Consider the following 72,089-nt stretch of genomic DNA (forward strand, 5'->3'; position numbering starts at 1 on the left):
GCTGCTCCGTTCTGTGTGTAATGGAAGCTTTCTCCTTTGCACATGACTTTTTAAGGCTTTCTTTTGGCTCAAGAATGGCTACCCAAGGAAGCTACAGGTCAGAGCATGTCATTAGACCAGAACATGCAGGAGCAGTGCAGTCCACTAGAATGTTCTGTGATGACAGATGCTCCACAGCTGCCCTGTCCAGTGTGGCAGGCAGTGACCAAATGTGGCTATTAGCACTAGAAATGTGGCCAGTGCAATGAAGAAAATGAAATTTTAATTTAAAGGAATTTGAAGTTGAAATGACCTATGGCCAGTGGAAACTATACTGGGCAGTGAAAGACTGGATTGTGCCCGTGATGCCCAACAGAGGTGTGATTTTTGTTTGTTTGTGTGTTTGTTTCGGGGGGTTGACTGTTGCACTGTCACACAGCAGGGCTCTCTGTCATCCTAGACCCTCTGATATTAACGTGGCCTTTTCATTATATCCCACTAAGGGCCTCTTGTTTCTCACCACGCCCCTCTGCTACTGCATCTTGGCCAAGTCACTCCTCATTAGCATCTGCGAAGGGACAGGAGAAGAAAAGTTTGCCTATTCCTTGTCCCACGCACCCCCAACACGCAGGTGGTCAGAGATCTTAATCCCAGTGAGAACTGTATTCTCTCAAAATAAAGCGAATTAGTGGGGTGGGCCGTCACCAGATGTTTTAGTTTCATGACCCGTGGACCTGGCAGGCACAGGCTCTGTTCACCATAGATTTTCAAAGTTGTTCAGCGATTTAATGCATATATAAGACCAATTGATAGTTTATCTGTCAAAATGAGCTTTTGAAGAAATGGCCTCATGAACCAAATATCCATGGTTCCAACTAGATACAAGAAAGGGGTCAAAGCATGAAGTGTCACACTAAGGATGAAAGACAATGCCTGAGAATCCACAAATCTTAGCCATTCAGATCGAGCGCTGGAGTCATAATCAATGACTTCCAATCTCCCTCATCCTCCAGCCTCTCCCTGCCTCCAGGCTGATCATCTCATCATTCTCCTGCTGTTTCCACCACACGGACGCTGGGTCCTGCGCATTCATGCCCTAGTTGCTAAAATTATACAAATAGAGTGGAAAAAAAAAAACAAGTCTGTGAAATCATTCTCTTGGTTCCTGTGGTTTATACTCACTAGTTAATTTGAGCCTTAATGTTGGTCTTTCAGAGTGACAGAAACAGCGGCCAATCTGCTGTTTTACAAGCCAGTGCATATAGCCTCATTGCTAACACCCTTGAAAAATGTCCCTAGAAATGCAGCTCATGAAGAGAGTTCTTTAAATTAAGCTAGATTTGTAAAGAGCCCATTTACTGCCTGACTTAGAGCTAAATCCTGTGGCAAAATGGAATTCGAGGCTAGCTGCCAGGGAACAGAAAACAGCTTGGGTACCAAACCGTGAGCCTGTGAGTGTCAGGGAAGGAGTGAAGTTAGCACAGAAGGCATCCTCAAGTCTGCAAGGAAAGGGAAAAATATGGAAACAGAAAGGAAGTATCTAGAGACAGTGCAGACAGGTTGTCCAGGAAAGTTGGGTCAAGAGAATGAAGAATAAGAGAACAGGAATGAGAAGGAGACGTCACAGGAGAAAAGAAGGATCTAGAGGTAGAAAAAGAGAATTTACCTAGTTCGTTCTTCTGCTTTATCTCATTCAAGAGACGTGACTGAAAATCAAGTCATTTCAGCAAACAACCGGACAGTAGCAGGTCACCAGACGAAACTCCTTCCCTGCCTGGACGTTAAGTTCTGATTTCATGCAAACAAGTGAGCAAGTGAGCAAGCCAAGCCTCCCCTTATATGCTGCTCTTTCTAGGTTAATCATTTGCCTTTAATAGGAGGAAGTGTTTTCAGACATCCCAATGTAGTTGATTTCAAATCCCTTGGAGAAGAATTTGAACAGCAATGTGGAGGTGGGTCTCCTGTAACATCTCATGCAAATGCGGTCCCTCTCCATTTCCTCTGCAAATAAAGAACACATGAGGCCAGGCGCAGTGGCTCACGCTTGTAATTCCAGCACTTTGGGAGGCCGAGGTGGGTGGTTCACCTGTCAGGAGTTCGAGACCATCCTGGCCAACATGGTGAAACCCCGTCTCTACTAGAAATACAAAAATTAGCCAGGCGTAGTGGCACACACCTGTAGGCCCAGCTACTCGGGAGGCTGAGGCAGGAGAATCACTTGAACTCAAGACGCAGAGGTTGCAGTGAGCTGAGATTGTGGCACTGCACTCCAGTCTGGGTGACAAGAGAGGAACTCCATCTCAAAAAAAAAAAAAAAAGCACATGACTGGTTGATATCCAACTGCAGAGCGTTAACTTGCTTTCTGTTTTAGGGACTCTGCCTTTGGTGGGCTTCAAAATCCCTGGGGGGGGTGCTTATTAAGAACATCGTTGTCTGATCTCTAGACCCTAGGCATATTCTCAGTGGACGACAGCATCTCTGAAAGAAACCCAGGCTGGGAAATTTTGGGAAATGGAGCAAAACTGTAAAATGTGAATATTTTTAGGCTTAGAGAATGCAGCAATTTGATACTAGTTAAAAAAAAAAATCCCCAAAAAGAGAGTTTTATGAAATAATTTCTATATTGGTTGGAAGTTAAGGATAAAGAATAAAAAAGTTTATTTTTCTCTCACATTAAGTTATTGAATAGTAAAGTCCCCCTTTTTCTCCATTTAATTATGGAAGAAAGAACAGACTCCAATTTTACAAGTTGCTCATTCATTTTAGGGATAGCCCAGATGGGGAGCATATTTGTGTTCAGAAATCTCTTTACTTTGGAATATGGTATGTAGGTTCCATCTTTCCTCCAAGCTGGGGCCATTGCTGAGCTTCCAAAGGCCCTTTCTATTCCTGCCACATTCAGTGCCTCTGGAGGGCCAGCCACCTGCTCAGGGCACCAGAGAAGGCGGAAGAGGGGAGGTATCACAGAGTTTCACAGATGGAGGTCTCGGTCCTGCCCAGCCACTCACTGTGTGATGTTGCAACATTACTCTCCAAGCTTTGCTTTCTTCCATTTATGAAACAGGTGTAAGTGTTATCCCTCACTGAGTCGTGATTATTAAATGAAATACAATAGAAAACGTGCTTGGCAGAGGAAGTGGTTGCTAAACGTGGCCATCCCTTGGAGTCTTCTCTTCCATTATCTAGCAGAGAGTGGTCTGTCCCCCATAATGCTCAAGTTTTCTCTATACTGTCAAGTGTATTCTTAGAAATAAGCCTCATCTGAAACCCCATCTCAGGTGAAATTGCTGTCCATGTTTATAAGACTCCATAGCCTTAAGCCACTCCCAAGAGGCCTTGAGAAACAGGCAAATGCTACGTTTACGTGCTGGGGGTGGGTGGCTGCAGGTCAACGTGGTTGTCAGGACCTGCCAAGTTGTATACACCTGCACGTTGGAAGAACCTTAGGAATTCCCTGGCTTGCTTTACTGTGAAGCACAATTACTTATTTGCAGAGAAGCATGTGTGCTGTAATTTCAAGGATTGACATGTAGAATTTCCAACCGAGCCTTGTCCTTGATCCCTCCTGGGCAATATACAAGATGGAGCATCTAACATCCTTGCGGGAATTCAGACCTGTCATACTCACTGACAGGCAATCATGATTCTAATGAGGGCAGAAGAATTTAATTCAATAAAAAACCTATTAGAATTGACAGTACAAATGTAAACAGGTCCCTGATGGATAATTTTGCAGGGCCTTCTCTGCTGCTGTGTTTGTTGACAGATACCATAACCAGACGTGGAAGGCAGATGCTCACGTCTGTTCCAACAGGACGGAAGGGATGCATTCCCCTTTCTCTCACTTGCGGGGCTATACACCACTGGCTTTGAAACCACGGACCTGGTCATTGGGGGTAGTCTTGTAAAAATTACATTTTTATCTCATGTTTTGGGGAGGAAGGATCCTTCAATGACTGGAGATGTTCTGCGGATCTTTTTTTTTGTCATTTTTCAAGAGATTCAGGCAGTAAAAAGTGTCTTTAATCAGCTGCTTGTTTCCCCCCGCCCCGCCCCCAAGACGAGACTCTTAGCATATTCTGTAGAATGATTTTATGAATGTCTGGAGTTTTATCCTTCATTTTAGCCACTAGATTTTAAAGACTTTTCATTGGACTAGTTTATGAGTTGCTGCCTGTTTTCACAAATGTAAATTTTACCCAACAATTCAGAGTTCCATTTTTTTGTAAACAGATATAATTAACAAGAAAAATTACTCAGCATTATTGCTTGAGAGACTCTGAGACATAGCTATGTCACTGTATCGATAATTCTTCATAAAACCAGTGGTTCTTTTTACCTGGAAACTTGTTCTGTCAAAAAACAAAACACAGCAAAAGAAAAGAAAACCAACAAACCAGTAGTTCTTCTTCATTGTTTTCTATTGCTTCAGAGTAGAGATGATGGAACGTCTGTTCTCTTTAGAATCAGTCTACACATTGGCCTTACAAAAAAACATATTTGGTTTATTAATAACATTAGGAATAAATTTATTCTCAGTATGTGGATGTTCTCTCTATTTTCCTATTTTTAAACCTTTGCTTCAAAATTGACCAAATCATTACTCATCTTGAAGTTTTGAGATTTATATAAAAAAGCAAGAGAACCATTTCCCAGCCTAGGGGTTTTCCCTCGGTGGGCTTTGTCCCTCCAGGAGGGAGAGTGTCTGCAATATTGTTGTAATGGATCTGGAAAGCTGTATTTGCACGAAGCGTCCTCTATCGGTAGGAGAAATAATATCTTAGAGACAAATGTCATGGTAATTTTTCTAATATATGTAGACACTCTGAGGTTACATATAATACAAATTCAGTCTTTTTGTGATTTTGAATTTTCTCAATGAATAGACACTGAAGGACAGCTCATATCATGTGGGGGAGAAGAGGTACCATGACATTTTTGACACTGCAAAAGGGCTTAGTCTTATGTTTCTGAATATGGGGAGTCCTGGCCCTAAACCAAAGTCAGATGACCAAGTGAGTGTCCTGAGTCTAAACCTTTACTGAAATCATGAACACACTGGTTATTAAGATGTTGTCCTGGGCGGGGAAGGGACAGATGCTTCCTGCAGCAATTCATCATTGTTGCAAGGGCCTCCTTAGCAGGCTGTCGAGGTATTTGCATTTACTCTGCCTGCTGTGAGCAAACAGAACTTAATGTTTATTACATTTTTTTTTAGTGACAGAGAATTTTCATTTTCCAGGATTGCTTTCCTTTTGCCTCATTTTTTACTTATTAGTTCACTTCTGTGTTCTTGCTCGTGACTGCTCTGCCTCCACAAATTAAAGTTCAGGACCTCATAAAGAGAATCCAGTGTTGCTTATCCAAAGCCATTCTGAAGTAAGATAGGAAGAATCTCACATCTCCTGAGTGACTGCTACGCGTTAGGTTTAAACCTTTATCTCTCATAGAATATCATAGTCTCCGTTATCATAGAGAGAACTCTGGGGCTTGAGGGGAGTGAACTTGCTGGTAGTCGCTGCAGAGCATGTACGGAGCCCAGTCTGAAGACTTCTAAAACTCATGTTTTTCCTTCCCACCCTTCCTTCATCTCTTCCTCCCTCTCTTCCTCTTTTACTTTTTCCTCCCTCCCTCCCTCCTGTTAGGTGCATTGTTTGCCTAAAGAGACCACTAAGTAGGCTTGGTGTGGGCAACAAGGACATTTCATTTAGTGTTTGGGTGCAAGTGGGCCAAATCTGAGAAAGGAGTTAGGTGAGGGGCATAGGAATGGGGACTGCTTATATAGGTTGGGGCAAATGGTCAATTAAAGGTGGTTATCTATTTTAGGGAAGGGGAGGGCATCATGGGGTGTGTGGTCACAAGGGGAGGAGTTTCTATTACAAACAGGCATGGTCATAAGGGTGGGGGTTATTGGTTGCAAGCAGAGGGAAGGGTGCGGTTACAGGGGTGGGGCTCTTGAGAAACCTAATGTCTGGGGGGAAATTTCACAAGGCTGAGCAGGAACAATGGTGGAATGTTGCAGGGGGAGAGCAATCAGTTGAGGCAGGAACCAGTTGTTTCACTTCTCTTCATGGCCATCTGGTTACTTCAGACTTTCTGGCTCCTGGAGACCATTAGGAGGTGTATGTGCAGGTTACCAGGGCTATAATGGCCAGGCTTGAACTTGGAGGCCTGACATTTTCCTCTCTCCCTCCTCCTTCCTTCTATCCCTCCCTCCCTCCTTCTCTTCCTTCCTTGCTACCTTTCTCCCATCTCCACAATACCTTAGGACAATTCACCACTCTGGACTTTTAAATGAATTTACGTTTGTTGTGGATACATAAGCTTTATTTTCCACTCAAGATTTTGCCTATACTGTCAAATAGATGCAAGTCTGTTGTTTTTGAGAATTTTTTTTGATGCCTAGGAAAATTCTAACTTGAGATCTATTTTGGGTTTATATTTTTGGAAACCTGCTGATGAACAGTTCTAAATATATTGGAAAGTGAAGTTCCATGCTTTATGTTGCTGGCGAGAACGTGCCATAGGAACAACAGAAACAAATCCCAAATGTAGACTCTTTTAACCAACAATGATCCTTTTGCTAATAATGTTTACCTCTGTCTTAACATTACTGTCTCACATGATTGAAGTATTTGAATGCATTGACCTCAGTGCCTCTTTTGTGCTCTGATCCTCTTTTTGCAGCCCTCTGTATTGACAGTCGATGAACAATATATTTAAACATATTGTCAAACCATGCTTCTTTGCCATTTCCCTTTTGATCTACGTCTGTTTCATCAAAATTAATTCTGTAATTTTCCCATGTCTTGTCAAGACTTTGAGCCAGGAACGGTAATGGACAGCTCACAATCCTGACCTTCGCCGCCTCTCACATTCTTTTGCAGAAGTGCTTAAAATAGTAAACAGCAAGTTGAGAATTCCCCTTGGTAGAGGAGCTCTGCTGCTTGCTTCCATTTGCATGCCTGCGGGCCTGTTCCCTGGTAATTCAGTCATATGTGCCTGTGCAAGTGTGCGTCCCTCACTGAGCCCCCTGGCACATTGCAGCAAAGTCAGGGGGCTTCTTTTTGAGCATGAAATGAACTTGGGCTTTGCTGTGTGTGTGGAGGATTTCCTGTGACCTGACCTCCCTAGCCACCATGAAGAAGGGCAAAATTTTGTCCTTCCAAGGACAAAATCCAGTGCCTTCCAAAGACAAGAAATGCACCAAACAGGAAGGAAATCATGTGGAGGTCAAAGTTGGAAACACAGATGTCTCTTGGATCTCTTTGCAAGAATCAACAAAGTCTCTGAGGGCTGAGTTTCATTCTGAATAAACACTCCGAAATGTAGAATGACTGACCCCAGGCTCCTAAGAACCTCTGGCCTGGAAACTCTTACAGGTCTGCTTTCCTTCTCCCTGACCCCAAAGAACACACAGTGTTCCCCTGACGTGCTGTTGGTCTCTTGACCCTTTCTACAGAGTTTCTTTCTGTTTCGCTGTGCCACTGGCTAGAAGAAATTAGACCTTTGGTCTCTCAGAATCAGTCTAGTGCTCTAGGAAAGGGAAAAACAAGCAAACTGGATGCCGTCCTTCAGGAATGATGATCTGCCCCAAGTGCTGCAGCCTCAGAGATGCAACTGGCTGGGTGCTAGGGCTGAGAGTGGCAAGCATGTGGAACCCAGGCAGGCTCGCAGGTATCTTGTACTAATTAGCCAGTCATGATCTCCATTCTTGCCAGGGTCATTACCCTGGACTTGGCACTACAGAGTCCTGTTCTCTTTGCTTTTGGCCTCTTTTCCAGTTCCTTAAGGCTTTGTAAGAACAAAGTAACAAAAGGAAAGAGAAACATGATGTGATTGTCACGAAGAACAAATACTGGAGACCACCTTGAAGGGAAGCTTCCAGTCCTTTATTCATTACTCATTCATTCATTCACTTATCAGATATTTTTAGGGCATGTGCAACGTGCCTAGAACCAGGCTGATTGCTAAAATCAAATATGATTTAATTACATGGAAAGTTTTCAGCCTCCCAGAATAACTCTCTGTCCTGTGGACTGCAGGAAATTTAGTCACTCCTTCTAAGGATTATGTGAGAAGGCACCTGCCTGCTGATGTCACCTCTTTCTCTGCCACTGCTCTGGCTTGGGCTCCTGTCATCACTGCTTTTCTTCACTCCCTCCTGCTGCTCAGGCTGTTGGTGCTCTAATTTACCCTGAAGCATAAACAGATTTTCTTCCTTCTTTGCCTAAGGCTACTACTATGGGGTGGGGGCGAGCAGATCACAGTGATATCTTAGAACTTATGGTGAGGAATGGATAACAGAAAAGCAAAGCTCAGTGAGGTATTTGCTATCACTGCTCCAAAGGCATCTCTCTTAGCCCTGGCCATTGGCTATCTTGCTGGTGGGGCCCACTCCTATCCATCCATGTTTTCCCTGTCCCTAGCCTTAGGCTCCTCACTAGGGAAGAGCAGGGAAGGCAAATAATGTATCCTTAGAGGTATACCAGGCCGCCAAGGGCTTAATTTTAACACCATTTGGCTTCTCATTGTTTAAGTCTCTCTTTTCATATCAAACGTTGGGCACTTTCTTTGATTACAAAGCACACCACATTGTTTTTCCAAATTTAAAAAACCAATTTTCCCCCAAAGATAAATTTTGTTGCACAACCTAGAATGGAGAAATAACCACAGGCAGCTTTTAGAGGAGTGTTCTGCTTCATAATTAAGATGACAAGGGCCCTGCCCACAAGGCAAGCGTGATAGGTGACCCAGCTTCGCAGCATGCTGTTACCAGTGACATAGCAGAGGTGTGTGCGGGCTGCGATGGGACCACCCGGGAAGGGAGCATTGAATTCCGCCCTCTAGTCCTCCTGCAGGCTTGGTAGACTTACTTGAGTTAGGAATTTTCCAGGAGGATAATGGGGACAGAGCTTTCCAAGCAGCCAGGATAGGATGTGAGAATCACAGAGGCATGAAAGACTGGCAGCTTGGAGGAACACCAAGGTTTGGTATGCGGGGAGCCTAGGACCAAAAGGTAGGCATGGACCATGTCATGTGCTCAGGAGCTGAGAAACAGCCTTTCTATCGAGCTGTGCAATGGTCATATCTGAGCATTAAAGACCGTGCTGTGGCAGTGAGGAGGAGAGACTGCAGAGAAGGCAGGCGGAGGCACTAGTGTGGAGCCTGGGGTGCAGTCCAGTCCAGACGTGAAGCACAGAGAACGGGGGATGGAGAACAGATGGATGGCAAGCCGAGTGACCTCACCTACACAGCAGGGGAGGCAGGGCTGCCAGTGACCTCACTGCACTCACGGTGCCTAGAACAGTGTCTGCAGTCAGCACAGGGAAGTCAACCAAAAAATGAATATTGGTTGAGAGAACAAATGATGGAGTTGGACTCTGGTGTCCAAAGATCTTCACAGTATCTGTCTTTGCATGCATGTAAGTAGCTGAGGAGTCTTCATTAGACTTAAATGCACAGTATGAATTTTCTAATGAAGGAAGCATCTCTTTTCTGACTTTTTAAAAGGATAATTTGAGGCTGGTTTAATAAAGAGGCAAGTCACAAAGTTGTGGCTGGGGTGTAGGAAAACTTCAAATGAAGGCGAGGAGACTGGGGGTAATTGCCCTCCCCAAGGCTTAGGAGATCAGGGGAAGGAGTGGTCCTGGAGCCTGGCTGGAGAAAGTTACTTAGGGTAGGCTGTCTTGACAGGGCCTGTAATCTTAGGTAGAGGTTTGCAAATAGCTAGAAAAGGCTGCAGGGGGCGGTGGGTGGCGGATCCCTTGCTTTCATTCTTCTTTCTCCCTTCAGTCTTCTACCAGGCCTCCCTGTTGGCCAAATTCTACCAGAAGCTGAAGGGTGAGGGAGCCTGTGGCTGCTCCCAGGCAGAGATTGTGGTTTGCCTGCTACTTCTGGTGTATCTCTGCCTTGTTTTAAACTCAAGGTCAGAATTCATGTGGCAGCAAGCAGAAGTGCTCCTCCAAGCTCTGTAGCCTGCCTCAATCTTCTGCTTTGTCAGTTAAGCTCCCAGATGCCCAGGCTTCAAATCAGACTTGAAGCAACGAGGTTCTTCTTCTTTGCAGAATTGCAGCCCCTTTTCTGTTCTCTACATCACTGACTGGTGGCCATGTGCTGACAGCCCAGCCCAGGAGCCAAGACACAGTGAATTCAGTGGGGTGCTTTATTCATACAGCAGCAAAGCAAAAGGATTTCGTTATAGATTTGACATTTGGGCTGAAAATGTAAAGTCTCAGATATAATTAAGGACTTGATTTAATTTTTTTTTTTGTATAATTGAATACACACCCACACATGTGGTCAACTTGAATAAAAAGGGAAGTGATATTTGTTGGAGGTCTATCATGATTCGGTACTACGTCAGGTGTTTTATAAGACTGAAGCTCTCAAGTGATTGAACTTGGAGGTCCACATTAGTCACCACCCGTTGGTGGTAGCTCTATTAAAAACAACCTTGATAAAACATCCCATCTCTGTGTATTAATTCTGTTATACTAAAGAATTTTTGCAAAGCTTTGAAAAATTAAAATAATGTAAAATCTCTGTGGGGAATTGTTGCCACAGCTGGATGGAATGCATCAACTATTAAATAACAACTCTTCACGAGGCAGCCAAGCATAGAGCAGAGTGTCCCACTGAAGCCACAGAGAAATCTAAATGGACAGAATGCAGAAGCTCGGTAGGAATTTGACTAGGCTAATAATATTTCATGGGTATATAAACCTGTAATTTAGCCTCAGGATTTCTGCCCTTTGTTACCCTTTCCTACTTCAATTTTCTCATGTAGTTTTTGACAAGGAAAATAAAGTTGTCATAAACCTTCCACCTTGGATAGTGGATTCATTGCAAGCAGCCTGGGATTTTGCTACAAACCACAATTAAGAGTCAGCGGGGCTCAATGGAACGATAGGATTTTAGCATTGAACTTGGCAGCTATTTGGTTTGTTGAAAGTCTCTTGATGCTCAAGTGCCCTCTCCTCTGGGAATTTTGTTTTTTTAAATGAAATCAGCTAAAGAAGTTCTATGATCACGCTTCTTCATTGAAGTGACATTGGTGGGTGAAACCGAGGTGGATGAAGTACATATCTCCCTGTAGGATTTCCTAACACCCAATTCCATTGCCTGAATGAAGATGACAGTTTACAAGTGTTCAAAGAGACAGGCGTGTGCATTTTAACATGGGTTACCAGAGGAAATGGACTGACCTGATGCTAACATTAAATTATAACCTTTCAGACTTAGCTGAAGCCAAATGGAAATTTATTGCACTCAATTAGGGACTCTTTTTAAAATCTCAGTTTTCTAGAAATCCTGTCTTTGTGACTTTGGTAGCCCTCGTTATTCACTTAGGCCCAGGAAACCATTATTTTTAAAGGCAATTTGCACTTTCTTTCTTGCTTTTACCTGCTACAAAATACCCTAGCTCCTTACAAACTTACTCCCTTCCACCCTCGTTAATTTCTGAGCATCTCCATGACATGACTTAGGCATGTCCGTGGACTAGGGCCTCACCTACTACCACGTGGTATCTGCCGGCCACCACACGACCTGCTACTGCTTTTCCTAGGCATTCCTACATCCACCAGACGTTACCACTTCTGTCTCATCTAATTGATGTACCAGAGCCCTTGATCCTCAGAGCTTCCCTGAGTTCTCCAAGCTATTAGTGTACTTAGCTGTATTGTTTTAGGTGGGGGAATAAGGATAATGTTGTTCCCTACTGGCCAGGTACCAAGCAGCATCACTTTATGCTACGAAAGCTAAACACATTTAAAAAAATAAAAACAATTCCTCTGTTTTAATTTGAGGTCTATTTCTCTCCCCCCAGGAATAAACATTTATAGGGGTTAGAAGAAACATCCAGGTGAGAGAGACCATGCTCCTCCTCTCTGGCTGGTGGCCACTTGTCTGTCAGCCCTCTTTTGGGTCATTTACTCCTAGAGGTTCCTTGGTCTCTTAGGTAATGTCTTAGTCCATTTTTGTGTTGCTATAAAGAAATACCCAAGACTGAGTAATTTATTAAAAAAAAAAAAAAAAAAAAGAGGTTTAATTGTCTCATGGTTCTTCAGGCTATAGAAGCATAGCGCCTGCATCTGCTTAGCTTCTTCCAGTGAGGCCTCAGGAAGCTTACAGTCATGATGGGAGGTGAAGGGAGAGCAGGCATCTTGCACGGCGAGAGCAGGAGAAAGAGAGCAGGGGCAGGTGTCATGTTCTTTTAAACAGCCAGATCTTGTATGAACTCACTGAGAATTCATATGTCACCAGTGAGGGCGGGCGGGGGGAGTGCTAAGCCATTCATGAGGGATCTGCTTCCGTGACCAAAACACCTCCCCCTGTGCCCCACCTCCAACACTGGGGATTACATTTCAACATGAAAGTTGGAGAGGACAAACACCCAAACAATATCGGGTAAAGATGAGCTCTTGGCAGGCTTGCTCACCAGACTGCAAGGCACACTCCTATCTGATGCCCGACAGTGAACATTTTAGATGTAAACTGGGATCCTCTCATTAAACATGTGAGATGGATTTGAAAATCACTGCTTTGACATCCTCAGAAGCTCAGACCTACATAGGGCATGAGATGAAGAACAGTGCTGGGAGGGCAGCTGTCATGTGTCCTCCCAAATTCACATGCTGAAGTCCCAACCCCTAGTAACTCGGAATGTGACTGTATTTGGTGAGAGGGTCTTTGCTGAGGTAAGTCAATTAAAATTAGGTTATTATAGCGGGCTCTAATTCAATGTGTTCTCATAAGAAGTGGGAACAGAGAGGGAGGATGATATGAAGATATACAGGGGCCAGACAGCCATCTAGAAGCCAAGGCAAGAAGCCTGCAGCAGATCTCCCTCACATCCCTCAGAAGAAACCAACCCTGCCAACACCTTGATCTCGGATTTCCAGCATTATCTAGGGCCGTGAGACAATCCCTTTCTTCTGTTTAAGCAACCCAGTCTTTGGTACATTGTTTTCGTAGTCCCGAAAAAAAGATAAAGCCGTGTCTTAGGAAGAGTCCACACCCTTGTGGCAGGGCAGGCCCCGAGAGGCCGACCCTGGTTGCAGGGATGACAGCAGCCTGCCCTGCACATTATGTGTGGCATCTGAAAAATGTGGTGGCTGCTGGAGAAGTGCCAGTGTCAGGGCGGGCGAGCATGAGGCGACAGGTGGTGCTTGTGCAGGGAGGGGGAGTGGTGGCGGGGGGCCTGGCACAAGGCAAGACGCTCAGACTCAGGAAGGCATGCGTCATTGTCAGGGAGGCTGCCAGACTGAAAGACCAGACAAACCACAGAGCTCTGGTTTTGAAGAAAGTGAGGGTGAGGCTCTTTGTTGAGGGTGGGGGCAAGGTTGGGATGCAGTGGTTGTAACCTGGGGAGAAATGTAGGCCCTGGTCAAAGGAGGAAGGTCATGTTCAGTTACTAGAATACAATCATCAAGTCAGACTGGAACTACCAAGGTCATATTCCACCCCAAACACTATGTCCCTAAATCACCCCTGACTAGGGAAATACGGGGTCCTGGTGTCTAAAGCAAGCCTGAACCTATAAGAAAGAATGTCAAATGGCTTCAGCAGTCAGTAGTAGTGGTCCAGGGAGACAGGTAGGTCATTACACTGACAATACAATTCTGCTGAATGAACAAGAGGGTACAGCTTCCACAGGAGCCATTTGCCTGGTACGCTTATTAATTTCCAATGTGCCATTCTGGGATCTTTCCCAGAAATGTCATCCATGACTCCTGGGAGGAATTTTTCCAAGCAAGTGTCACTGCTTTGCTGCGAATAGACAGAGCTTCTGAAAGCAACAGGAGTTACTTTTCATGTACCAGGTATCCCAGGCAGAAGCAAAAATGCCCAGCATTTGAGAGGTTGTAGAAAATGTAACCAGGGTTTCAGTTCAGTTTTGCCTGTAAATGGAAGCTGACTTAAGCGGTTGTTTTACTGTTTTGTGAAAGTAATCCGAGCTGCTAGCAGGGGACATAGACTCAAATTTGCTGGGCCTAATACTTTAAAACAACACCTTTTGAACACTTTGCTGCTATAGGACCTTTTGTTCCAATGAATTTTTAAGGGGAACTCATGACATGAAAACAGATGGGAGAGGAGCAGCTTTAGCTGGAGTAGCGTGGGAGGCTCATATCCTACTCAGGCTCATTCCTCACCCAAAGAGATTTTTTGGTGTGGTTTAAACACCACACACAGCTTGTAATTCACTCGAAAAGAGGAGCTTGTTCATCAACTGGCCAAATTGAAAAATTCTGAATGTCAAAAAATCTGGGAAATTTTTTAGATGTTTAAAATGTGGGATTTATCTTAATGGACTAAAAGCAAGTCAACTAAGTGGCTATCCCAGTTATTAAATGCTTTTAAATAAAACTAAGACTTAATGGCTTTAAATAACAACACAATAGCAAACAACAAATAGCAACAATCCAATGAGCAAATTGGATTTGCTCATGAATTGCCTTGAGTAGGGTTTGGGAGGGATGGCTTGTCTGCTCTCATGGTGTCAGGCTAGGGTGGTCCATCTGGGGCTGGAGGAGCCACTTGCAACAGGGCTGACACATATGATGGGTAAATTGTTGATGGCCGTTAACTGGAGATACAGTTGGGGCTGTTGGATTTGAGCCTTGATTCATTTCCACATAGGCCTCTCCTCGGGCTACTTGAGCTTCCACACTGTGGAGACTGGGTTCCAAGAATGAGTGTTCCAAGAGGCAGGGAGTGGAAGCTGCCAGTGTTGTAAGATCTCGGGCTGGAAACTGGCACGGCATTACTTCCACCTCATTTCATTGGTCAAGGCAGTTCCAGAGCCCACTCATATTCAAGAAAAGGGCACTGAGAGCCCACCTCTTCATGGGAGGACTGTCAAAAAATTTGTGGCCATCTTTAAACCATCACAGGGGTCACCTCTTTCTTTCCCCCCTTTTACGTCATCATCCTCTTCCTCCTCCTCCCCCAAAATTGCAAAAATATAAGGAATTATTGTGACATACCAAATACTCTGTTCAGCATCTTAGCAGCATTCAAGAGACAAGAGACAATCACATATTCACAAGAGAAGCTTCACTTCCTCTACAATCTATCACTGAAGAAAAGTCACTTATGATCACTTATATTTAACACATGCTTCAATATTACCTGTTGTGTAAGCTAGACACTAGATGGAAAACCAGGATCGTTGAGACCCAGGACTGTTAGGAGTTTAGAGTCAACAGCTTTGACATAAGACAAAATGTGGCCAATTTTATTATCGATCTGTAAGCAGTGTGTTAGGAGAGCACAAATGAGGGGGAGGCAGGTTTTGTCTGGGGAGAAATGGGGAAAAATTCATGGGAGAGGCAGCAATTTAAAGAACCTCAAATGAGAATGAAGGACATTCTAAGAGAGAGGACTTGGAGAGCAGAAGCTCAGAGGTTGGAAAGTGCCGGATTTGTTTAGGTAAAGATGCTCCAGTGTTTTGTTAGGAATCTGCCATGCATGAAGGAGCGCTGTGGATGTTATGTTGGAAAGACAGGCTGAGACTTTGTCAAAAGATCACACAATTACATTTTGAAAGCTGTGATTTGGAATACTTCAGTTCCTCTTATTTTATTTGAGAATAAAAAATTTGTTCTGTGCCCATGATGATGTGAGTTTCCAAAGTGCCATCCACAGCTGCTGTGAAAGGAAATTTTGCTTCACAGTGGAGGCTGGCTGGTGGTATGGGGGCAGCTCTTCCTGCTGTCTTTGTCCGGCCACATTGCAGCTTCATGGTTTTGGAGACATCTTGTTTCCTGCTGAAAACTGTGAGTGAGGATTTTTGCCTTTTCCGATGCTTTCCTTTTACAGTCTCGATGGCTTGCCTGCTGGTGTGGAAAAGGTTTCCAAAATAGCTATTGCTCACTTTGGGTAAGATGCCTATGGTCAGCTGGAGGGAAACTGAGCAGGATACGGAACTGAGGCTGTGAATAGCCTGCCACTGTTCCTGGATCTGATGCCAATTGACAGCCACATCTTGGAGAAGAAAAAAGAGAAGCAGCTATAAATAATATGGGATGGGGATGAAATAGAAAAGTATTTTTCAAATTAGGGGTCAGGATACTGGGGTATCATTTGCAGTTTAGGGGTTGAGGATAAAGGAAGTGTTGGAGTGGTTATTCCAATTAGAATATAATGTCATACCAGAGGACTTGCAATAAAGAATATAGGAAATCCCTTCAGAGGAAAATAAGGGTCTAAGATATTAGGTCATTAGTAGGTGATAGCAAGGTTTGCAAATGTTTTGAGGGAAAAGATAAAATACTTTGAGAGCTAAAAAAACACAGAAAATGTAAAAAAAAAAAAAAAAAAGGAAACAACCCTTCAAAAACATTATTTTGATATTCTTAAAGTCTGATAGAAACATTGGGGAAGGTCTTTAAGAAAGAGGATGGAGTCATGGAAATAGGATAAATCATGCATTTTTCATCCTGATTACTTTCTTAGCTTATATACTTGTGCATGAACAAAAATATAATTAAAATGAAAACAACATACTAAACCCTACTTCTTGGCATTCAGATAGGAAGACACAGGTTTCTTCACTGCCAGGTGACGCCTCTCCCACTGGGTGATGTGATCACAAGCAGGACATTCCCCTGCCCATTCAAAAGGAACCCACATGAAGTCACTTTTTGAGGCGTGCACTTTCCCAGGTCGGTTGCCGGTTGACAGGGAATTTATTATGTGTGCGTTGCTGTTTCCCCTACCCAGAGTTGTGACCTATTTGGGGCTTGTATCAGAACTCTACAAAAAGGTCTTACCATAACGTGTGGTTATCTGGTTTATTTTTGCTTCTCTTTCTTTCTCTCTTTCTTTTCTTTTTTTTCTTTTTACAGAGTTTTGCTCTTGTTGCCCAGGCTGGAGTGTAGTGGCATGTTATCAGCTTACTGCAGCCTCTGCCTGTTGGGTCCAAGCGATTCTCCTGCCTCAACCTCCCGAGTAGCTGGGATTACAGGTGCCCACCGCCACGCCTAGCTAAGTTTTTTGTATTTTTAGTGGAGATAGGGTTTCGCTGTGTTGACCAGGCTGGTCTTGAACTCCTGACCTTGTGATCCTCCTGCCTAGGCCTCCCAAAGTGTTGGGATTACAGGTGTGAGCCACCGCGCCCAGCCTGTTTCCTTTTCTATTTTCTATTTCTCTCTTGTCCTTCCCTCAAATTAAGATATAAGTTTCATAAGAGCAGGGACCTTGTCTGTGCTGTTCACTGCTGAATTCAAGTGCCTAATAGCATAGTAGTGGGCTCACAGTACCCACTCCATAAAGAGTGGTTCAATGAATGAAGGGTGCTGCACTCACTTAGAGCTGATCTTTCCATCACTTTTAGAAGAAAAGCTTTCCTCCTTACCATGTAACTGTTCAGAAATCGTCTTCATTTAGAAATGTACCAATGGGCAGAGAATGAAAAGGAAGAGAAGCGAGGTTATAGATGGCAGTAGCACCTCCAGCACTGAGAAAGAAATGGTGGTTGGGCACCAAGGTGCAATGTATTATCATTGTAAGGGTGACAAGGCCGAGTGGGCAAAAGGATTATAAACACCACACATTGCATGATGCCGCACAACTTTCACAGGAATATCTCTTGCACTTTGCTCATTTAAAGTCCTCAAGAGCAAAACAGGAGGACAGGGTAGGCTCACTGCAGCCTCCGCCTCCTGGGTCTAAGCGAGTCTCCTGCCTCAGCCTCCCAAGTAGCTGGGATTACAGGTGCCTGCCACCATGCCTGGCTAAGTTTTTTGTATTTTTATAGGAGATGGGGTTTCAGCATGTTGGCCAGGCTGGTCTTGAACTCCTGACCTCATGAGCTGCCTGATCAGCCCCAGGGTACACAGGAGAAATGATCACTCAGGAATCAGGAGAGCAGGCTGCTGGTGGAGCGCGCATCAGAATCTAGGTCTTCTCATGCTTTTGAGGTCAGGGCTCCTCTCACTAGTTGTAGGGGATGCAAGAGGCTGGCATTCTTTCAAAGGATACAATAACCTCATGTCTACAAGATGAACACAGTGAGAATTTGAAAGAAGAACTTTGTAGAAGATGGGAAGATACTTTGTCTGTCTGTGTAAGGGGACAATAAGGAGTCACTAATGTGAATAACAAGGTTTTAGGCAATGCCTAGCTTTCAGGTTTCTGGATTCAATTCAGACAGGTGAGTTGAGACCCTGAAAAAAATATAAACCAGTTCCATTTGCTTTTTTGCATTTTTTTTATCTTTAAAAAACATGGCCAAGTGTCAAAGATGTTCGAACAAGAGCAACTCTGTCTTAAGTGAGGCCTAGGAAATATGAGGCTGGGGCTTGCTAGGCTGCATTCCCAGAAAGGCAGGTATTCCTAGCCTCTAGGTGTTTACAGTTAAGGGAACAGATTGATTGATAATATTTACTAAACAGACCCAGACTTCGGAGTGTACTGATATCCTAATATCTTGAGAACAGAAGAATTCCTAATTTTGCTTTAAGGATAATAATATTGATTCTTGCAAAATATAGTAATAAAAAAATGAATCCTTCATCACAAACCTTTGAAGATCATCTCCCCATGATCTTTTTTATTTTTAAAGCTATATACAAACAAGTATTCTACCTAAGGTGGATGCGTCCTCCTTCTTACTTTTGGGAATGCTCTCCTCTGCCTACAGAATGGCTGCCTTTCAACACTTAATTTTCTTAACAAACTTGCTTTTGCTTTGTGTCGTGGACTTGCCCTGCATTCTTTCTTGCGTGAGATTGAAGGACTCTTTGTTGGGGTCTAGATTGGGACCCCTTTCTGGTAACATGAGGAGCTGAACTCCTGGGAGGCATGAGGCCATTTGGTTGGTTGTCATTTGAGGCCATTTCCTTTATAAACCTGAAATACCAAGGCAAGTAATACATCCCTCATATTTCTCTTTTTTTAAATTTTTTAAAATTTTATTATTATTTTTTAAATTTTTTTTTCTTAAAGATGGTGTTTCACCATGATGGCCAGGCTGGTCTTGAACTCCTGACCTCAAGTGATCCACCCACCTCGGCCTCCCAAAGTGCTAGGATTACAGACGTGAACCACGGCGCCCATCCCATCCCTCATATTTCTCTTCCAAAGCTGTCAAAGTTTCCCTGAGACTGAGACCCCAGAGTTTATTTGCATCACCTGTACAGGGTAGAAGAGTCCTCTCTCCAGGCTCCACAGTGTGACTGTGCCTGGTGTAAGCAGCAGAATGGCTCTCTGTGTCTCTGGTAGGCCGTGCAAAGGCCACACCTCTTGCAAGAGCCCCCTCATAGAAGGCATTGTAAACATAAACTGATACACAGTGATGCCACAGTAATTTTGTGACTAAAGGTCATAATGTTTGGGGAGGTGGGAAAAGTGTTTCTCTTGATTCAGGCAAAAGTACATCCAGATAATGTGCATAAAGTTGGTCTCTCTTCCCCATCACTAAACGCCTGGATAGATCCTCAGCAGGAACTTGGAGATATGTAATTTACATGAAGAAACTTTGTACAGTGGCGCTACAGTAACACGTTGAATCCCAGTTGAGATAAGTTCTTTTGATTTTCTGTTGATTTGCATGGTTCCTTTTTTGCCATATTCTCATATGAAGCACGGTAGGGCATTTTCTGCTTCAGATTTTAATTATTCTTTCAACTCTACTTATCTTTTAGAGAGCAGAGATTCTCAATTGCTTTAAAGAGAAGACAACATTAAAACTCAGAGTAGGTCAGAAGAATCCTGGATAAGTGACTGTTTCATTTTGAATGGGACTGTTTGGAATTTTAAAGTCCTCTAACTTCTCATCTTTAAATACCTTTTGAAGATGAATTACAGGCATGCCAGAGTAGAGTACTAGGTCAGTTTCTGACTGTCTATGAGTGATTGACATCCCCAGACAACAGCATCTTCTCTCCATCCAGCAGTTTTCATCCTTCCACCCACCCGCTCCTTACCTAATATTTGTTGGAACTCTTAACGGAAAGCAAGACATTTATTCACATTTCCTCATTAGATTTGTTTTCTGATGTAAGGCAAAATGGACAAAAAGGCAAGTGATGGAAGGGAGAAGAGAAAAAGGGGACAGTGGGGCATTAAGTGGCTGGTTGGACTGTGTTCGCTGCCCAGTCACAACAGCGTTCAATCCCGATTGGAGCTACCCAGACTCCAGGGCTTTTCCTGCATGGCCCACAGCTCGTCAGCCAAGAGGAGCTGTCTGCTTGTCCCAGCAAGAGCAACCCTCTGGTGCTTCAAATTGGCTGCTCATTTGTCAAATGGATTCAAATGCAAATGTTCTTTGGTATTCTGGAGGCTCTCAGCTAGGGTTTTTTGGGGGCCCTTTGTGGAATCTGATGAATCAATCCACCTTCTCCTTGATGCCTACTGAGTCACCCTCTAGCCGCTCCTTTCTGTGGTGGGAAAGGTACAGGAAAATCCCATTATTCAGCCCATGCTTTTGTGATGGCAGCTTCCTTTGAGCCTCTTGGCAAAACCCTGCTTGCTTTAGAACTGTACATCATATTGGATCCATTGAGAGCCATTATTTATCTGACAGGATATTTATAAAAGCCATCATTAGCTGCAGCTCCAAGTCAATATGTTTCTCTCTTGCTGACACATATCACACCAACAGGCTTGAAATATTTAAATACAATAGTCCCTTCAAGAAATCATTAATTTTTATATCACTGCTAGAAGTGATAATTTGATGGAAATGGATTTACTTGAAATAGCTGAGCTGACTGGAGTGGATACTTGAAAGTGCCTGACTTCAGAGAAGTCGTCCTAGGACACAGTGAGCGTCCATCGAGGACCAGCACCCAGAGCCCAGGGGGCAGCAGTGCCGCTGCAGCCCGCTCACCTCCGGTGCCACCTCACCCACTTCAGTGGGGAAGACGGCGCGCTCTGGAGGAAAGCGTTTAACTCTCAAGGAGAGGAAATGAAGCAGGGACGAACCACCTCATTACTGGTCGCATCCCTGTCTCTTTCTGTCCCCGCCTGTCTCCCTCCTGCTTCTCTTCTCCCTCACACTCCTTTGCCCTCCTCTCTCTTTTATCCCCCTCTATTTTTCTCAGCTTCTTCCCTGGTTCATCTCTCACGCTTTGATCTTCCTCCTCCCTTATTCACATTCCCTGCTGTGTGTGGCTGCACTGAAATTGAGGAGGGTCTTAAGTGTCTCCCTCAGGGTCTCTGCTCCTGCGAGGGGAGGGGTCGGGACACTGTTTCTGCATCTGGTGGTTGGCTCCATCCCTCTCCAGGGTTCCTCATACATAATTAATGCAGAAAGTTTCTGTGACCCTTCACAATACAGGACAGGGAGTCAAGCTGCGAGAGTTTCTGGATGGATAAAGGACTTGGACCTTGTCTGGAATGCACTGTACCTTCTGTTCCTCAGTGTATTTCCCAACCGGAGGAAAGAGGTCTGTGCAATTGTGTGATCTCCAAGCTGGCATTCTGTTCCTTCACAAAAGCAGCATCGGAGCTTTTTCTGTACCAGAAATGGTTCACCTGCTTTGAAGGTGGGGCAAGAAGAAAGAGAAGATATGTTTTCTTGTGTATTTCTTAACGGCAATTCTTGGTGAGACAGGGAGAAAAAAGAAAATTCAGTGTAGAGTTAAATTGTTATGTTGGCATTTTTCTCTCAGTCAGATTCGTTGTTGAGGAAATTAGAAGCTTAGAGGAGCCACTGACAGGGTGGTGAGGAGGGCTCCCCCAGCTGCCTCCTGCGGAGCTGTCCACCCATTAGTCCAGCTACCAGGACACCCCGCCTCATTCCTCCCCTCCTGCTCCATGATCAGAAAACCCAAAAATCTCCTAATGCATTTCTTCTGTTTCTCTTCTGACTTATTATCATCAATTTGTGGTTATTATTGGCTCCAATTTCTGGGGCCATTACAGAGAGAAAGGGAAAGAGAGAGAAAAAGAGAAAGAAATGCTCTCTGAGTTCAAAATTCTACATATTTGGATTTAGCAAGGGAAAGAGAAAGTTGTTAACAACTACAAGCAATTTATGGTTAAAAGAGTAAAGAATAAGCAAAGAGGAGGGAAGCACTCTAAGTTGGAGTGGAAAAGTTTCCAGTAAGAGGCGGGCACCTGAGTTTCTTACACTGGCCGTGCAGTCTTGAAGATTTGTGAGTTATCCTCAAGCGTTTTTATATTTTGAGTTTTTATTTGAATAATAACAAAAAAATCTGGTTATATTCGAAATGACCAGCCTGTCTCTAGATCCTGCTCTTTCAGTGTCTGATGATGTTGAGAATGAAATTGGCAGTAAGTATGACTTTAGCTATACTGGCTGGTGAATAAAGAATAGAGGTGGTCTTCATATGCAAAAGATGCATGTGGATCACTTGAAGGTCAAATGGAAGCCACATGTAAACAAAGACTTAAATAAATTTGAATATAAATGAATCCCCCTCCCCCAATATCTTAAGGTAAAATTTGGAGATAACTCAGGCTTCCGATATGATTAGTCAGCTGGGTGAGGGTAGGAGGAGAGGCTAAATGAAGGGTTGCATTGGAGAGGGCTCAGATTGGTCCAAGTAAGAAAAGAGAGGGCAGAGGAGCAGGGAGAAAATAAGTAAATATTTGGAGCCTCCCAGAGAGTTTGGGTGGGAAATTGAGGATGAGAAAGAAAGAAAATATTTAGATCAATTTTGGTCTGAAAAATCCAGAAAATAAGAGGAATAAAGGAAATGAGATTTTTAAAAAAGTTGCTCAGAGTTATAAACTGGATCTTGTATACTTCTTCTGGGACTTCAGAAGAATTAAAACTCTTAGCTGGAAGTTCAGGTTCAGTAGGAATTGCATGGCGATTAAAGAAAGCTTTGAGTTGGTTGACATATTTTCCTCATACTAGTCATATAAAAGTTTAAAAAAGGCTGAGTGTTTAAAGCCTCTACGCATCCTCAGACCAAACCAAGGATTGGGCTGCTTGTTCTCATGGTCCAATAACAAGATGCAGACGAATTGGGGAAGAAGCCGAGTTCATTTCTGTAACTGGGTATAGGGAGAAGGCCAGGGATAATTCACCAGACCAACTCAAAGTTAAAGTTTTTCCAGTGCTTATACACTTTCTAAGTGATGAGTCTATGTTGACAAAAGAAAAACTTTAGCCGAATTAAATTTAAAGGAGTTTAATTGAGGAATGAATGATTCGTGAATCAGGCAGCCCCCGGAATCACAGCAGGTTCACAGAGACTCCAGCACAGCCACGAGGCAGAAGAAGATTTATAGACATTAAAAGGGAAATGACATACAGAAATTGGCAGTGAGGTATAGAACGGCTGGATTGGTTATAGCTCAGCGTTTGCCTTATTTGAACACAGTTTGAACACTCAGCAGTGTATGAGTGGTTGAGGTATGGCCGCTGGGATTCCCCAAGACTTAGCTATTGTTACAGGTACATACTCCTAAGTTAGGTTTTCAATCTTGTCTACCTATTAAGCTGGGTTGCAGTTTGTCCACAAGGACTCAAATACAGAAGTACAGTGTCCTTCACAGGCCATATTTAGTTTGCTTTAGCAACATGCAAGTGTGCATTCATCTAAAGACACAAGTGATTGATTCAGTCTAATCTATAACTAAGGTCTGGGTCTGGACAATCTTTCTCTGGAGCTCAGTAAATTGACTTAATTTAGGTGGCCCTGGTACAAAAAGACCCTTATCTTGTCTCCAGCTAAGGTAAGGGGATCAGGGGAGTTTCTTTAGACCCCCAATAAAACTTGTTTAATCCTAGATGGCTCCTGGTGTGAGGAGTGGAAGAATTCCTTCACCATCTCGATATGCTACAAGGCCCAGGAAAGGCTTGAGCAAGACTCTTGGTGGGCTTCCGTTACATTCCAGCCTTCGTGTAAGGCTCTTTCAGCCTTTAATATTTAACCTAACCATTCAGTCAGTGCTGAAACAGTGGTCACGGAGGCCTGCCTGTTCAACTGTTAGTGACACCTGGCCTGCCGCTTTGGTAATTTCTTTATATGGCATAAAAATTAGGAGGTGGGACGAGGAAGCATGAGGTGGAGGCAGCTGGATGCCAGTAAAATGCATGGCAGGGAACGACTCAAGAATATCTGTTCAAGGAAAAATGAAGATGTAGCTCAAATAGAAAGAAAAGTCTGATTGGCTCGGGGAGATTTGAATGTGAGTTAGGGCTCATTAAGTAGATGACCCTTAGATGGAAAAATCTGCCATTTCTGGTTTATTTTGAAGCCTGGCACTTGTCACGTTCCTACTGCTGGTGGCTAGTACTTCATATAATGGCATTTTTCATTTTGGGGGGTTTTGAATAGAAAAGCAGAGTGTTCAAAACCATTAAAGCTGCTCTGGGAAGCCATGGAGCATTCAAAGAATTGCATTCTTTGAAATCAAGGATTAAAAGGAAGCCCTTCTTCTAGATTTAAAGAATTGGAGCCACTGCACTTTGTACTTTTGGAGACTCCGTAACTATCCATTGTTATAGGATTGTTTAGTAATCCAGGCAGGATTACAGGGATAGTTTGATTCCGCAGGGTATCTTGGTCAGGGTGATAAAATGCTTGGCACAGATACCTGTACCAGTCTGTTTACCATGGAGTGGAAAGATGCTTTAAAACTGGGCAAGAACTCAGCAACAACACAATGCCATATTTTTTGGACAGCATAATGGAAGCTCATCAAATTTCTCAGCCAGTTCTGAAGTGAATTTAAAGTTGGTGATTTTTTTTTTATTATGACTGTGGTTGATAGTTCCATTGAGTGCTTTTTTCAGCAGCCATGAGACTATATTAAAAAGCTGCAGAAGAAACTAGCTTTTGCTAGACACAATAATGTACATATGCCCAGTTTTTCTTTCCTTTCTATTTTAAAGCTTCTGCTTTTTTATGCTTTTGGAATATCAACGTACACATTTGTTAATGAAATGCCTAAATGAGAGGGCCAGTTCTGCTCTAAATGCATGACTCTTCTGACTACCTAGATTCCAAACACTGGAAGCAATAAGAAAACTGTTCCAAATACCTCTTTGTCATTGTCTGGAAGTGTTTATTTTCAGGAGATTGGCCAAAAGCAAAGTCTTGTCTAATTATGTTACAGACTATTTTATCTACTTTTTCCAACACTACAGCATGCCATGATGTCATTTGATCTTAACTTTGTCCAAGCACATCATTTATATATGTCTGCCTCTTTTTTTTTTGTTTCTTTTTTCTTTAGTTCATGACAATTAAAGTAATGGTCTTTGGCATCAATTGTATCATAAATATAGATTTAAGCAGGGACAATGAAATCACAAAGCATTTCTGGTTTGTATGACTGTAAGATGGCCATCTTGCTCCATATTTAAATTACATGGATAAGTTATCATCTTCTTGTAAGGAACCTGGATATGATGCCTGGAAATGCAGTAGTCATCTTGCAACCACGAGGCAACAAGTATAACAAAGACTCGCATGCTAAGATGGCGGAGTGGAAAGATGGAAGAGCTTCGTCCTTGAGGAAATCATTGAGCTACTTGATCAGCCTTGGATTATTCACTCTTGGGCTTGAGTTGTTGAGACATCTATGAGTTAAAGTTGCTATAGCAGGGTTTTTTGCTAATTATGTGAGAATACAATCCTAAGTGCTATTCCTAGATTGTTCCAGTCTATTTGACTGTGTTTTTTCTTCAGTAAGGTGAGGAAGTAATTGATGAGCAGCTTCTGTATATGATCTTTCCATATAGTTGTGTACTGTTATTAGCTACCCTCAGCTTCATTTCTCGGAGTGAAAGTTAAGCCCACTATCTTTCTGATTTTCTGCTCTATGGCCCAGCACCATCTGAAGTCTTTATACTACACAGAACAAGAGTTAGGGCTCAGGTTGGGAACTGTCTATAGCTGGGCATAATGGATGGTTGTAGTTTTCAACATGTGAATGGACATGTTGAAATGTCCTAATTAGACACCTGGAGTCATTGTTGTTTCATGAAAAGAAGCACTTTGTGGCTGATTGGATATAGTCAGCTAAATTTTTTTATGGCACATCCAAATGTCGTGCTTCATTTAATTTGCATATTATATTTTTTTCTCCTTCAGTACATACATTATTTACACATTTAATATTTTATTAATGTGTCCTCAAAATAACCTGGATGGGCATAAATACTGATAGGAGTTAAATAATCGAGATTTAATAATAGGATTTAACACCATAATTGTTCCTTTTCGAATTAACTATTATGTTGCTCTGATTGTGATTATTATTAGGCATATTAAGCACCACTGCAGTTGTTACATGTTAATTATCTTTTCTGTTTTGAATAAAAAAATTGAGATAAACTTACTGGAAATACATGCCTTGAAAATACAACAACCGTATTTCATTTGAATATGAAATTTTGTTATTGAGTTAAAAAAAACTTCCGAAACTTCGAAGTGAATCTGACTGTAGACATTTCCTCTTTGGGGCATATTAGTGACTGTTGGGAGTGTAAGGCAGGGTGAGGTTCCAGCAGAATGGTCATTTTGTTAGCAGAACACATAGAGGAAGAGAATCTGGAACTGAGGTATGGAGCAAAAACTAGAGAAAGTGGATTTGCTCTTCATAATAAAGTGACGAGAATTATCTTTCCACTGCCATGGGGGAAAAAAGGGGAAAAAATGAGGATTGAGCAAATTAGTGTATACCTGGAGCATAGCCTTTGGAAATGTCTGAAAATATTTTAATAACAGCTTTATTGAGATATAACTCATATACCATAAAATTCACCCTTTAAAAAACATACAATTCAGTGTTTTTAGTATATTTACAGTTTGATGCATTTTCATTACTCTCAAAGGAAGCCATATACCCATTATCAGTCAATTCCCCTATCTCCATACAATCCATACAATGGAATATTGTTCCCCCTGCCCCTGGCAGTCCAATCACTAATTTAGCTTCTGTCTCAATGGGTTTGCCCATTCTCTTTATCTCGTATAAATGGATTCATACAATATGTGGTCTTTTATTATTGGCTTCTTTTACTTAGCATATGTTTACAAGGCTCACTCATTTTGTAGGATGGACCAGAATATTTTACTGTGGGACAATATTCCATTGTATGGTTAAATCACATTTTGTTTGCCTATTTATCAGTTAATATACATTTGGGTTGTTTCTACTTTTTGGCTATTATGAATAATGCCGCTGTGAACATTCATGTGTAAGTTGTTGTGTGGACCGACAAAGATTCTCTCTTTGACCAAGGCCTAGTCAGGATCCTCTGAGCCCTATTCTCAGCTAGGCCTTGACCATGGCCCCATCCCTGCCAGGTCTGCATACCCCAGTTTTAGCTAGAAACCTGCTGAATCAGTTTAGCAGTAATCCTCCTGCCTTTCATTTCTGATCATTCTTAATATTTGATAAAGTTCCTCATCTCTTCCCTTTGATGTATAAGTCCTTGATCTTCTGTATCAGTCTGTTCTCACACTGTTATAAAGAAATACCTGAGACTGGGTAATTTATAAAGACAAGAGGTTTAATTGGCTCACGGTCCCACAGGCTGTACAGGAAGCATGGTGCTGGCATCTGGTCAGCTTCTGGGGTGGCCTCAGGAAAATTACAATCATGGTGGAAGGCAAAGGGGAAGCTAGCAATTCACATGGCTGGAGCAGGAGGAAGGGGCAGTGGGGGAACCTACTACCCACTTTTAAACAACCAGATCCTGTGAGAACTCACTATTCAGTACCAAGGAGGGATGGTGCTAAACCATTCATGAGAACTCCACCCCACTTCCCGCTAGGCCCCACCTCCAGCTTTGGGGATTACATTTCAACATGAGATTTGGGTGGAGACAAAGGTTTATACCATGTCACCTGCCTTTAGCAAGAATCTTGTTAAGTTGCTTTAGCAAGAACCCCCTATGCTTGATGTCTCCTCTTAGTAATTTTCCATCCATTGACCCCCTCACTCTTTTTGTTGGCTAGAGATTCCCAGTTGTCTTTGCTGTATTTGTATTTGAGTCCTATCTCTGTCTTGATACCTATTGCAATAATCCTGAATAAAATCTTCCTTTCCTATTAAAATAATCCTGAATAAAATCTTCCTTACCATTTTAACAACTGTCAGAAATAATTTTTTCTTTAACTGGACATATGTTTTCACTTCTCTTGGGTATATTCCTAGGAGTGGAATTGTGGAGTTATATGTTAACCCTATATTTAACATTGTGGGGAAGCACCAAACTGTTTTCCAAAGTGGCTGCACCATTTTACGTTCCCACCATCTACAGATGGAAGTTTTAACTTCTCTATAACCTCATCAACACTTGTTATTATCTGCTGGAAATGTTTTAATAACAGAAAAGCCAAGTGTTAATTTTTTGAGTTTTGTTGCTGTTCTGTAGTTCGATTTCCTTTGGTAGAGTCTTCTGTGTCATAAGTGGTGTGTGCAGTGAGCTTAGCGGAAGGAGTAAGTGACTGACGCCACGTCTGTAGAGGTCTGACCCTGGGAGAAGAAAATAGGAATGACAGTGAGGCTTGGGCAAGGCTTACATCAGGATAGGCACTCTGAAACAGAACCCTCAGGGAAAAGTGCACAGAAACCAAGGGAGAATGCAGGATGGGCTGTTTCAGTTGGTATCTGGGTGATATTTTAAAGATGTGTAATATGCCTAGAATTGCTGGCACAGCCTAACTGCCTAGTAATTGTTGTTTTCTTTCTCTTGACTTTCTTTCACAAAAACTCTCATAATAGTATTCTACTTATTAAAAAAATTACATTTGCAACTATTCTTGAATCAAAGACCTGCTTCCTGGCAAAGGCAAATAACATCTGTGATACTGTGAAATATATATTTGGTCTTGGTCCCACTTCCTGTCACACAGCTCCTAAAAATCAGGATCTCCAGTTGGATAAGAGTGTCTTTTGTATGGTAATGAGATGACTGGTATCTGGGGACCCCTAGATGTCTTCAGGATGGGGGCTGATTGCCAGAAATGCAGAGGCATGATTAAAGGTTTTGGACTTTCATCTTTATTCCCTATCTTCTGGGGAAGGGAGAAGAAGTAAAGGCTGAACAGATTACCAGTGGCCAATGGTGTAATGAACCACAGAGTTCCGAGAGCTTTCGGATGGCTAAATGTGGGGAGGTTCCTGGGGGGTGGTGTGCTGAGAAGCTCTACCCCTCTTCCCACATACTTTGTCCTGTGCATCTCTTCCATCTGGGTGTTCATCTGTATTTTTTATAATATCCTCCAAATATCACATGTTTTAAACAAAATAATTTAAATTTTGCTTTGATAAAATTTGGCATATTTTGTTATATTATTGACATTAAACTTATTTTAGAAGGTAGCAAAACCAAGATTAAGAATAACTGTTTGGCACAGTATTTAGACACAGCCTGCCTTCAACTCTGTTCGCCATATACTCTCCAGTTGCCAGTTCTGTTCTCAAAGGACAAGGAAGGAAATAAGAGAAAAGAACAAACACTCAGATGAGTAGGACCCCTTCCACACATATTAGTGCTTTACTAAATGTGTTCCTATGTGTGTGTGTGCACAGATAAACAGGCACTGGAACTTTTTCTTTAAGCACTGTGCGTGCAAGATTATGAGAACTCTTTTCTCATATCCACAACCCCACTATGTGCTCTGCCACTGTGGGGATGAGCACACAGCAAACATGTTTGATTGATTCTCCCAGCTTCTGCTCACTCGGCTATTAAAGGTCTTGATAACCAAGCAACTTTCTCTCTGTAACACGTACTTTTTCATAAGTCAGATACGGCACGTTTATTTTCTTTTGAAACAAGTTATTTTATAGGCAAAATGTTGTAGATCAATTACTTCATTTAAAAATGTTTCTTTCCAGAAGTTGAAGAACAACAACAAAAGAACCCATAATCTTATTGATTGGGATGTGCTGAAAATTTTAACTGAAGTATATTTTTTATAGCACTGAAATTCAATGCCTTTGAAGTAGGAAGTAGATGGTTTTCCATGAAGACAGAAAGCTTTTAATTAATATTCATAAGAATTGATTCATATAATTTTGGTCACTGGAGGACCACTACAGTTTCCCACTGATGCGATAGAAATATACTGAGGACAACAAAAAAGTAATTAACAACTGAATATGAGGGTCATAAAGTTAAATTATTCCCTAGTTCATAGTACACTCTTCATGCATACAGAATTATTTTCTGAAAGTAAGACAGTACTGAATGTCATGTTTTTCTTCATCTCTAAATTGTTTATTTGATGTTTTTCTTGAACAAAGACTACTTTGGGTGCAATAAGGACAATTAAATGCTGAATAGACAAGCTTGAATGTTATGAGGAATTTAGGAATAATGTTAACAGATAATAGACAAAACATCAATTCCATTCTATTTAAGTTTCTTATTTCTGAAATGTGTAAAATCTTATTTAAACTTAGATATTTGGAGCATTTTAGTGATTGAAATTGTCACGTGGAAATCTGTGTTCTGATCCTGTTTCTATCACGGACTGAACAGGTGAAAATCAATAAGCTATTGATGTGTTCATAGGCCGGCAAATAAATATGTATTCAATTCAGTTTAGTTCAGTTCGACATAGTTATACAGTGATTCTTCTTTTTTTTTTTTCATGGTAACTGGTAGTACTGTTCTCAGTTCCTTTCCTCAAGAAGCTTAAGAACAGACGCATGTATGCGATTGCAGAAAGCTATGGTGTACAGTGCCAATAAGCACTCGACATCTTTTCTCCCTTTGTTTGTTTTTCATTATTTAAATATGCATTCCAGAATAGTTCTCTGGGTACCAATAATGCTGATAGGTAAAATATAACTTGTGGCATACGACAATGCTTATTTGGGACTATGTTCCCTTTTTAGATGCAGTCTAAAACTTTTCTGTCTTTATGATTTGCTAATTACATAATAAAAAATGTGAAAAGGCATAGTTTTCCTAGGCACCAGATGCCACATCAGAGGCTGGTTATACAGGGATGTTGTTACATAGATCCTAGCATGTTTAAGTCACACTGTAGCTATTGAAGCATAATATCTAAGAGCATAATATCTTACGAGTATGGGAATTTGCATTTTGTGATGTGATTTTCTGTGTTCCTAACTTTTCCCTCTAAGAGATGATCTTCTGCATTTACTAAATTCTGTGTTTACTGCCAAGGTGAGCAGTGACATGGGCTTTGAGTGGGAAGGGGAAGAGGAGGTATGGTATGGAAAGGCATCTGTGTATTTTATCCTGGAATCCCATCTGTGCTTTTTGGGGCATGGGGTGGGCAGCAAGGAGGGAGGTAGTGAGGTGAAGTAGAAGAGGAAAATGCACCCAAAGGCCTAACTCCTTACTTTCACCCTGCCGGCTGCGTGTTCTATTACTTAGAGCGTCATTCAGTTATCTAACTTCTCTAGCATACCATTTATTGTTTGAGGGCTAAAGCCAGTCATATTAGTCCATTTTCACACTGCTATAAAGAAATACCTAAGACTGGGTAATTTATGAAGGAAAGAGGTTTAATTGACTTGCAGTTCTGCATGGCTGGGAAGGCCTCAGGAAAACTTAGTCATGGAGGAAGGCGAAGGGGAAACAAGGACCTCCTTCACATGGCAGCAGGAGGGAGAAGAATGAGTGAAGGAGGAACTTGCCAAACACTTATAAAACCATAAGATCTCATGAGAACTCACTCACTATCACAAGAACAGCATGGGGAAAACTGACTCTATGATCCAGTCTCCTCCTACCAGGTTCCTCTGTCAACACCTACAGATTACAATTCAAGATGAGATTTGAGTGGGGACAGAAAGCCTAACCATATCATCAGTTATTCCAACGATCAGATCCTCAAGGGAGGGAGGTAAGAGACATGCAGAACATGAGTTTGGGTAATGGCAGGGAGGTGAAAGGGGTGATCTGGGTGTGCAAGTGGATGGTGAGCTTTGGACATGGGAGGAAGCAGAGGGTGTTGGGTTGAATGCCCTGTAGGTGCTATGGGCTGAACTGTGTCCTCCCACAATTCACATGCTGAAGTCCAAACCCCAGTGCCTCAGAAAGTGCCTGTTTTTGGAGACAGCGTCTTTAAAGAGGTAGTTAAGGTAAAATGGGGTTACTGGGGTGGATCCTGATCTAATATGACTGGTGTGCTAGTAAGGAGAAAAGATTAGGATGCAGATAACACACAGACCCAGGGACAGCCATGTGAGGACAGAGGTAGAAGATGGGCATTTAGGAGCCAAGGAGAGAAGCCTTAGAAGAAAGAACCTTGCTGAAATCTCAATATTGGATTTCCAACATCCAGAATTGTGAGAAAATAAATGTTTAAGCCACTCAGTCCGTGGCACTTGGTTATGGCAACCCAAGTGAATTAATGTATTGGGGACCAAGGAAGTGAGACTGATTCCTAAGGAAATGGGAGGGTCAGTTCTCCCACAGCTGGGGGTATGTGGCTGAACACCACTGGGAGGTGGTTGTGGTCTGAATGCAGAGAGTGTCAGACTCCTTTGCAAGGCTGTGGAAGCTTGTTTCTGACCCGTCAGGCCAGGCTACTCCCGCTGTGCTCTCCAAGAGGGTCATGTTTTTTCCAGGTCCTACCCCTGCTCTGCATTTTTTGGAAGGAAGTAAGGAGTCATAATGCAACAGAGGAAGGGGAAAGATGGTCATTCCTGTGGTCTTCCTGGGTGCAGGCAGTAAGGAGATGCACTGCCTACAGAGATTTTAAACCGGTTATAAAACTGCCTATGAGTTCATGGGCTTCTTATTGTCACTCTGTTCCAGCAATTTCAAACAATTTCAGAGGTAAAATACTGCAAAGGAAATATTTTGTTGGCCTAAGTGCTAAGTAATTTCTATGGTTACTGTTGAATTTTATGAATGTATATCAATGCTTCCAATTGAACATGTTTTTATTACCTTGCTCTTTAATAAAAATTTCAATCTACATGGAAGTTAATTTGGAGTGTACAGGAGATCCTGCTGCAGGCCAAGTCAGCTACAAGCGTTGGCTTTGAGAGTGATTCATTAGGGCTCAGGATTGTGTGAGCTGCTAGGATTGCAGCTTATGTCCCCTGCCCTGTGGTACTTCATGTTACTGCTTTTAAACAGTAGGTTACAAATTAACAGTGATAGCACATATCATAAAGATGAAGAAAGGTAAAAGTGACTTCAATTCCATGATTTTCTGTGACCAGTTGAGTTTTGGCTTTTGTCTAATATTTTAAAAAGTCAAGTGTGAATGGTGAGGTGTAATATTTTTGTGTAGTAGATGCACATAATTGTCCAACCGTGAAATATTTTGCTAAATTTGAATGCTATCATGAAAATTAAAATTAATATTAAAAATTCCTTTAAATTAGTACCTTTTAAAAACCCAGAACACCTCAAGAGAATAATGGCTCTTACAGAATAAGAACATTTGTGGTCTGGAGGACAGAAGTATTAAAAAATAGTCTTTTCTGAGTGTTAGATATATTAGCTTCATCACTGGGTACCCCCTGCTTCTGCTCCTCTCTATTATCTTTAAGGAGGTAGAGCATTGATCTGATTTCTGTTTTTGAGATGATGTTTATGCCTCATGCCCTGTGAGCTTAGATATTAACCAACTAGAGGAATGCAAATTATGTTTTCTCACATTAGCGTTACAGGCATTCAAACATAAGGTATAACAAGGTCCAGATTAATGTTAGATTAATTCACTCTTTACTGGTTCATTCAATAAACTCTCCTTGAGGGCTGACTGTGTGTCTGACATTTTGCTAGATACTAATTCCTGCTCTTGAGAAAACATAGTTTGATTGGAGCAAGGAGTGACAAGCAAATGGCTGCAGCACAGAGTAGGAACGTGAAGAACATGAAGTGAAGAGCAAGTAATTAATCCTGTTGGGTTGAGAACAGAGGACAATTTTTCAACTGGTTTTAAGAGAAGTGGTTCTTTGCCAGGAAAAGCTAGGGCAAAGCATTCCAGGAAATGCTTTGGGAAGAGCATGGAGAGACTGGGGGGAGAGAGGGATAGTTGGTTCTCTGTTGGGCAAAGTGGGAGGCTCCCTAGATGAGGCTGGTGGATGGTAGGGACTGGGCTTTATTTCAAAGTCTGTGGGGCCAGCAAAGGATTTATTGACGAAGGGTGACTCAAACAGAACAAATTTTGGAAATAGTGCTCAGGTAGTATTGAACTGGAATGGGGAGGTCAAAGGAAGGGAGAAGCATCAGTAGGCAAGTTTTCTATTACCTGCTCACAAATGAGGCAGGTCAGGCAGCTGGTACCAGTGCCTCAGAGTAAGCTCTATATCAGCAGATGTGTCCCAGAGTACCAGGGCCCTGCTTCTCACCTTTTCCACAAAGTATAAACTATCACGTTCACTTTGGGAGGCCGAGGTGGGCAGATCACTTGAGACCAGGAGTTCAAGACCAGCCTAGCCAACATGGTGAAACCCTGCCTCTACTAAAAATAGAAAAAGTAGCCAGGTGTGGTGGCGCATGCCTGTAATCTGAAGCTACGTAGGTGACCGAGGCAATGAGAACCACTTGATCCCTGGAGATGGAGGTTACAGTGAGCTGAGATTGCTGCACTGCACTCCAGCCTGGGTGACAGAGGAAGACCCTGACAAAACAGAAACAAAAACAAAAAACCAAAACCCAAAAAACTGCCACATAAATTGCTGTCAAACACAAGTCGCTTCTGCCCCGACTGGGCTGACTCAGCATAAAAAATTTCTAAGTGGCATGTGTCATTTTAGGTAGATTTTATTATATTCCCCATCTGCTGAATTTAATCTGGTTTAGCCAATAAAATCAGAAGTGCGGAATCCATCAACTCCTTCTATTAGTCTATATACTGGCTTCTTTGAAGGATAAATCTTAAAAAAAAAATTTAATTTTTTCAGAGTAATACACATAGTGGTTTATTAGTATTTCAAGGGTTTTACTGCTAAGCATTGGAGCTGCCAGCCCTGTGTGGTGTACACTTGTAATGTTTTTAGCTAGTCTCCATATTTCTAAATCATTAATGAGTACAAAGGGAGGCCTTATCTCCTGGTTGTCCTCATGGTATTTATATCAGGTGGTAAGGACATTTTGGCGAGCAGCAGCAGAAAAGGGCATCTCATTGTTGAGTATTTAGACTTTTACTTAACTCTCCTGATTTCTGTCCAGCACCTTTTACTTTCTCTACACCCTGCCTGTTACCCTAAACAGGAACTTCTCTGTACATCCAGGAAGGGCACTACAGGAGGTAGACTTGCTCCTGCTTCTCAGGCTTCCAAGTCATGCCCTGAACCACGCCCCTGCCTCACTCATTCCCCCTGAGATAACTGCTGGCTATAGTTCTGGAGTTTGAATTGACTTGTGTCTCTAGGCACTTGACAGCTTTCTCAAGAGTCTAGTTCCTCGGTCAGCTTTTCATCTTCCAAATATGTGTTGATATTGCTCATTCCCTGCTGTTTCTTTGTGTTTGTGCTTTGTGGATTTGTATCTGTTAAGCATTGATTATTCTTAGCGTAGTATGATTTGGGGAGTAAAGAAAAGCGCATGTGCTGATTTCACTGTGGTGAACTGGAAATCACTGAAAAGCAAATTGCATAATAACTACCACCATGGCAATGAATTATTGTTTTAAACTATTGAAAGTACTTTCACATAGTTAATTTCATGTGATATTTAGAAATCCCTGATGAGGACAGTAGGAAGGGGCTCATATGCCTGTTTTATGAACAAACAAGTACGAAAAAGTAAAGTAACTGGTCCAATTTCACAGAATAAGTTAATGAAAGCATTAGGATATGCCCCGTTTTCTGATTCCTAGCCAAGGCTCCTTTCTGGGAGGTTTTCTAGAGGTTAATATTTTGAATAAAATCCTTTTTTCTCTTTTTGACATAAACTGCAGATAATTTTAACAATAAATAGGTCAGTTCTTCTCCTCCGTGACTATTATAACTTTACATCATTGCATATTTCTAAAGATAAGCATCTTTTCAGCATTTGCAATATACTACTTGCTGAATAGATCCTAAAAGCACAAATTCTCCCTGTGGGCTTATGATCTAATGAGACATATAAGCCCATTAAGGGAGAAAATGAATGAGGAGAAGTTGGGTAATTCTCCTTGGATAGACATATTGGGCATCTGGCTGCGTGTTCAGAGGCATTTTTCTTTCCTGAATCTTGGGACCCTTCCCCCACAGCCACTTAGTTATGAGAGATACATTTAAAGGGAAGGAAGAAAGGGCTTCTGAGGATAAATTTAAAAGAGAGAAAAAAGGAGTTGCTGTAGATTTGGATATAGAATTCCTAGGCTATGTGAAACAGAACACAAACACTCCTTGGCTTACACAACACAAAATAACCCACCTAGAAATGAAAGCTCGAGTAATACAGGACAAACATAAATGTTTGCTCGCAAACATTTCTTCCTTCTCTCTTTGTGATCTCAAGAGTGTTATTCTGAAGAAATCTCCTATATAGGACAGAAACATTTTCAGAGAAAGGTGAAAAAATGTATGGAGCTGGTTGCCACTTTGAGAGACTCATGTAATAATGACACTAACTGTTACTAAATGACCTATGTTTCTCTAGTCCTTAATGTATACTTTAATGTGAGAAAAACAAAAAACTGATAAAAATGAATAGAGGCTCCATTGACATTTTTAGGGCAGTTTTCAAGATTTGTCAAATAGGGACTGGGGGAAGGGCAGCTTAAACAAGGAAGCAATCCATGGGAAGGGCTCCATTTCATCAGGCCACCTACTCCAAACCATAAGTTCACACATTGCAAGGATTTTCTTGAGCTACCATATACCTGGTGACCTAACTGCTGTCCCGTTGTTCTCCTCCTGCCTTACTCCATGTTTCTAATCAATGTGCAACCTTTTTCTTGGGACATCCTGAGGCATACCCTGTGTCACCCGTCTGCTCCAGTCTAGCTCTGTTCTCAGGGTCCTTGCTTAGCCTTCATAATCCTCTTTCTAACGCAGTTAATGAGGACACAGTGGGACAGAGTTGAAGAACATGGGTTGTAGTATCAGATAAATTTGCCTGTGATGCCTGGCAGTTCCACATGTCTGTATGACCTGGAGCTAATTACTTTTCTGGGATTCAGTTTCTTTATATGCAAAATGGGGATGAAATAGTACTTATTGCAGAGATTTTCTTTTTTAATAAAGCTATGTGATATAATAAATGCATGATACTAAATCAGGGCTTGGCATTAGCAGATAAAAGACAACTATTATTGTTAATATTAAATATGTAGTTTCAAAGAGCCAAATTTATGAACAAAATTTTGTTCTGCTCCATTTTCCCTCAAATTTAAAACCAAATTTAAAAACACATGTAAGCCTTTTAGCTGTAATACTTTTGTGTAAAGTTTGAAAACTAAAGCAATCGAAATAGAACATAATACTAAGTTAATATAAGATACTGGCTGGGTGTGGTGGTTCACACCTGTAATCCCAGCACTTTGGGAAGCTGAGGCGGGCGTATCACCTGAAGTTGAGAGTTTGAGGCCAGCCTGATCAACATGGAGAAACCCCCCTCTACTAAAAATACAAGATTAGCAGGGCAAGGTGGTGCATGCCTGTAAGCCCAGCTACTCAGGACATTGAGACAGGAGAATTGCTTGAACCCGGGAGGCAGAGGTTGTGGTGAGCTGAGATCGCACCATTGCACTTCAGCCTGGGCAACAAGAGCAAAACTCCGTCTCAAAAAATAATCAGATACTAATTTCAATGTTGATATGAGTAATTCTATAACTCTCATTAAATAAATGTTTACTCAACAACTAGTATATGCTGCATATTACAGCATATAATGTGGAAATAATACAAACATTAATAAAAATAGCCTCCGACTTCCAAAATCTCATAATCTCAAGGAATGTAACACTCTATATGTAATTGTGACACAGCATGGCAAGTATAATATTGGAGGCAGATGAGACCATTGCAGTGAAAGAAGGAATGGCTAATTCTAATGAGTGGCTTGAGTGAAGCTTCACAGGGTGTGAAGGACATCTTGAAGAGGAGGGGCTGGGTGTGATTTGGATGAGTAAGGTATGGATTTAGCCGGACATGGAGGGGGGAGGGAATCCCAGTTCTTGGAAGAAGCACTAACAAAGAATGAAGGGCAGAAGCTCCTGTTCAAAGAAGAAGTCTGGTATGGCTACAATGAATTTTTGTGGAGGAAGATGAATGGAGTTGAAAAGACTAGAAAAGGATGTTGGGGTCATATTCTCAAGGCTTTACATGCCATGTAAGACGCTCCTACTTTAGTTTGTAGATAATGGGAAGCCACTGAAGGTGTTTGAGGCTGACAATGGCATGATCCAATTAAGGTTTTAGAAGAGATGGCTTTGTGGAAGGAGAATTGTAAAGTGCTGAATACAGAGGCAAGAAGTTCAATCAAGATCCTGTGACTGATCTGTTAATATCTGAAGAAGTACTGAACATGGGCAGGAGTGAGGGAAAGGTTAGAGCCGGAGGGAAAGGTTAGATTTGAGCATCATTTCAGAAGTAGAATCCATAGCATTGGATGAGTAATTGGATATAGTGAAAAGTTATCGGAATTCAAAAAAATGCTATTGTTTTTCTTAAAAAAGTAATACATCCTGGATATAAGAGCCCACATATCATCAAGTCTAAAATGAGGGGGATCAAAATTTCTCAGAGACAACATCTGAGTCTTTAGGACTATTGGCAGGGAGAAATCCTGGAAAAGATTTGGATTATGGGCCTATGTATTATATGAGGGTTGCTCTAAGATACGTTCCCAGGAATTGAATTGTTGGGCTAAAGGGTTACTTTTATTTTATAAAGAAATAGGGTGACAACAAGCAAAAGAACAGGCTTCCACAGAAACAGAATATGGAAAAAAATAATCGGCTGATTGATGGTGCATTATCCTACATGAACCAGGAAGGACTAGGGTAGTCATACACAGTTCAGGGTTTTCTGGAGAACGACCACCACCTCATTTAAGTCAAATGAGAAGAAACAAATGAGGGATGAAGAAAAGGGGACATCTTGAAGAGGAGGGGCTGGAAGGTGAGAAAATCTGATAATTATTTCCATGAATTAGGGACAGCATTCTTGGATACAAATCAGAAGGGTGCCTTGTATGGTGGCTACAATCCCAGCACTTTAGGAGGCTGAGGTTGGTGGATCTCATGAACCCAGGAGTTCAAGACAAGTCTGGGCAGCATGGCAAAACCCCATCTCTACGAAAGATACAAAAATTAGCCAGGTGTGTTGGTGCATGCCTCTAGTCCCAGCTACTTGAGAGGCTACAGTGGGAGGGTCTCTTGAGCCCAGGAGGTTGAGGCTGCAGTGATCCTTGATTGTGCCACTGCATTCCAGCCTGGGTGACAGGGTGAGACATTGTTTCAAAACAAACAAACAAACAAAAACTTGGAAAACCTCATTCCGAAAGATAGAAAGATAATCAACTGGGGATGAAGTAAGTATTTTTAAGTACCAGCTACTTGGGACCAACTGAGCTTGTAAAGCATGAATTTCTAGAACATCGAATACACACATAAAATCTGAATAAATATGGAGGGAAGAGATAGTATCATGTACTATTTCTACCACAAACGTTGAGCATTTCACTCAGTGGAAGCTCAGTTCCTAAGGCAGCACTACCAGATGAAGCATCCTAAGTGTGATAGAATAACAGTCATTTGTCTTGTACGTTATTTTAGCTGCTGAGCAGAGTTTCCTAGTACCTGGGGTAAACAAAGGTAGGAGCAGTTTATTATTCACTGTTGCAAATTTTAGCATGTAGCACAGGACTCTGTAGAGAGTATGCATTCAATAAATGTTTGTTGAATTAATGAACAAGTACATCTCTTTAAGTCGGTCAGCTTTATATGTGGAAAAGCTGTTGTCTGGCCCCTGGATATTCCTCTTATTCCAGCCAGCCATTTTAGAAATGTGCCCCATTGTTTACAAGGGAAGTTGGGTTAGATTGTCCTTAAAACCTGCTATCCACTGACTGCCATGTGAGAAAAAACAAAAACAAAAACAAAAACTCCAAATCATGAATGATAAGTCTGTAGCAGGGTCTTTGTACAAGAAGACAACATATTTTTAGAACAGGAATTTGAAATAATATAAACCTAGTGTTTCTTTTCCATAGATGACACCATTTACTTTTTTAATCTTTAGGAGAAACAGAGTTTGAGAAATGAAATGACTAAAGAAGATTAGTGATGAATTGAGATAGGACCTGAGAATCTAGTTTTTCAGTAGCTATCCAGGTCTCTCTCCACGGTAAGTGGAACAGAATGAGTCACTTATCCACAGGCTTGATTCAAATAGAAGGATAAATTGTGGTACACATAATAGCTAATGTAATGCCAGACCTCTCTCAGGAACTGTAGAGATTTCAGATCAATATGTAGTCAAAGAGTACAGAGTGATGACTTTCTGAAAACTTGATCAATAAGTATACATCACCAAGATCAGAATTTATTTAAAATTATGAACAGCCTGGAAGGCTGCCAATGACTGAGTAATAACTCCAGACAGTCCAAATTTATGCCAGCTTCCTCCATTTATATAAATTGTTGGAATCTCTCATGCCTGACCCCTCTGATGTGTCAGCTTTGTTATGTCAGTTTAGTTATAGGTAAATTTCCTTTGGGCATTTATTAGCTTTATTAAAAAAGAGGCAATTGTCCAAAGGCCTCTGGGCATGTGCACCCAAAACATAAAATAAAAGAATGAAATTAAATACTCAGCCTGCCAAACACCTTATAAAAAAGCCAGGCCAGTTCAGCCTACTGAGTCATGCCAGATTGGCAAGCTAGATCTTGTGGCATTTTTTTCCCTGAAGGTTTACAAAACCATTATACTCTCTGGTTGGATAAAGAAATGAATTGTAAAGGCAAACAGCGTCAGTGACCTCATTTTTGGGATCCATACCTAGAACCCTTTATTGGACGTAGTGTGGTTGATCTTAATATATTTGAATGAACCAGTAGATGGGAGAAACCCTCCAAGGAAATATCTTCCTTTATTAAAATGTATCTACAAAACGTTCTCTGACTTCATGTATTATTTTGCTCTGATTGATGGCTTTCACTCCCAGAATTCTTCACATTGTCACTTCCATGAAGCCCAATACTATTCTCTGTCTGCCTTCTAACTGAAACATTTACTCAGATACCATATTGCTTTAAATTAGTTATTTTTAAACCAGAATGATTCTGTTCCCCCAGGGAACATTTGGAAAAGTCTGAAGACATTTTTTGTGTCATAACATGGGGAGAAAGGTCCTTTGGGCATCTAATGGGTAGAGGCCAAGGATGCTGATAAACATCCATAATGCACAGGACAGCCTCTGCAACATTTATCCAGCCCCTGTGGCAAGAGTTGGGAGAGGGTGAAATCTTGCTCCCAATCCCTAGGCATTGCAGGTCTTCCTACACTTTGGTTATTCATCTTCCGCTTTCACTATTTTTGCCAGATGCATATGCTTCCTGTATTGTTTTTCACCTAACAGTTTTTTTTTCCTAGAATGAACCTACTTCTCCTTCAAATATAATATATTTAAGGGGAAACGTTATTGCTGTCATATATAGAAAAACAGTTGTAGATTTCATAAATGAAAAGTTATTGTGAAAGTCCATACAGTAAAGACCAAACAATATTATTTAATTACAGGCTGATACTTGATGCTGCTATCTTTCTGGAAAAAGGAGAGATTGGCAAATTTTAGAGACTTATACAAAAGAGAAACACCAAACAGAATTTTTTTGGGGGCTTATAAGGTACCTTGATAGACTGAACAGAGAATAACTTTCTCATACAGTGATTCATTGGTATTAAAGTTTATATCTTACATCTATTTGATAGCCAAAACCATCTCCTGCACCAGTTAAGGTTGTCATGAATATATGTTCCACATTTTACAAAACACTGAATTATTAGTGTGGCTCATATATGTATACTCTTCTGCCTGTATTCATGTTCTTCTGCCAGGTTGCCACAGATTTGAGTGACTGCTTCATAACTATCTTTAGGATGTGCTTTTTACAAGGATGTATCCAGATAATGGCCACCTGTAACCAGGGCTATTTCTCTGCATCTAGGAAAGTCAGAGAAATCTTAGATTGTAAAATAAAAACCTAGAGTCTATTACTGCCAACCAATGGCAAATGCTCTCTTGGAGATTTTATTGCCCACTTCTAACCCATTAAAAAGGCCATCTAAAGTGTACTCATCATCCTTTTTGTAGAATTAAAATGACTCTGCCTCAGAATGCTTATCAGAGATTCTGGGTCATGATATTTTAAAGAGAAAAACTAAATTCTTTGACATTAACTGAATTGCACCTTAAATGTACCAAAGCATAGTGATGGATAGTATCATCATGTACAATATCTACTTTTGGGTCTGTTATAATGTTATGAACCAATTTACAGTAATATCATTTTTATAAAATGTGGTATACACTGAAGAGTCTGATATTTTGACCATCTATTAGTTCTCTGGAGAACCCAAAATAAGATATTCCACAGCCTAGCTACCTTGGCAAGAGGATAGGAAGTTGCAACAGACGCTTGAGGCTTCTTTAAGTTCCCACTTGCTGCTTGGTGCCCTAGGCCTGAGGCTCAGTCCAGGAGTCTGAGATTGCAAGAATTTTCCCCCCTCAGGGAAAATCAATTAATGTTTCACATTAAAAGGGAGCTGTGCTGTATTATGAAAACAGTCTGGGCTTGGCTGAATTTATTTTCACTCTGGAATTGGTTTCTATATCTATAATTATCTTCAAGTACCACTATAAAAGCCCTCCAATCTTTACCTCATGTTGTTCTTCCTTTGGGGCACTGATTCTGGACCTATCCAACTTTTCCACCAAGCCACAATTAGTAGAATTATATTTAATAATCCCCCCTCCTACTGAAGGGAGCAGAGGCGGCCCTGAGTGAGTACAGCAGCAGATAATGAGGGCTGCAGAGGTTCTCCCTGAATTGTATCATCACATCCAGCAAGCAATATGCTGCCACTGTCAGCCAGCATCAGCCTCAGCGGTGCGGTGGCCTCTGCCTCGGTGGCTGTTAGAAACAAGGGAGACACATACCACCTGTGCTTTTCCTCTCCTCTTAACTGAAAAAGTCATAACCTCAAAGGAACACTCACAGTGCTGCTCTGTTCTGCAGCTGCAAGGCTTTTCTAGGTGTGGAACAAGATATTTCCAAATTTCCTTCAGTGCAGGACCAGGTGTTACATTATTGATTTATTTTACCAATGGGATTCAGGCCCAATAAAAGATACAAGGTTTTAGCGTTAGATGTACTAACCAAGATCTCACTCAGTTGAGATTTCATTATTTTGCTCTTAATGTTAACCATCATGTGTTACTCTGAATGCTTATTAGAATCTATTCTGTAATGAAATAAATCATATCAAGTAATGTTTCTAACAGTAAAAATGATTGATTTGGGGGCACCAAGACTCCCTTTTCCATTCTTACAAAGCAAAGAAAAAAAAAAAAGAACAAACACCAAAAAACAAAAGTTATATTCCAGCTACTTGTTTTGTTTTTGTTTTGCTTGTTCTAAAAGGATCCTAAATAAAATGGGTTTGCTTTTAGATTTAGAGGATGCCCCACCTGACATAAGCTCAGATAAAAGAAAAGCATTTATGTGTAATCTGTGGCAGATAGTGAAACTGGTTCTTATACAGAGTCATAAATTTTACTGCTGGAAAGGACCTTCAGGAACATTTAGCTTAGCCCCTTGTGGGTAGTAAATGGAGGTAACTGCATGGTATCTTCAAGATTGAAGTTAAAGTTACTTTCTGAGAAGGAAGTTAGGGAAACCCCCCCCCCCCACAAAAAAAAACAAGCAGAACATGTAATGAATACGATCAGTCATTTATAGAAGCAGTTGAACTGAAAGAGAATCTGTAAATGGGCAGCTGAAGACCAGCCTGAAATTCCAGTTCTGAAGAATTGGCATTGTGTTCTTTATTGAAATGCTAAAAATGAACAAGTTGTATTGTGCCTGTGGGGTAACACATGGGATATAGGCAGCATGCAAAGGAGATAAAGAGAAGTTGAAAAGTGAATGCGTCCCAGTTATAGCTGAAGTAAATTGGTCAGCCTCGTGAGAAGACACAACCTCTCACTTCTATGCACCAAGTAAAGGATCTAGAGGCAGGGAAGGTCCCAGGGACAGAACCTTACGCTCCAGACTGCTTTTCCTCTCTTCTCAGATAGCTTCATCCTGGGGCTGGAAGCAAGAAGGTGGCAGCTGCCCCACAGGGCTATCTTACGGGGTATTTTTTGTTTTCCGCGAAAACTGAGAAAAAGTTAACCATGGTCTGTGTTGGTAAGGTGATGACCACCTCACCAATAAATTAAATAACGACAAAATTAAAATCTTGGAGCCAAAGGTTGCTGTGAAATGTACACCCCCTGAGAATTTGCAGCTATCATGGGACGGCAGTGGAATTTCCTCTGGAGAAGTTATGAAGACTTGAGCCTAGTTTATCATTTTTCGTGCTTGTCTATGGGGCCATGTGGTCCTAAATGACATCTGCGATACAAGGGAAAAGCTGTACATTGGCTCTTTGGGGGATTAAGAAAACTCCTTTTACTATACTGTGAACATCAGTATAAACTTGTACTTTTCTGTCTCAAGATCAGATGTACACAATGCTTTGTAACAGTGAAGATACAAAGAGTTTACAGGATATGAAGTATGGTTCAGGGTCAAGGAGGGGCTCTAAGTTTAGATGGAGGAAAGGACCTAGAACAAGTTGTTTAGAACATGATTTTCTCCAGATTCCCAGGTCAGGCACCTGCCTGAGCAGGGTGAGAAATTCTGCAGTGCTTGTGTCAGAGCAGATTTTCAGCATGTGCTAATGCTTGCAAGAAGTGAAATTTGTAGTAGTTGAGAAAACTGGTAGAGGAAGGTGCTTGATACATGTTTGTTAATGACACCATTTTAGGCTTAGCAAAAAGTGTGAATGAAATCTGCTGGAGTCTTAGAAATACAGACTGACAGAGCTGGAAGGGAGTATAAGAGGGATCTTTTTTTTTTTTTTTTTTTTTTTTAAAGGGACAGGACAAAAGGTGAAAGGAGGGTTAATTAACCAAGGACCTAAAGGAAAAGAATGCTGAGAATTTGCAAATGTAGTGTTAGGGAAGCTGAAGTTCAGAAGGACATAGAACAATTCTAAGTTTACAGAACAGGTCGAAATGAGAAAGCTGCTGTAGCCTGATCCAAAATATTTGGTTAATTTATATGCACCTGCCAACAGACATGTGATTTGCCTGGTGCAAGGACAATGCCTTTGGTCAAATGCCTGGGGCAAGTGGCTTCAGGTTGATCTGATGACCAAAAGAATGTACTACTATGCAGGTTTGATTTTCTTCCTGGTTTTTCTATCAAGGTAATTAGTTTCGAATAGGAAAGGGTAGGAAAATCCTGGTAAAGAGGAAACTGAAGAAACAGAGAATCTCTGTTTGTGTTAATGAGTTTTAAGGTTTCTGGCCTGGAGGAATTACATCCCACAATACTGCAATTTCTTGAAGAAGGGATTGCAAAACACACTTGGTGATTTAGCAGGACAGATGCCAAGAGATGGAAAATGTGCTAGATTTTAGAAAGTGGAAAGATGTGGGTCCTGAATGTATCAACATGTGAACTTGATGTTTGTTGATAAACAGTTTTAGAGATGAAGCAGAGTAACGAACACTTGGAAGCAAAAACAAGTCATGTTAAACTAACCTCACATGCCATTTGATAGCATTAATAGACTTAGATAAAAGTTAAATGATACAGGCAAATGATGTTGTAGAGTTTTTCAGGACACCTCATCAAGAATACTGAGAGTAGGCCGTAACCTCTAATTAAATAATTTTACCACAAGAATGAGGATTAGTAAATGAGTAAAACTGGAGGCAATGATTTAGTGGCATGCTTCAAGTTTCTGTTCCAAGTTTTTTTTTTTCTCTTCACAACTTGGGGAGAGAGATATATATCACTTACCTAATATGCAAATGTCTTAAACTGAGATTAGTAATAGTATACTGAATGACAGATTCAGAATTCAAAATGGTGTTGTAAAGATAGAACTATGGAACTAAATAAGGTTTACTAATGAAGTAAAATGAATGTATTGAACTTAGAAAACAGGCAAATAAATGGAAGAGTGAAAAAAATTGCTGTCTATAATTTCATTACAACAAAACCTTCCAAATCAAAAAAAAGAAAAAAAGAATCCCCCAAACCAAATCAAAGCAAAGAAAACCTGGCATAAGGTTAAATGTACATTAGCCTTTTGCTGTGGCTTCTAAATATTGACCCGCAAAGGGGCAGCTAATGTCACTGGTTGGACTATCTTTAAAATGTTATGTCAATATATAATGTATCTTTAAAATATTATGTCAATATAAAATAATATCTCAGCACATTTTCATATGAAGATTACATACATTCCAGTGGGCTACAAGCAAGGGAAAGCAAGATTCTGCAAGCCACGTCCATGAAGAGGGGCATATTTATTCATTCATTATCTCAGCAAGCACTTATGGAGTGCTGATAAGTGCTAGTGACTGTGCTAGGCATTAATTAATAATGCATTTTGTCTGTGGGCTAACAAAGGAGACTGTTCAGGGAGGTTGACAAGCAGGCCAGTGATAAAGTACACAGGCCCACTGGGAGAGGACAGCATGGGGAAGAGTTTAACCTTTGGGTACATCCTTGGCGGCCTGTAGTAATGAACCAGGTGGAGACAGGAGAGGAACGGTTTTCATGTGGAGGGAAAAGCATATGGGAAAACACAGTGGCATAAAGGATCTCGGTGCAATGGGGAGTAGGAAGTAGTTTGGTGTTGCTGGAGTGTGGATCGTATGTGAGAATGGCACGAGCTAAGGCTAGAAGTAGACTGGGGTCACTACTGGACAAACAAAGGAGTGTCTTCATCCCGGGGGCTTGGAGAGGCAGTAAAGGGTTTTCAGCTGGTGACATGAAGCATGATATAACTGAGACCAATCATTCTGGCTTCTTTTTTGGATGACAGATTGGAAAGTGACCAGGGAATGACTGGAGCATTTGTCCAGATGAAAAGTTGTAAGGGCCTGATCTCAGGGGTGGCACTAAAAATGGAAAGGTAGATACCTATTTTAGAAGCATCCACACAACTTTGGGGTGGAGAGGAGGAGTCTAGAATTTTAAACAGTGTGACTTGATGGATAACAATGTGATGAGACAGGAAATTTAAGAGAAGCAGCAGGTTTGAGGAACATATTTACTTTGAGGTTTCTCAAGAAGATCTCCAATGATGGCCAACTGGCAATTGGATATATGAGTCTGGAGCTTCAGGAGAGGCCTGCGATGCAGCTCCAAGTTTGGAGGCAGTTCTGTGTAGGACAGCCTGGGATGGCATTTGGAGGTCAGGAAAAAAGTAGGTATGGACAGAGGTATTAGGAATACCAACATTGATGTGACACACACAGGGTAGCAATAGTAGTCTCTGCAAAGGTGACTAAGGAGTAGCCAAAGAAAAGGGAAGCAGATTTCAAGACAGTGTGTACTAGAAATACAAGAAATACAAGGATGGAAATATACCATAGAATTGCACAACCTAGAGGTCATTGGGGGCTGCACTGAGAACAGGTTGATTGGTATGCTCAGGGCATGTCTCCTCAGAGTTGAGTGTGCACAAGAGCTGAAGAGATGGTGGTACTGGAGGTAAACTTTCCTGAAGCTAAACATTGGTGCAGAGCAAGGATGCTGAGATTAACTGGGACTTTGCCCATACTTTTTCTTCAATAGAAATCCTGCCCTTCACCTGGCCATTTCTGCCTGCTTAACTTCTGCTAAAACTTCAAAGCTCTGTGACAATCGGTAAGTAAATATAGGCTACAGAGTTGTCCATTTCAAGGCCTCTTGCCTACCATATTGGAATGTTGCATTTGCTTTGTGTATCACATCCTGAGAAGTCACTGGCAAACTCACAGTGAGGTAGGTGATCCTGAGCTCCACGCCTTCCGTTGGGCTCTCAGTACTGTGTGCTGTTATCACCCACCTTGTGTTGCATCCTCATCATGTCTCACAGCCTTTTTTCTTGAGGCCCCTGTGAATGTCTTGGGAATAAGGACCATGTTTGTTTCTCTTTTTTTGAGACGGAGTCCCACACTGTTGCCGGGGCTGGAGTGTAGTGGTGTGATCTCGGCTCACTGCAACCTCCACCTCCTGGGTTCAATCGATTCTCCTGTCTCAGCCTCCCAAGTAGCTGGGATTCCAGGCACCCACCACCATGCCCAGATAATTTTTTTTGTATTTTTAGTAGCAATGGGGTTTTACTATGTTGGCCAGGCAAGTCTCAGACTCCTGAACTCATGATCTGCCCGCCTCAGCCTTCCAAAGTGCTGGGATTACAGGCATGAGCCACCACATCTGACCTCCTCCTTCTTTTTCGCCTTCCTTCCTGCCCTCAATAGACTTACTACCAGGATCTATCAACAATGCTCAGACAATAACATCAAATAAGGCAAAGGCTGTGAGCCAAGGCATGATCTACTAGCTTGGTAGAAAGGTGGTGCCTTCATGTGATTTTCTGTACGTACCTCACCACTTATTTCACCTCATAAGCTAAAAAAGTGTTACTTTGGGAGATTGTGTACATGGCATAAAACTGCACGTGTTTGGATCATCCAGAATAACTATTTCTTGTTTTTTCCTGTAATTCTTCACATCACATGGGTTAAAGATACATTCTTGCATATGACAAATATTGGGGCTGAGTACAAGGTGCTCAAAATAAGAAAAAAGGAAGGAAAAAGGAAGGAGGGAAGGAATGAATTTGGATCAATTTCAGGAGAGGTAGCACAGCTCAGTGGTTAACACATTTGATGCAGTGCAGAGCTGGGGTCAACGATTTAGCTTGCAGCCTCAGTTTCTTGATCATTAAATGGGTTGATAACTATACCTATCTCTAGCTATGAAGATTAACTTACATAATATATTTACTATCACAGCTGTAACGTAGAGTAACCACTTAAGTAACAGCTGCTATTGTTATTGTGAAGGGATGTGGAGGAATCTGCCTTAGTTTGCACGTCTACATTAGGCTGAGAGAAGGATCTGATATATGTATATATCAGGCACAAGTGGTGGGAGTCTGATCTGCAAAGACGATTTCTGATTAATGCATTTCCAAGCTGTGTTGCCTCCATCCATGTCTCTCTTACATTCCATCTGCCTTTGCCTTGTCATATGTGCTATCATGACCCTACTTAGGCCCTCCTAACTTCCTGCTCTTGGAGAGATTTTTGTAACTGCGCTTCCTTTCAGTCACTTTTCAGTGCCAGAGGACTCATGCAAACACAGATCCTATGTTAGCACTCCTTCCTTAAAAACCTCCTATGGCTTTCCATTATCCATCTAATCTCCATAAATGGCCACTTGAGGCCTTCAGGGCTCCTTCCTCTGTGGCTTATGGAAACAAACTTGGGCTATTACATAGGCTCTTGTTTAAATATGACTATGGTACAAGTATTTGACTTTGGTCCTTATTTAAATTACCTGAGCCTCTGTTTTTCATTTATAAAATGAGGATTATGATATTTGCCTTGTGGGTTGATGTAAGGTTTAGAGATGATGGAAATAAAGTTGTTAATGCTCAAAAAACGATAGCTATTATCCTACTAAACTGCTTTTCTCTTTATTTTCTCACCCTGGTGTCTCTTCTCATATCTAAACTATGGAACATCCTACTTTTACCTTCCCACTCCTGCCTAATTTAATGAATTGAACGTCATTATCCTTGAGGATTTCTACCCAGACTGATATCAAATGTAAACATTGCATACTCAGAAAATCATATTCTTAGTTTTAGTGCAACTGACAGCAAGATTCAAAGTTTTTTTTAATTTGCCTTGACTTTAATGTATATCTTTCCTTGTATCAGGGTTCCATAATACATATGAAAATTGAGAAGCATGAAATATGGAATTTAGGAAAAGCAAACTTAGGGTTCTGACTGTGGTAATTGTCAGGAGGACAATGGAGGATTAATTTTTCATGTCTCTTTGGCTTGGCTTTTCAGCCTTGTGGCTGTTCCTTCAACTTAGTAAATATTAATATTTACCGATTCCACTGCACATTTGATCTCTCTCTGGATCACGTGCAGACTATACCTTAAGTTATTACATTGTTGGCATGAATGATGGACTTTACAGAATACCTGAGCTGTAACAAATAAGTCTTGGGAAGAAAACATTCTTAATTTTAAAAGTTTCAAATCATTTGTTCTGATAACTAGAGAAGGCATGAATTTAATTTGGAACTGAATGTCCTCAACTCTCTCATACATTCTTTTCAATTCTTGAGGATTTGAACTGTGTTTGTTGAAGAAGGTGGAGGAATGTGAAGGTTTAAGCAGGTTTCTTTCCAAGAGGCCTTTACGAGACCAATATATTGACAGGTAGGCAGTATTTCCATATATTTGTGGGAAAGGGGGCAATAATTTGAGTCTTTCAGAAACATAGTAAGAAATTAGAATCTAATACAATTAAAGAAAATGTGAAACCCAGAGAACAGATAATTAGTTTCATTTGACAACTGGATCATCCTATGATCATCCACATGCAATGCTTGAGCCAAGTTGTTTTGATAATTCTTAACTTGCTTTAGCCCCAATACTGGGTCAAGACCTGTCACATCGCAGATTATCTGGGACTGAATATCAGAATGAAGACGAGAGATAGTTCTGTTTTTGTTCAAAACTGACACTTTGTTTGTGGAAGAACACAGATCTTCTCAGATTTATGTGATACTTTGGCCTCCTATCACCTAGACTTTCTCTCTATTTTCAACCTGAGAATAAGAATAATATGGCAATCTCGTATTCAGTGGAATTTCAAACAATGAAAAAGTTCTACTCATCATGAACGCTCCTCCTCAACTCACATGCAGATCAGTTCTGTGACGCTGCAAAATGTTTGTCTTAAATGCTCAGATAATTCAATAATGTTTTGCTCTGCTAACATAGGGCCCATGTGTTGACTGTTATCTAATTATTTTGAGAATTGACAAGTTGCCCTTGAAGAGCAAATATGAGGTAGCTGTACTGGATAATGTTAGTAATGCATCTGGGGAGTTTTCAAAGGAGATTTAAAAAGAGTTTATTTAAACTAATATTTTTTAAAGGTACCCTTGTTACTGGTATTCTTTCTCTTAGTCTGCTCATCTGAATGCTCACAAAGGAGCTACCTGTACAATATTCTTCTCAGATTGTGAGTCAAATGGGTAAATCGCTGGGTCAAATCCAATCGGCTCTAGAAAGGAACTAAAGCTCTTTAGTCTATGCTGGGTGCCAGAGAGATTGTGCTTTTGATGTTCTTGGGGTTAATTTGGGAGCTGCAGTTCAGTGGTCTAATCTTCTTTTCAAATTTATTCACCTCTTACACTTTACCTCAAAATCCTTCCCTCCAATTTAACATCCTCTGTTGTCTGGTTGCACTTGCCAGAATTAACAGTAATATGAACTCATGTAATGGACAAATCATTCTCCCTTTGCCATTTCTTATTGCTTGCAACTGAAGTTAAGATTTTAGAATTCATTCCTTGTCCTACCTCAACTTCTCTTCAAACAAATTCAGATACATAGGGATCTCATACCTCCACTGCAGCTTTGCTCTAATCCAGAACACATCTAGTTTCTTTGGCTGATTCATTTCCTACCCTTGCCCTCACTCCCTACGTATGCAATTTTAGAAAGAATGATTAAATCTTAGATCATAAAATAGGAAGAAAGTAAACTGTAGCTAAATGAAACATAGGTCCCTCTTTGGAATATGCACTCATTTAGCTTCTTTGTTAGTGACACTTCACCTATGCACAGAACCAACTTTCCTTGAAAGATAATTTGACAAAAATCTTTGAGTAAACTAAGCAATATTCCACAATCTAGCGTAATGAAACAATCTAATTGAGCTAGCTATTACTTCCTTATGAGAGAAACAGCGAAAAAGAAAACAAAATGAACTTAAAACATTATTTTCCCTTAAATTTACCTTTGTAGGCATTGGTCTTCATACATAACAGCCATTTATTTGGAGGAAAGCTGGGAGTCACTGAAGCAAACATGGCTTTCTATACACTATGATACGAGATCCATAATGTGGCTGGTGCACCAGGCAAAAAGAACTCCAGATTATGTTGCTGTTTTCTTTTACTGTTCAGTCACCAGAAAGAAGAGCAGAAAGAAAAGAAATAAAATACAAAGACATTTTCATCTCCCAGTTTCAGTTTCCATTCTTGAACCCCTGGGGAAATAGTGTAATTACCATCATAAGAGGTAGTTCTAGAATGTAAAAAAAGAAGCATCTAGGATATCAGGCTTTCATCCATACAAATAACAAAAGCTTCTTGGATGAAGATTCAGTTAGCCTATTAATGATATTTGGCTAGTATAGCTTTGCACATATTTTTCAAATATTTTAACCTCTGTGTATTCTTATTTTTAAAGTGAGTTTCTTATAACAATCATATAATTGGGTTTTACATTTTAAAAAATACAGTTTTCTGCCTTTTAATTGGGGTGTTTAAACCATTTACATTTAATGTGATTATTGATATGGTTGACTTAAAATCGTAATGGACCAGTGGGTTCTTCTTGCCTGCCGCCTAGACAGATTTATCAAGACAGGGGGAATTGCAATAGAGAAAGAGTTTAATTCACGCAGAACTGGCTGTATGGGAGACTGGAGTTTTATTATTATTCAAATCAGACTCCGGAAAACTTAGGGATCAGGGTTTTTAAGGGTAATTTGGTACGTAAGGGGTTGGAAAGTGGGGAGTGCCCATTCAGAGATGAAATCATAGGGAATCAAAGGTGCCCTCTTGCACTGAGTCAGTTCCTGGGTAAGGGCCATAAGACCAGATGAGCTAATTTATTGATCTGGGTGGTGCCAGCTAATCCATGGGGTACAATGTCTGGAAAATATCTCAGGCACCAATCTTAGGTTTTACAATAGTGCTATTATTCCCAGAAGCAATTTGGGGAGGTTTAGAATCTAGCAGCCTCCAGCCACATGACTCCTAAACTATCATTTTTAATCTTGTGGCTAATTTGTTAGTCCTGCAAAGGCAGTCTAGTCCACAGGCAGGAAGAAGGTTTGTTTTGAGAAAGGGTTGTTGTCATCTTTGTTTCAAAGTTAAACTGTATACTAAGTTCCTCCCAAAGTTCGACCTAGGCCCAGGAATGAACAAGGACAACTTGATGGTTAGAAGCAAGATAGAGTTAGATCTTTTTCACTATCATGATTTTCCACGTTATAATTTTTGCAAAGGTGGTTTCAAAATCTATCTTGCTATTTATTTTTCTGTTCCATTTGCTCTTTGTTCTTTTCTGCCTTCTTTTGGATTGTTGTTTCTAATGAATCCACTTTATGTCCTTTATTGGCTTACTAGCTCTAACTCTTAGTTTTATATTTTTAATGGTTGCTAGATAGTTTATAGTATACATCTCAAGCTTGTCTCAGTCTACCCTCAAGTGTCATCATTATTACTGCATGTGTATATAAGAACCTTTCTTACAACAATATGCTTTCATTTCCAGGTTCCTGGCCTTTGTGTTATCACTGTCATTCATTTTACTTCTGCATATGTTATAAAAGCCACAAAACGTTGTAATCATTTTTGTTTTAATTTGTCATTTTAAGATTTTTAAAAACTAAGAAGAGAGATCTTCATGTTTACTGTCACTCCTCATTCCGTTGTATAGATCCAGATTTCCTATTTGGTATCCCTTTCCTTCTGCTTGAATGGCTTTCTTTAATATTCATTGTAGTGAGGACCTTTTGGTGATGAATTCCTTCAGGTTTTGTCAGTCAAAAATTTTTTCATTTTGCCTTTATTGTCGCATATAGAATTCTGGGTTGACTTTATTTTCCTTTCAGTACTTTAAGTATATTGTTGCATTATATTCTGGCTTGCATTGTTTCTGAAGAGAAGCGGAGTCTCATTTTTTTTTTTTGTTTGTTTCCATAATGATACTTTCTACTCTGGTTGCTTTTAAGATTGTTTTCTTTTTCACAGTTTTGAAGAAATTTAATTATGGCATACCTTAGCGTAATTTTTTCCGTGTTATTAGGCTGGGTGTCCATGAAGCTGCTAGGATCCGTGGGTTTATAGTTTTCATCAATCATGACATACATTCAGCCATTATTTTAAAGGACAGTTTTCCAATTCTTCAGTCTCACCTCTTCTGGGGACTCAGTTGAATGCAGTTCTTTCACAACTCACTATTGTTTTGTTCATTTAGAAAAAAAATCTCTTTTTTTCATGCTTTATTTCTAATAGTTTTTCTTGCTATGTCACCAAGTTTAGTCATTTTTTCTTCTGCAATGTCTAAACTGCTGTTAATCACATTTTAATATATTTTTTTTTTACCTCAGTCACTATGTTTTTTATATCTAGAAGCTTGATTTGGTTTTTTAGAATTTCTCACATACTTTTATTTACATGTATAAGTTTTTATCTAGCTTTTTGAAAATATGGAATAGACATAATAATTTAATGTACTTGTCTGTATTCTACCAACTCTGTCATTTCTGGGTCAGTTTCACTTAACCTATTTTTTTTCCCCATTGTGAATCACATTGTTCTGCCTCTTTTCAAGTCTGATAATTTTTTATTAGATGCCAGACACTGTGGTTTTCCCTTGTTGAATGTTGAATAGTTTTGAAAAATTAATACATATTTTTGAGCTTTCTTTTGGAATGCAATTTAAAAATTTTAAAATAGTTTGATCCATCTAGGCTTGCTTTTAAACTTTTTAAGGCAGGACCAGAGCTGCATTTAGTCTGAAGCTATTTTTGGCCCACTGTTGAGGCAATATCTTCCGATACTCTAAAGTATCTCATGGATTAAGTGAGTTTCCACTCTGACTGGGGAACAGAGACTATTTCTGATCTGTGTGATCTCCAAAAATTGTTCCTTCTGTTTCTTTTGGGTTTTGCTGTTTTCTTTAGCCTCAAATTTTCTTACACTTATAGACTAACCAATACTACTGTGAAAATCCAAATGGGATCCTCTGCAGATTTTTATAATTGTCTGTTTTCTGGTATCCTACTCCACAAACTGTAGTAGTCTTGGCCTCCTTGGATTTCAAGAACTATTTCTTCAATACAGGGATACCTCTGGATTCCTCCTCCATGTGGTATATCCTAGAATCTCTCTCTAGTCTGTTGGTTGGAATAGCTAGGGTATACCTCTTTTGTTTTTCTTCTCTCAGGAATCATTGTCTCATATTGCTTGATGCTTAATGTCGTAATATTTTTGTTTCATGCATTTTGTCTGTTTTATTGTTTCAGGTCGGAGGGTAAGTCATTTCTCTAATACTCTAACATAATTGATAGCCAAAATCTCTGTTAATCATGTTTTATTTGAAACTTGTCAGCCTACCAAAGTACGTTTCTAGAACTGAAAAAGTTTTGCCTGTCTTTGCAAGAAGTATGTTGAATCTGAGTAAAATTTCCCATTATCTGGTCTCCCATCTGCTAATCTATCATCTGTTAAGAATACGGCAGAAAGTTCTCCACCAATTTATTACTCAATTTTTCTATAGGAAAATTGGTGCAATGATATTAGCCTTCAGTTTTTATAGACATATTCTAAATATACATAAACAACATTAAGCAGTGGTTTAAAATATTTGTAAATAGACCTCTGTAAATGCAAGCTATATTAGTATACATTTTAATGGCTAAAAACCAAAGTAAAGCTAGATCCTTCTATTTCTAGAATTCTAAAATTTAGTTTTTATGATGTTATCACGGTGGGACAATCTGATTTAGAATTATTTAAAAATATTTGTTTAGGAGAACTCTAAAAGAAGCCTACTATGACAGTATAAATGGAATATCAAAGGTTTTTGCTAAAATGAAAGATTTAGGGTGACAAGTATTAGTGAGCAATTAGGTTGGGAATAAAGTGCCAAGAACAGTAACAAAAAATGAATTCTTTAATTGTGTGTTTCTCAAAGACAACATTATTTTCTGAAAGTTCTTTATCTGCATGTATGTTTATGTATGTATGTATCTATGCTTATATGTGCATAGCTGTGTATGCGGTAACATTAACACTGGAAGAACTATACAGGTATCATCTACTGCCAATGTAATTGTGTTAGAGAAATCTCTATTTTATGTCATGAAGCAAATTCGTGGTATATTAGGACTATAATACACATCTTGTAATTACAAGTCTGTTAAATTTCCAATTGGCTTGTTTCTGTATTTTTTCTTCTGTTTAAAGTGGAGAGATAGTTGAAAAAGTGTGAAAAGATTTTTGTTATTCTACCTCACAACCCACTTTATGTACTTGAAACAAGTTTATTCTTTTAAAAAAGCTATGTGATGTCATTTGACAGCTGGATCTAGTTAACTAGTGTATGGGTTCATCATGTCATGCAATCAGTGTTGAAACAAAACCACTTTATCTTAGATGTTAGTATTGGCATTATATTTGCTAATTCATGAACTTAACAATCGTCATTAAAATTAGTGGTAACAGTTTATTATAGCTTTTAGAACTTACTAGAATAATTTATCCAAATGGTTACATCATATATATTTAGCATTCCATCCATCTTTCTGTACTTCCTGTCCTTAACAAAATACAGTAGTTCATCAAGTTATCACAAGCTACATTTACTCACTTATCACTCTTTAGCATTCAGGTCAATAGTCTTAATAAAGTGCATTTTATTTTCTACTTAAAAAAAATCTTGCCGTGCGCGGTGGCTCAAGCCTGTAATCCCAGCACTTTGGGAGGCCGAGGCGGGTGGATCACGAGGTCAAGAGATCGAGACCATCCTGGTCAACATGGTGAAACCCCGTCTCTACTAAAAATACAAAAAACTAGCTGGGCATGGTGGTGCGTGCCTGTAATCCCAGCTACTCAGGAGGCTGAGGCAGGAGAATTGCCTGAACCCAGGAGGCGGAGGTAGTGGTGAGCCGAGATCGTGCCATTGCACTCCAACCTGGGTAACATGAGTGAAACTCCGTCTCAAAAAAAAAAAAAAATCTTGCATTGCATGTAGTACAGTTTTATGAAATAGTATCTTTGTTGGACAAAAACAGCCACAAATTATTTGCAATTCCTCTGTGAAAAGGTAGAGTTTATTTCCCCACTGCAGGCTGGCTTTGTGGCTTCCTTTGATCAACATAATACAGTGGAAGCAACATTATATGAGATCTGAGCTGAGGCCTTAAGAGACCTTGAAGGTTTTGTTTTAGTCTTCTTGGATCCCTGTCTATGAAGGAATGAGAGAGACCATGTAGAGAGAGACCCAGACAGCTCAGTCATCTCAATCATTCAAATTGTCCCAGCTGAGGGCTCATACAGAGGAGTGAGCTGAGTTGACACCACATAAAGCATGGATGAAACTGTTCCAGATGAATGTAGCCCAAAGTACTGACCCACAGAAGCACAAGCAAATTGTTACTTTAAGCCACTAAATTTTGTGTTAGTTTCTTACATAGCAATAAGCAACTGGTCACAGTCTGGATTAATACTCCCTTGTCTACCCTTGCCTTTGGACATAGTCTGTTTAAAAACTCTGTTTATTTAATTTTCCTAGAACTTTAAAAATAGATGGCAATGATATTTCATTTTAAGATGGTGAAGCAATGCTTTGCATTATTGTAATATCTTTCTTTAGAGAGTCTCACTTGGCTTTGTAGACATGATCTCACCATTCCTCTAATTGTGCAATCAGATAGATAAAATGTGATGAGCAAACTTAATAACTTCATGAAATTTCTGGCTCTGCTTAGACCTTGCTAGTTTTCTTCTCTTTTGCAGAATTATTAAATATAATAGGCAATTGATGTAGAATTAGTCACTAATACATAGCAGAATGCTTTACTTTTTTTATACGGTACCAAGAAATCAACAAAATTAGAGATTTTGGGGTTTATTGCAGGAATATAAAATATCAAATACAAAAACTCACCCCTTTTCTATCCCATTCTTAACAGTTTCCTTCTTAAATTCTTGTGCGTTGGGATTTAGAATAATCTGCCCTGGCTCTTCTATGGATTACAGGAAATGATTAACTGCTAAATTTATTTTACATCAGAAAGTTTGGAAGTGGCATGTTGGTTAACAAGTGCCTTTTATGTTTCTTGGAACTATAAGACCTGCCTCATGTTTCCTGAAGCTTCCATGACACATTTAGTTGTAGCCACACTGTATGACAGAACATATTGCCTTCATATTCCTATACTCAAATAAAATTTGTCTTTAAATTTGTGACCTATGAACACATTAGATTAGGATAGAAATCTCTAGTCTGAGGTCTATGAACCTATTGAAATGGTGTAAAATTTGTGTGAATGTGCTTTTTGTTTTTCTTGGAAAAGGCATATAGCTATTATCAGCCCTTTTTTATTGCATTTTAGGTTTTGGGGTACATGTAAAGAACATGCAAGATTGTTGCATAGGTACACACGTGGCAGTGTGATTTGCTGCCTTCCTCCCCCTCACCTATATCTGGCATTTCTCCCCATGCCATCCCCCCCAACCCCCACCCCACACTGTCCCTCCCCTATTTCCCCCCAACAGACCCCAGTGTGCAGTGCTCCCCTCCCTGCGTCCATGTGTTCCCATTGTTCAACACCCGCCTATGAGTGAGAACATGCAGTGTTTCATTTTCTGCTCCTGTGTCAGATTGCTGAGAATGATGGCTTCCAGGTTCATCCATGTCCCTACAAAGGACAGGAACTCATCGTTTTTGATGGCTGCGTAATATTCGATGGTGTATATGTGCCACATTTTCCCTGTCCAGTCTATCATCGATGGGCATTTGGGTTGGCTCCAGGTCTTTGCTATTGTAAACTGTGCTGCAATGAACGTTTGTGTGCACGTGTCCTTACAGTAGAACAATTTATAATCCTTTGGATATATACCCAGTAATGGGATTGCTGGGTCAAATAGAATTTCTATTTCTAGGTCCTCAAGGAATCGCCACACTGTCTTCCACAATGGTTGAACTAATTTACACTCCCACCAACAGTGTAAAAGTGTTCCTATTTCTCCACATCCTCTCCAGCATCTGTTGTCTCCAGATTTTTTAATGATCGCCATTCTAACTGGTGTGAGATGGTATCTCAATGTAGCTTTGATTTGCATTTCTCTGATGACCAGTGATGATGAGCATTTTTTCATATGTTTGTTGGCCTCACGTATGTCTTCTTTTGTAAAGTGTCTGTTCATATCCTTTGCCCACTTTTGAATGGGCTTGTTTGTTTTTTTCTTCTAAGTCTGTTTTAGTTCTTGGTAAATTCTGGATATCAGCCCTTTGTCAGATGGGTAAACTGCAAAAATTTTTTCCCATTCTGTTGGTTGCTGATTCACTCTAATGATTGTTTCTTTTGCTGTGCAGAAGCTGTGGAGTTTGATTAGGTCCCATATGTCTACTTTGGCTTTTGTTGCCAATGCTTTTGGTGTTTTGGTCATGAAGTCCTTGCCTACGCCTATGTCCTGAATGGTTTTTCCTAGATTTTCTTCTAGGGTTTTTATGGTGTTAGGTCTTATGTTTAAGTCTTTAATCCATCTGGAGTTAATTTTAGTGTAAGGTGTCAGGAAGGGGTCCAGTTTCTGCTTTCTGCACGTGGCTAGCCAGTTTTCCCAACACCATTTATTAAACAGGGAATCCTTTCCCCATTGCTTCTTTTTGTCAGGTTTGTCAAAGATCGGATGGTTGTAGATATGTTGTGTTGCCTCCGAGGCCTCTGTTCTGTTCCATTGGTCTATATCTCTGTTTTGGTACCAGTACCATGCTGTTTTGATTACTGTAGCCTTGTAGTATAGTTTGAAGTCCGGTAGTGTGATGCCTCCTGCTTTGTCCTTTTTGCTTCGAATTGACTTGGCTATGTGGGCTCTCTTTTGGTTTCATATGAAGTTAAGGTATTTTTTTTCCAGTTCTGTGAAGAAGGTCATTGGTAGCTTGATGGGGATAGCATTGAATCTGTAAATTACTTTGGACAGAATGGCCATTTTAATGATATTGATTCTTCCTAACCATGAACATGGAATGTTTCTCCATCTGTTTGTGTCCTCTCTTATTTCATTGAGCAGTGGCTTGTAGTTCTCCTTGAAGAGGTCCTTTACGTTCCTTGTTAGCTGTATTCCTAGGTATTTTATTCTCTTTGTAGAAATTGTGAATGGCAGTTCATTCCTGATTTGGTTCTCTTTAAGTCTGTTATTGGTGTATAGGAATGCTTGTGATTTTTGCACACTGATTTTGTATCCTGAGACTTTGCTGAAGTTGCTTATCAGTTTCAGGAGATTTGGGGCTGAGACGATGGGGTCTTCTAGATATACAATCATGTCATTTGCAAATAGAGACAATTTGACTTCTTCCTTTCCTAATTGAATACGCTTTATTTCTTTTTCTTGCCTGATTGCTCTGGCTAGAACTTCCAGTACTATATTGAATAGGAGTGGTGAGAGAGGGCATCCTTGTCTAGTGCCAGATTTCAATGGGAATGCTTCCAGTTTTTGCCCATTCAGTATGATATTGGCTGTTGGTTTGTCACAACTAGCTTTTATTATTTTGAGATACATTTCATCAATACCTAGTTTATTGAGGGTGTTTAGCATAAAGTGCTGTTGAATTTTGTCAAAGGCCTTTTCTGCATCAATTGAGATAATCATGTGGCTTTGTCATTGGTTCTGTTTATTTGGTGAATTACATTTATGGACTTGCATATGTTGAACCAGCCTTGCATCCCTGGGATGAATCCTACTTGATCATGGTGGTTAAGCTTTTTGATGTGCTGTTGCAATCAGCTTGCCAGTATTTTATTGAAGATTTTTGCATCTATGTTCATCATGGATATTGGCCTGAAGTTTTCCTTTCTTGTTTAGTCTCTGCCGGGTTTTGGTATCAGGGTGATGTTGGTCTCATAAAATGATTTGGGAAGGATTCCCTCTTTTTGGATTATTTGGAAGAGTTTCAGAAGGAATGGCACCAGCTCCTCTTCGTGTGTCTCGTAGAATTCGGCTGTGAACCTGTCTGGACCTGGGCTTTTTTTGGGTGGTAGGCTCTTAATTGCTGCCTCAACTTCAGGCCTTGTTATTGGTCTATTCAGGGTTTCGACTTCTTCCTGGTTTAGGCTTGGGAGGAGGCAAGTGTCCAGGAATTCATCCATTTCTTCCAGGTTTATTAGTTTGTGTGCATAGAGTTGTTTGTAATAATCCCTGATGATGGTTTGAATTTCTGTGGAATCTGTGGTGATATCCCCTTTATCATTTTTTATTGCATCAATTTGGTTATTCTCTCTTTTCTTTTTTATTAATCTGGCTAGAGGCCTGTCTATTTTGTTGATCTTTTTGAAAAACCAGCTCCTGGATTTATTGATTTTTTGAAGAGTTTTTTGTGTCTCTATCTCCTTCAATTCTGCTCTGATCTTAGTTATTTCCTGTCTTCTGCTAGGTTTTGAGTTTTTTTGATCTTGCTTCTCTAGCTCTTTCAATTTTGATGATAGGGTGTCAATTTTAGATAGTCTCTTTGTAAGTCATTAAGAACTTCCCTTATGTGTCTGGGTGCTCCTGTATTGGGTGCGCACATATTTAGGATCGTTAGCTCTTCTTGTTGCATTGATCCTTTTACCATTATGTAATGTCCTTCTTTGTCTCTCTTGATCTTTGTTGCTTTAAAGTCTATTTTATCAGAGATGAGAATTGTAACTCTTGCTTTTTTTTGCTCTCCATTTGCTTGGTAAATCCTCCTCCATCCCTTTACTTTGAGCCTTTGTGTATCCTTGCATGTGAGATGGGTTTCCTGGATACAGAACACTGATGGGTTTTGGCTTTTTATCCAATTTGCCAGTCTGTGTCTTTTTATTGGGGCATTTAGTCCATTTACATTTAGGGTTAATATTGTTATGTGTGAATTTGATACTGCCATTTTGATGCTAGCTGGCTGTTTTGCCCATTAGTTGATATAGATTCTTCATTGTGTTGATGCCCTTTACCATTTTGTTTATTTTTGGAGTGGCTGGTACTGATTGTTCCTTTCTATGTGTAGAGCCTCTTTCAGGAGCTCCTGTAAAGCGTGCCTGGTGGTGAATAAATCTCTGAGTACTTGCTTGTTCGCAATGGATTTTATTTTTCCTTCACTTATGAAGCTTAGTTTGGCTGGATATATAATTCTGGGTTGAAAGTTTTTCTTAAAGCATGTTTAATATTGACCCCCACTCTCTTCTGGCTTGTAGGGTTTCTGCTGAGAGATCTGCTGTGAGTCTGATGGGCTTCCCTTTGTGTGTAACCCGACTTTTTGCTCTGACTGCCCTTAGAATTTTCTCCTTCATTTCAACCCTGTTGAATCTGACGATTATGTGCCTTGGGGTTGCTCTTCTTGAGGAATATCTTTGTGGTGTTCTCTGTATTTCCTGGACTTGAATATTGGCCTGCCTTGCTAGGTTGGGGAAGTTTTCCTGGATAATATCCTGAAGAGTATTTTCCAGCTTGGATTCATTCTCTTCATCACATTCAGGTACACCTATCAAACGTAGATTAGGTCTTTTCACATAGTCCCGCATTTCTTGGAGACTTTGTTCATTCCTTTTTACCCCTTTTTCTCTAATATTGCCTTCTCGTTTTATTTCATTTAGTTGATCTTCAACCTCTGATATCCTTCTGCTTAGTCAATTTGGCTGTTGAAACTTGTGCATGCTTCGTGAAGTTCTTGTGTTGTGTTTTTCAGCTCCATCAATTCACTTGTATTCCTCTCTAATTTGTCCATTCTCGTTAGCATTTCATCAAATCTTTTTTCAAGGTTCTTAGTTTCTTTGCATTGGGTTAGAACATGTTCTTTTAGCTCACTGTAGTTTCTTATTACCCACCTTCTGAAGTCTGATTCTGTCATTTCATCACACTCCTTCTCCATCCAGTCTTGTTCCCTTGCTGGTTTGGAGTTGTGAACCCTTGTAGGAGGAGAGGTGTTCTGGTTTCTGGTGTTTTCATCCTTTTGCACTGATTTCTTCCCATCTTTATGGATTTATCAACCTGTCGTCTTTGTAGTTGCTGACTTTCAGATTGGGTCTCTGAGTGGACATCCAATTTGTTGATAATGAAGTTATTTCTGTTTCTTAGTTTTCCTTCTAACAGTCTGGCCCCTCTGCTATAGGGCTGCTGAGGTCCACTCCAGGCCCTGCTTGCCTGGGGATCACCTGCAGCAGCCGCAGAACAGTAACGGTTGCTACCAGTTTCTTTTTCTGCTATCTTTGTCCCAGAAGGATACCCTCTAAATGTCAGTCTGATCTCTCCTTTATGAGGTGACTCTTTGGATATACAGAGGTCAGGGAGGTGCTTGAGGAGACAGTCTGTCCTTTACATGCTCTCAAGTGCTGAGTTGTGAGCTCCATTTTTCATTCAGTGCTGCTGGGCATGTATGTTTAGGTCTGCTGCAGCAGAACTCACAACCACCTTTTTTTCCCCAGGTGCTCTGTCCCAGGGAGTTAGGGCTTTATTTATGAGTTTCCGTTGTGCTGCTGCCTTTTTTTTCCAGGGCTGCCCTGTGCAGCAATAAGGCAGCCTAGCCACTGTCTGCCTGCAGAGGCTTTGCTGAGCTGCTGTGGGTTCCGCCCAGCTGTCGTGTGAACTTTCCTGCAGTCCTGTTATATGGGTGTAGTTAGAACTGTCTCAGCATTGGTGGCCCGCCTCTGTAATGGTGGACTCTTGCTGTAATGGCAGGTTGCCTTGGCAATGGCGGGTTGCCTCGGCAACAGCGGGCTGCCTTGGCAATGGTGGATGCCCCTCCCCCACAGAGCTGGACTATCCCCGGTTTAGCTATGCTTGCTGTAAAACTGTCAATCCATAGAGTTTCCTATTGCTGTTCTTCTGTGGGGGTTGGACCAGCTGAGCCGGTACACCTGGCTCTGGGCCTCAGAGCCTTTTGCTCTCCCAGTTGTTTCAGTCGCCTGTTGAAAAGGCGCTGGGGTCTATGTGATTTCCCCTGCGGCGACTCCCTGCACCGACTGAAACAGCAGCACTGAGAGTCGTGGGGCCTTTTGTTTGTTTGTTTGTTTTGGCCCGGGAATCTCCTGGCCTGGATCCCTGCCTCGGACCCCCCTTTAGTCAGATGAATGGGAAACTGTGCCTTCCCAGGGCTCCAATCGCCAGCCAAAAGGGCACCCGGACCAGTGTATTTTGTAGGGAGCACTACCGAGCCGGGGCACTGCAAAGCAGCCGAGCTGGCCAAAACAACCGTGGGGACCTAACCGGCCATGCAGGCCAAAACAGTCATGCTGGCTACCTGTGAGGCTCCTCTGCCTGGGAATCTCCTGGTCTGTGGGTAATAAAAATCCATCTGGAAATGCAGCATCCACTCACCCTCCTTGCTTTCACTGGGAGTTGCAATCCCGAGCTGTTCCTAAATGGCCATCTTGGATCCTCCTGTCTCAGCTCTTAAATTAACCTGTTGCCTGCACCACCATCACCCCACCGCCCACCAATTTTATGGGATTTTTCTATTCCTGCTTCAGTTTTGTCAAGAATTACAGCTGCACAGCATCATTTAGATAATCCAAATATGTAATTTCCTCAAAAGAGCAGTCCATTGAAAGGCACATAGTAATCAATAGTCAATCTTAGGAAATTACCAATGAAATTAAAATGGGAGGGTTCCCTGACCCTGTAGTGAGAGTTGCAACATGGGTGTGGCTTGTTTGCTGGGCTGCTGTGTGCTCATACCCCATATGGGAGGGGAAGCATGCAGATGGGCAGGTACAGGAGGCAGAGTGTGCACTTTTGGGCTCCAGCCCCACTGTAGCATCTAGGGATGTATTAATGCTCTTTTAGCAGTTACTACCAACAAATGGCTATTCCGGCGAAGTGGAGAGTCAGGGTGACAGCCTTTTATATCCTTTCCTCTTGGTACCCGGGTCCTTGTCCAGCATCAGGTCACATGAACTTGAAAGGTGGTGAATGTGGGGATTTTATTGAGTGATGAGGATGTTTCTCAGTGGGATGGATAGGGACCTAGAAAGGGGATGGAATGGGAAGATGATCTTTCCCTGGAGTTCGGTCATCCTGCAGCTGATCTCCTCTCTGACCATCCCCAGCTAAAATCCTCCCAATGTTCAGACACACCTTCTCTTCCCTCCTTCTCTGTCACTCCTTCTCTTCCTTCCTTCTATCACTTTGCCAGTGGAGTTTGGAGTTTATATGGACACAGGATAGGGGCTTGGCAGGCCAGAGTGATCTTGAAAAAGGCAACATTTGGGTGCAAAAACAGAAATGCCTGTTCCTGTTTAGGGCTATGGGCTTCCAGGTTTCAGGGTGGGGCCTTTGCTGGGGAACTGCTCTCTTTTACCCAGCATTTCTCCACCTCTTATTCATATCAAAATTAAGTTACAGAGGAAATTCTTACATATAGTATTGTCACATTATATTTCATTAGAATAATGTGAATATTTTCTTGAAAACTAACATCAATAATTAGAATTAGAGTGTAGTGTTTCTAAAACCATAGTTTAAGTAAATCAGAATTACCTGGACTTTATGCTAGAAAAAGTAAACAGGAATTTTGAGGAACAGTGCCAAGGAATCTGTATTTAGTTAAATTTCTTTGGCAATTGTTACATACACTGAAGTTTGAGAACCACCAATAGACAGTATATTGGAAAACTACAATATTTTTTCTTTTAATGACAAATGAAATGAAACACACTTTTTGAAAATACAGCAAGAGTTATAACCAGCCAGTCAATGTAGTCAAGTAAATGTAATTAATTTTATGATGGATTTGGTAATGGTCATTTTTTTTTCCTGAAAAGTGATTTTGTGCATGCATGTAAAGGAAAAACTGACATCATTTTGTTGAAACTGTTTATGAAATGCTATCTTTTGAGAGAACATTTAGATGGCACTGTGTCTGGTGGGAAAAGGTTTTCAGCTCTTGTCTGTTGATCTTGAGGTTTTGTTGCACTAGGGAATGAAACACTGTGTGTTTATATCCACAGAAGCAGAAAGTGCTTTCTTTTCCCCAGTCCCTTCTTCCTAAGATGTCATATCTTGAAGAAAAACAAAACAGAAAAGGAACAAATTTATTCTCAGAGAGCTCGGAGAAGCATGAATTATTTATTTTTAGAAATCCTCTACTATCTTTGCATGAAAGAGAACCCTATTATTAAAAGTGAATGTTTCTTTTTCTGCATGTCAATAACTGGGAGATCAGAATGGACTGGCTGTTAGATAGCTTCCTCCTTGGAGACTGAGCTCCCTAAGGCAGCCTCTGCAGCAGCTAAGTTATTTTTAAGACAATAAAGTCATTGGAACTGATAAATTAACACCCACAATTGATGTGACAGAGGTCTGCCACTGAGGCAGTCTAAGAGGAAGAAAAGGCCATTAAAATGATCCCAATTACCTTTTAATTATGAATTAACACATTTGCATAAATCACAGCACAGAGAATTTCTGGATGCATCTGCATGTATATGCTTAAATTGCCTGGGTTTATTAGGCTCCTTATTTTCTTCCAGCTAGGTTGTGCAGTAAATTTTCAACTACCTTCATCCTGGAGCAGAGGAAGTCAATTCTTCTTGCCTGAGGAAAAATTTAAATTTCTTCTTGATGCTAGTAATCTCATTTTCTTTCCAAGCAGTTGTGCAAATGAGAACAATTGTTTTTTGTCTTTTTCAGTTCACAGTGGGCTTTGCTAGACCTGAAAGAACATGGTGCTTCCTTGATAAAATAAATTTTGGTTAGGAAGAAGCAGCTAGGCATGTCAATCCTGGAGGGATGAAAACTAAGGGAGAATTACAAATTGGGCATGTCATTCTGCTGGGCAGTGCTTTGGGAGTCACAGCCTCCTGTGGCCCACTGAGTAAGTAGTTTTCTTTGCTTTAGGGTAAATGTTAAGCTAGAAATTGTTAGCATTTCGTCCCTGGAAATAAAATAGTAGCTGTTTGGAATCAACTCTTCTTGTCTTTATCACAGTTGAGGAAGACCACTGTTTGAATCATTGTTATATGAATTCCTGTATGTCCGACATATGCATGCTATCCAGCCTCTTTGGAGAAAAGGCCGTGCATGTTGACTTCCTTTTGTTAAAGTAGGTAACCTTAAAAAAAAAGTCAAACGTCAAGGCTGGTGGAGGGCAAAATTTAAAGGAAAAATAGTTGACCTTTGGTGTCACAGCTACCCACCCCAATCCGAGGCATTCCCTACCCCCACAAGTCTCAGGCCTTTGTGCCACTGACAACCCATTCTCACTCCCAATTTCCATCTCTCTTTCTCCTCTCCTTTACTTTCTTTTTCTTATTATTATCTAGGAGCTCAATATATTTCTGTGGAGCAAAAGATTAGAAACAACCCAAATGCCCATCAATAGAGAGGGCTGGTTAAATAAAGTGTGGCACATCCATTTAGTGAAATACAATGGAGCTGTAATAAAGAATGGAGGAGCTCCATGTACTGATAAGGAGAGATCTCCAAGATTCATTGTTAAGTGAAAAATAAAAGGCACAGAACAGTGTGTATGTTGTATCAGTCGTGCTATTTTTTGTGCCAAAAAGTGCTGAGGGAATAAGAATCTGTATTCTTATTTCCTTGTATATCCTTTAAAGAAGTCTGGAATGATAAATAAAAATACCTAATAACAGTGGCCAATGCTGAGGTCTGAAGTCATTAGCTGGGGGGAGATATTTCTGCAGATACCTTTTGATGTTTTGTATGTTTATATATTTATTCAAAAATGAGCTTTTCATCAAAGTACAACATATATTCAGAAAATTGCAAAGAGCCTCACTCTACAGCTCAAAGTGTTCATCTGTGTAATCAGCACCCATATCTAGGAGGAGAATGTTACCTGCACCTCAGCAGCCTGCTCAAGTGTGCTCTGGTCACTGCTTGTTCCCCAGTGACTGATAACCACATGCATGACTGCCCATTTCTGCTAAAAATTAATCACTAAAAAAGGCAAAATCAATATTCTCATGTAAATATAAAATATACACGTGTCAAAGATTTGATTTAACTCATTAATTAATGAGGACACTGGTGAGATATTGTGATGGTTAAATTTTATGTGTCAATTTCATTTGCCTAGATTAAAGATCATTTCTGGGTATGTCTGTGAGGGTGTTTCTGGATGAGATTAGCATTTGAATCAGTGGACTGAGAAAGTAGATTGCTATTCCCAACTGCTTGGGCATCATTCAATCTGTTGAGGGCCTGCATAGAAGGAAAAGCAGAGGAAGCAGGAATTTGTTCCTTTTTTTCCTACCTAACTGCTTGAACTGGGAAATCTCATCTCATCTCATCTCATCTCATCTCATCTCATCTCATCTCCTCTGGCCCTCTAATTGGGATTTGCATCATTGACTCGTTTGGTTCTCAGGCCTTCAGAATGAACACTGAATTACACTGCCAGGTTTCCTGGCTTTGCAGCTTGCAGACATCAGATTATGGGACTTCCTGGTATCACATATATATGATGCCATATATATATATGAATCTCCTATTGGTTCCAATTCTCTGGAGAACCATGACTAATACAAATATATATTTAAAAAAAATACTTCAAACAGAATCCAAGAACAGACACCTATACAGGCAATTAGGAATGCTGAAATGAATTAGCTAATAGATGTAAAATCAGCCAATATCTACAGGGCAATAATCAATTATATCTTCAGCTGACAAATTCATTTATGTATCTACAGACAAGAGTAATTTGCATTACTATTCATTGTCTACAACTTTTAAAGCTGTAAAGTAGAGCAAAGATAATGAAAGGCACAGGCTGCCAGTAGAATCAGATAACAGAGAGGGCTGAGTTGCAGGAAAGCGCTGTAGTCTATATGTAATGAAAGAATTTGGCAGTGTTCCAAACGTTATTTACAAAACAGATTAGGGACTGGATTTGACCCATAGACTGTAGTTTGCTGACCTCTGCCCTAAACATTCTACAAATTTACTATTTATTTTAATGTAAATATTTCAGGAAACCTTTGATTAGGTACATACAAGTTGCAGAAAACTTTATTATTTAATATACTTAACAAAAATCTCATTAAAAAAAAACACCAGGCTGTTCCACTTTTAAATAGATGGCACCAGAGGATGATGTACTTTCTAAGAATCTTGGAAAGCTCCACCTCAAAGTACTTGCCTTCCTATGTCCATCAATCCTAAACCTTTATATCTTTACATTACCAAACCCTAATCACACATTTCTTATTGAGCTGGAGCATCTCACTTTCTCTCATCCCTGGTCCTCAGGTTGAGATTTACATCATTGGCTCACCTGGTTCTTAGGCCTTCGGAATGAATACTGAATTATACCATCAAGCATCCTACAATTTACAAATAAATTTGCAGAAGGTTTGGGTCAGAGGTCAACAAGCCAAACCCAAGTCGTCGTAATTTTCCCCCTTACCCCACACTGAAATGTTACTAAAACTCTGGAAGATAATGCTCTCCTTTACTGTGGTAAGCAATAAACTCAACATTATCTTCTGAACAGATAATTTGGTGATATATTCCAGAAGCTGGCATTAGGCAGAGCTATTATGAAAATAGCACTGTGATGGACATTCTCATACACGTCTTTTGGTAACGTAGGTACACATTCCCATTGAGTGTGTATCTATAAGAGGAATTTCTGGGTCATAGGATATGTAGGTGTTCTGTTTAGTTTTCTAAAACAGTTACTTTTGGACTTTTTGATGTTTGAATGTATCCTCTATTAAAAAGATAAATAAAATGCAAAAAGTAAAAATAAAAAAGCAAAGTCAATATAGCCAAAATATGCAATTATCTAACAATCAATAAAGAAAAAACTGTTTCATGGACAAAAATATCCTGTTTGTTAGAAAGTTGTGTGTTATGCTAAAGCACATCTAATTTTTCAAGGTCCATTGCAATTAGGACCAAATATACCTCAAGACTGTTCATTTCTTTCTGCTCTAATTCCTTGTTTGTTAAGCACACCTCTCATTATAAATTGAGTTTCTTGAGATATTTTGTGTTCCAGATACCCCTTTTACTTTACATTACAACCTCTTGGACTTACTGTTTTTTTTTTTTTTTTTTTTTTTGAGACGGAGTCTCGCTCTATCGCCAGGCTGGAGTGCAGTGGCGCGATCCTGGCTCGCTGCAACTTCCGTTTTCAAGCAATTCTCCTGCCTCAGCCTCCCGAGTAGCTGGGACTACAGGTGCTCACCACCATGCCCGGCTAATTTTTTGCACTTTTATTAGAGACGGGGTTTCACCATGTTGGCCAGGATGGTCTCGATCTGTCGACCTCGTAATCCGTCCCCTCGGCCTCCCAAAGTGCTGGGATTACAGGCGTGAGCCACCGCACCCGGCTGGACTTCTGATTTGAGCTATAGATAGATGAACTAGCTAGATTCCAGCAGTCTTTGACTCACATTGTACTGACAGTAACATGCCTCAAGCATGCATTATGTGACTTTTGGTTTTGGCTCTAGGGCTCTCCAATGACACAATATAGGACACAGAGGGAGCTCGGAAGTGGGGGTTTTGGGAGGGGGTAATGTTCCTTGAGGCAATGTGTAACCAATGGCAAATGATGGATAAATGCATCTCCAAAGTTATGGAGCAGCTCCTGAATTAATTCCAGCCCTTGAATCAATTCCAGAAGGCTTTGTCTTAAACAATATAAAAGTTGGATTCTTTTAATCATTTAACCATAGCACAAATATGTGTGTGATTCACACCGAGTTGAATGCACATAAATTCTGTTACAATGCTGTAAATTCTTTGTGAAGTTTTAGAGCCAGAGGGCTGGTCTAATGAGGTAGATTGGCTCCATTGTCAATAGGTAGTGCTCCAAGTTCAAGAAATAATTCACATGATGATTTCATCTGTGAGTAGTGACTACAAGTCCTGTCTAGAATTTGCAGGGTCCTATGTGAAATTCTCCAGTTCTGAGCCCACATATTATCTCTGTACACTAGCCCCTGGCCAGTAGTCATGAACAGTGCCCAAACTGTACACTAACACCACAACTCAGATATTCTACTTTCTATTTTCAGCTTAACCAGGCTATTGACCTTCATGAGACTACATCTTTTTTTTTTTGTTTTCTTTTTTCTGAGACTGGATCTTGCTCTGTTGCCCAGGATGGAGTGCAGTGGTGTGATCTGTGCTCATTGCAACCGCTGTCTTCCAGGCTCGAGCCATCCTCCCACCTCAGCCTCCTAAGTATCTGAGACCACAGGTGTGCACACCACCCCAGGCTATTTTTTTTTTTTTTTTGTTTGAGACAGGGTTTTGTCATATTGCTCAGGCTGGTTTTCAACTCCTGAGCTCAAGTGGTCCTCTCAAAGTGCTGGGATTTCAGGTTTGAGCCACCGTGCCTGGCCAAGACTAAATCTTATACCAGCTCTTTCTTAAACTTTCACACAAAACAAATCCCTCACACGATTACACACAGCTCCATGCTGTTTGCGAACATTTTATCCCACTAGCAGACGTGACCTTGAGATTTCCACTGTGCAGAGAGGATCGGGTGCCCAATGTGTGAACAAAGGCAGGCACAGCTGTAAAGCTATGGCTTTGAGGCACCACACTTGAGGAAAAGGGACCCAGGTCGAAGACTGGGTTTGGGTCTTCTTATGCCACATCCATAGTCTTTGAACCTAAAGGTAGATAAGTTCCTCGAGCCTTCTCAAGTATTTCAGTCATAAACAGGGAAACAGCTCTTCTCTTGCTCCCTCTTCCAAGTGCGTATTAACCTGTCTGGATCCTGCCTTGTACTCCACATTCAGCATGACGCTTAAGGGTGACAAAGGATGCAGAATCTAGAGGACAAGATTTCCGTGCACCAGTAGAAAACAGCTTGAAGCCCATGCTTTACCTTAAAGCATACAACTACTATATAGAAGCCTTTCTCCAGCCAAACCCAGAGAATCCCTGGGTTTAGAAAGGGATTCCTATTAGAATCCTATTAGAAAGCCCAAATTCTGTGTGCTCTGTATTTTTTCATCTCTTTTTCTTTGTAGTTCTCTGTGTTTTTATCTCTGTCTATAAAATATCTCCTTTTCTGTTTCCCTCTTATTTTTATCCTTTAGTTGGTAATTACTATTTGAGTCTTCTTATTGAATAGAGTTCTATATGTTTGAAATGCTTAATTTAAATATAAAGGCAGCAGCTTTGACACAAATATAACTTATAACTTCCACTATAATCATGTG

Source organism: Cebus imitator, unplaced genomic scaffold (assembly GCF_001604975.1).
Source record: "Cebus imitator isolate Cc_AM_T3 unplaced genomic scaffold, Cebus_imitator-1.0 Scaffold303, whole genome shotgun sequence".
NCBI lineage: Eukaryota > Metazoa > Chordata > Mammalia > Primates > Cebidae > Cebus > Cebus imitator.